Source organism: Lygodium microphyllum, chromosome 2, assembly GCF_053477565.2.
Source record: "Lygodium microphyllum isolate KBCC chromosome 2, Lygodium_microphyllum_v1.1.10, whole genome shotgun sequence".
NCBI lineage: Eukaryota > Viridiplantae > Streptophyta > Polypodiopsida > Schizaeales > Lygodiaceae > Lygodium > Lygodium microphyllum.
In genome coordinates this window covers 45,008,098-45,080,186 of record NC_141136.1, presented here as the reverse complement: position 1 = coordinate 45,080,186, position 72,089 = coordinate 45,008,098, and the positions used below count along the sequence as shown (strand labels likewise).

General features: G+C 42.3%; 1 protein-coding gene and 1 long non-coding RNA gene across 8 annotated transcripts; one reads left to right on the top strand and one right to left on the bottom strand.

The window, feature by feature from the left end:
- Positions 1 to 58,369: 58,369 nt before the first annotated feature.
- On the top strand, positions 58,370 to 67,404 carry LOC148039685 (uncharacterized). 3 transcript variants are annotated; one of them, XR_015693146.1, is made up of 4 exons: positions 58,370 to 58,508; positions 63,152 to 63,242; positions 63,339 to 66,757; positions 66,864 to 67,404. It is a non-coding gene; the product is annotated as an uncharacterized LOC148039685 (long non-coding RNA). The 3 variants fall into 3 exon arrangements; XR_015693144.1 differs by lacking the exon at positions 66,864 to 67,404 and having other exon boundaries at positions 63,342 to 63,398; positions 65,048 to 65,695; XR_015693141.1 differs by lacking the exon at positions 66,864 to 67,404 and having other exon boundaries at positions 63,339 to 63,398; positions 65,048 to 65,695.
- On the bottom strand, positions 58,502 to 66,264 carry LOC148039686 (uncharacterized). Of its 5 annotated transcripts, XM_087692966.1 has the most exons (10): positions 66,133 to 66,264; positions 65,841 to 65,917; positions 65,661 to 65,727; positions 65,209 to 65,277; positions 64,980 to 65,087; positions 62,853 to 62,915; positions 62,603 to 62,677; positions 59,183 to 62,510; positions 59,036 to 59,081; positions 58,502 to 58,677 (listed from the first exon to the last, which is right to left on the bottom strand). In XM_087692966.1, exons 1-8 carry the CDS (start codon positions 66,172 to 66,174, stop codon positions 59,226 to 59,228), a joined length of 3,786 nt encoding a protein of 1,261 aa, XP_087549092.1. In that variant the 5' UTR covers positions 66,175 to 66,264; the 3' UTR covers positions 58,502 to 58,677; positions 59,036 to 59,081; positions 59,183 to 59,225. The 5 variants fall into 5 exon arrangements, with proteins under 5 accessions (XP_087549092.1, XP_087549085.1, XP_087549076.1 ...); XM_087692959.1 differs by lacking the exon at positions 66,133 to 66,264 and having other exon boundaries at positions 58,787 to 59,081; positions 65,841 to 65,995; XM_087692950.1 differs by lacking the exon at positions 66,133 to 66,264 and having other exon boundaries at positions 65,841 to 65,995.
- Positions 67,405 to 72,089: the final 4,685 nt, after the last annotated feature.

Here is a 72,089-nt window from a genome sequence, read left to right as displayed (position 1 = left end):
ATAGTCTACACCGATCAAAGACCGCTCGTCTAAGTGTTCCCTCCAAGTAGAGTGAACACATAGGTCATCTACAAAGACCTCTAACTCCTTCCTAAGCATGTCTTTGAATATAGTGAACATAAGTCATTGGAAAGTAGTTGGCGCATTCGTCAACTCGAAAGGCATGACTATGTAGACAAAGACCTCCCACTTAGTGGCGAATGGGGTCTTATGCATATCATTTGGATACACTTGCACCTAATTGTATCCAGAGAAGCCATCCAAAAAACTATAGGCCTCTTTCCTAACCACTCTCTCGAGCATGTGCTTGGTGTATGGCAATGGATAATTATCTCTCTTCATAGCAACGTTTACCCTCTTGTAATTGATGCACACTCTAATCTTTCCATTCTTCTTCAATACGATGACTATGGATGAAACCCAATCCATGTGCTCAATTTCGTAGATGAATCCTATTGTCATTATCTTGTCAATTTCTTCCTTGATGTCATTGGCATGCCTTGGATTCATGGGATACAATTGCTGCTTGACTAGCATTGCGTCAGGTGTCATGGGTATGTTGTAAGTCACTACACTCGAGTCTACCCCTTAGAGCTCTTCTAGGGACCAAGCAAAGACGTCTATATACTCTCATAGGAGAGCAATGAGACTTGCTTCCTCTTCCTCAATCAAGTCATCGACTATAAAGACAGGTCAGTTTGTCTCCCCTTCCCTAGCTAAATTGACCTCCTTGAACTTGGCGGGCCCTTTGATTGGTTTTCTTGCTTGCCCTTGTCATTTGTCTCCAAGCAAGATCACTACCCTATCTCCTTTATTGAATTTCATGAATGGCTTTGGTAGGTCTTGTGATTTTTGCTACTCCTCTGCCTGTATTTCCTTACGCAGCTTTCGTCGCTCCTCCCTTAGCCATCGGCGCCTTAGGTGGACGGGTAGGTCCCCCTTGGTGCGTCTAGTCCTGGAAGGTTGAGGAATCTCAGGATCACTATCTGAGCTGACTTATAATTCAAAATCGAACTCTTCATTTTTGCTAGAAGAGGGAGTCTCTCCTGGTGGTCGCAAACCCGGAAGGCGAGTCTATTTTCAGTAGTGGTGCGAACACTTGGTTGGCCTAGGTCTACCTACTCGTAGTTAATTGCACCTATGTGCTCTAACCAGGTCCAATCGCAATCCATGCACATGACCCCTCTCTCAAATCTAAAGGCATTCTGCTTGCATGGTCTGGAATTAGCTTGTATTTGTTCGATTACACGTCCCTCAGTGTCATATTCTATAGTGTCTATTTCCCTTTTGCTCTCATCATTGAAGGAATGGCAGTCTTCATATTCATGGTTAGAGGTATCTTGATCTGACTGCTCATCATCTCCCAAGTCCCAATACGTCTCTTCTTGTTGGTCGGGGACTAAGGCCCAATTGTACATCAAGTTTAAATAGTGCACCTTGGGCCATCGCTACTTAGGCTCATCTAAGAGATGTTGGAGTGGCTTGAGATTCATTGTTGAATTGCCAGCTTACTTGTCGGTCAGATATCCTAGGATCTCAAGGAGCTCTCGTCTATTACTTGGGACTTGGAATGTAATAGGTTTGGGTCTTCCGCATAGGCTTCCAGCCATCATACAGACTAGTACTGAGGGTGTGTCCTTGGGCTTGTCAATCGTCTTGATGGCTTGTTCATACTCCTCATTGTTAGAGAATGACACATCAATGGTAGCAAGAACGTGCATCCAGTCTCACTCGTCATCAAGACACCGGATATACTTGATTAAGGGCCTGTAGGATTTTCTAATCTACTGGCCGTTGTCACCCTTCAACACGGTGGAGATGGCATCTAGGTCAACTGGCGTAGTCTCCCAAGTGTCCATCTCTACCCTTACAGCCTCTGTTCAATTACCTAGAAAGATGAGATAGTTACCCCAGTCTTCTATGACTCTCGCGCTCTGCGCATCCAAGGTCGGCCTAGCAGGATGTCGTAGTCCACTCCCTTCATGACTATAAAGTCAACAAAGATTTGGATTCCTGCGATCTTCACTAGCCAACTTTTTAACACGCCGAATGGTTTCACCTTCATTCTATTAGCGAGTGTGACATTGAACCTAGCAGTCTCGACTAGTGGGTTACCCCAAGTTTGGAGTATTCTATGGCTTAGCACTCTCACTCGGCCACCGTGTCTACAATTCCCTTTCTTGTGACATCTCCAATAGCTAATACTAACAAGACTACATGCATACTTGTGCCTTCCCAAAAACATTGACATGCAAGGATTTAGGCATGGAGTGTAGCGTCAGGCTCGGTATTTGTGTTTTTGCATTGTGCTCGTACAGGTCTGTGGCAACTTGCTCATTTGATTCTTCAACACACTGTTTCAGCTCTTGCCATAGCATTGGATATTGTCTAAGCACGTCGCCTAAGCTTAGAGTCACATGGGTGGTCACCAATGTATTTAAGGAGATTGCTAGCTGCTTGCCTCTCTCCCAACTTTGCAGTTCTTGGCCGATGGCCTTGATCGGTTTGCTAGCCCATAGCATTTAGACTTTGTCAAAGCGGCACTGCTTGTGGTGCCACCGTATCCCTCAATTTTGGTCATGGGGGTGAGATTGGCATACTCATACTTGAGAGATCATCCATCTCATCTTCTAGTATGGGCTCAATGCCTTTTAGGTGCTCTTGGGCTTCTTTCACCCACTCCTTCACCTTCTTGATGGCTTCGAGTTGGTGCTTTGGGTTGGGTGACCTTAGCACTTCCCTTTTCAATCGTCTTTGGAGACAACATTTCTGCCTCTGCATCAATGACTCTCTTTCCAGCAAGCACTGTCGTGGCACTTTCGATTTTGAGCATGACCTTAGTCTCTGGCATTTTCTTCCTCCGTCTTTGAATCTTCTTTTTGACTGAGGTTGCGTCAAGGTTGCTAGGCCCTGGCAATGATATGCCGGCCTGCTTTGTCTACGTGCGGATCATGACATGCAATGGGATATGTGTGGCCTCCCCATCAAGTGTCTCAACACCGAATAACCCCAATGGAACTAATGGATCATTTTTTGAACTAGAGGATGGCTTCTGTCTAGGGAAATCGACAAAGAGATGAGTGATTCCACACAGCGCATCTTAGGTCAACCTTATCTCTATTTGCTTGTTCCCTCTCGGGGCAGCGTGAACAAACGTGTCCTAGGTGACCGCAAGTCCAACACACGATTGCCTCATGGGTTTGCCCTCCTAGGCCTCTGCCTTTCCCTCTACCTAATGCCATCACTAGTATTGGTCGATAGTCCATAAGGATTGCATTGCCTTCTTCATCATACGACACATAAGCATGTACATAAGGCTCATCGCCGTTCAGCTCCTCCACATAGTGGACTAGAGTGTCACTCGATGGATGGGTTACATAGGGCCCAAGTGGTCTAGGGATGCCTGTAGGGTTTATCTCCATCTTAGGGATGGCTGGCTTAGTGTCATTAGGTGCTGGGACGGCCAATGGGGCTCCCCTTCCAAAGAAGTTTGGCGGCCTATTCACAAGGTAGGGTTGACCGTAAGCTTACAAGTATGGGAGTCTTCGAGGTAATCGACAATGCATGGCATCATGGCCGAACCTACCACAATTAGTGCAAGGTCGTGACCAAGGGTCTTGACACTCGACTGACAGGTGCTTTCTGCCACAATACACGCATTGGACATGTGGGTGCGTTGGTCGTGTCATTATCTCCTACAATTTGGCTATGTCAATCTTCATCTCTGCTAGCTCTTGCCCTGAATCAGTGCCCTTCCCTTTATCATAAGCACTCGAGCATGATCTCTCGGATGGTGTTGAAGCTCTCTCGGAATTCCTAGCATGGGACTCTTCTCGATTAGAGCTCATGGATTCTCTCTCCTTGAGCTAGTCATCCAGTCTAATAACTTCCTCAAAGACCCTTGCCAGCACATCTCGCTGCAAGCTTGAGTTGCTTGGCAAGGCTTTGTAGAGCTCTTCAGTTCGTATTCTGTTAATGAATACTATGGGCACTGCTCTGGTCTCTGGCCCATAGAGATTCTCTTGAAGAGGCTCCTCACATGGGTTACGTAATCTTGGATGTCATCTTTCTCTCTCTCCTTGATGTTTATGAGTTGCACTAGTAGGTTGTCACAGTATTCTAGTTCAAAGAATCTCTTAATGAAGAGTTTTTTCATGCCATTGAAATTGGCTCGCTCAGTAACATCTAGACTCTATACCAAGTCTACCCTTATCGCCTAAGCATAGACCGAAATCTTGCGAGTGTTGAGTGAGATTAGTGAGGTTGTTGCCTCACAGACCTACTCAAACTGCTCCACAAAGTTGTACAAGTCGTCATTCGCTCGGTATTTGTCCTAACTACTTCACTACCACTAAAATTTTCGATTGGCTCTTAGAGCCTTGGTTGACTCCTAATCCTGCCAGTAGTGATGTTGCTAACGCTACATCACTTTACTCCACTGCTGTGTCATTTAGCAGCTGCTTCATCAGAAGCTCACTTAGCATGAGGTCTCCTTCTAGTGCTCTCTCGCTCTCCGTCTAATTTCTACCCGCTAGGGCTGGCACTCTCTGGATCTCTCGCATTTCGATGCTCTGGTGTAAACTCCTAGTCTGTTGATCCTTGTTGTACGTGACTATGCCTTGCAAAGCTTTGCATGCTAGCTTTCTCTCCTCCTCAAGATCCACTATGATGTCCTCTGTAGGTCTGCCCCGCAGTGCTCTAACCGGATTCTTGACCGTCATATTTTCTCATTAACTGCTAGATCGCCTCAAGAAAGTCTCCTAGGTCAAGTTCCTCATTGCTTCTACGGCCTGAGCTGCCCTCTTCCTTGCCTAAGATTTCATGTTCTACCAAGTTGTCGATCAAGTTGATGAGGTCAGGTATATCCACTTCACTAATAGTGTCGATCCTTATTACTGTGTTAGGCTTTCCAATCATGTTCTTCTCTTGGTCCTACCTTTGGGGATTTGATCACTCGTCTATGCCTTGGGATCTTCTCTTACTGGTGGTTTCCTTCAAGTTTTTACATTTGAATGAGTTTCTTGTTGATTACAAACAGTCCTCGACTTACCCTCACTCTGTGTGTGTGTGTGTGTGTGTGTGTGTGTGTGTGTGTGTGTGCACGAGCGTGTACTCTTATTTGTGCATTGTGCGCAATCAAGCTTTTAGCTCTTTCCAAGTGGATCTCAAGTGTTGAAAAGTAGTATGAGTGCAAAAACAAGATGACTATTTAGCTTCCGCACTCCTGCTTGTGCTCGTGGCCTAATGGGGCACTAAGCTCAGTTCCTACTCTTCCTTGTTGCTCATTAGGGTCTACGCTATGTCGTTCAACTTATTCGGAGTCAATTTGGGATCTTATAATCAGCCTACAGCACTAAGCACGCCAAGGTTGTGGAAATGTGCTACCGCATGATTCTTGGCTGTTTGGCCATGATTTCTAAGCCTGTAACTATCTGTAAGGCATTCGGTGAGTTCTTCTGGTGCAGGTCACACTCTTCATTGGTCGGGGTTTGTCAAATTTCTAGATTTCCTCTCTTAGGCTATGTCTGATTTACCAAATTCTGATTTTGAAAATCGGACATCCGATTTACTAGTGTTTGATTTTAGGAATTAGATAGGGCCAGTTCCGATTGTCACGATCGGACAGCGTGGGGTGGTCCAATTTGAATAAGTCTAATTCTCGGAATCGGACAGGGGCGTTTGGTCTAATTCTATGGTGTTCGATTGTCGCAATCAGACGGGTCGCATCTGATCGGATGAGGTGGTGTGTTCGATTTCCTCTTGTCCAATTCTCGGAATTGGACAAGGGTGGGTTGTTTGAGCGGTGATGTGGCAGGTCCAATCCTAAGATTCTGATTTTTTGAATCGAACAAGGTCTTTGGTCTGAGCATCCGATTCTGCAGAATCGACATTGGAAAGCCCATCTGATTTCACCAATTGAAACATGTGTCGAATATAATTTGAGAAAAATCTCCACACTCGAGCTATGATCACCTACAAGACCTTCCAGAGTTCAATTAAGGGTGTAGGCCAAGGGTCTCATATACCTGAGTCTTGCAAAAAACTCCGACATGCTCTGATCGATCCGATGTAAGCTCATGGCCTACAATCTCTCTCTCTCTCTCTCTCTCTCTCTCTCTCTCTCTCTCTCTCTCTCTCTCTCTCTCTCTCTCTCTCTCTCTCTCTCTCTCTCTCTCTCTCTCTCTCTCTCTCTCTCTCTCTCTCTCTCTCTCTCTCAAAGCTAAGACTACAAATGAGGCTTTCCCTTGCCTCTCGGGGTCTTAAACCCTTGCTAGGCTCAACCTTAATCTTCCCGATCACTCCCCTTACGATTCCAACACATCTAAGCACTCCTTTTTTCCATTTTTTCCTTATTTGTGCCCTATTTGGGCATGTTTTACAGTAGCGAACTCTAAGCTTTCCACTCCAATTTCTCGATCCTATCCTACTCTAAAAGCAACAAAAAACAAAAGCAAAGTACTGAAATGATTTCTCCTACTCAATTAATAATCAAAAACCAAAAATACTTACTTATATCATGGATTAAAAAGCCTAAAACCTCCTATCTATCTCAAGCTCTGGTTTGGGGATGAAACCCTTACTTCGATGCTCAATTTGAAGCATGCAAGCGCTCAACCTTAAACCCGTTGGTCTCGGCAACAACGGAACCAAAATGTAGAGGCGAGCTCATGCTCAACCGCCAAGACCCACGGACTATTTATTCGTTCAAGTGTTTCAAGTGAGCACCTATGGCTATCTCTCACCTAGCCAACGCGCCTTCAATCCTACCAGGGTGTAGTGAGCTTACCTCGATGCCCAAACGAGTTGCTTCCTCCCTCAAGCACACCGATAGCTCCACGATTCTCGATGCAAGCTCAAGCATCCTTAAGCTTCCACCTCCAAGCTCCATCCCCCATAGTCGCATGCGAGACAAGAGAAGAGGAGAAGAAGAGAGAAGATGGTGGAGAGCTTCACTTCCTTGATCCCTCACCCTCACACACTCACTCCCTCACACTTCCTCCCTCAAGCACACATAAGCAAGCAAAGAGAAGAGGAGAAGAGATGAAGAATAGTCTCTTGTTGCCACATACCAAAGAATGAGCTCTCATTCACTTTTTGAACTTTATATACATGCCTTAAAATCCCATGGGCACCCATCTTCTTTCTTACATGACCGACCATTGTGGCAAGGTCCTTTTTTCCATTCCCTTCTACTTGGCCTATTTCTTTAGTTTATACTCATCTACCCTTTTACAATTTACACAAGAGAGAACCTGGTGCTCTTTTACAAAAATTTTGTTGAGAATCAGCAATCACACTCAAATAGCCTCTTTGTATGGAATCTCAGGGTCAAGGATATGCAGGCTAACTTATCCCATATGCACAATAGTGCCTACTGCAGTTTCCTACTTTCCTATAAAGCATTGTACTTGCTTCCTTTCTTAATGCAATGATAGTACTCTTTTCATTTCAGTAAAGTGTCAATGTCATTGTCCACATACACAAGATTGTGTTTATGAGTCCAAGTCTCAATCTTGGAACCTAATTCACTTGTGTAACAAACAGTGTCCATTCCATCATGAGTCTACACTTCTCCTTCCATCCTCCATAGCTTCCGGTTATGTCATGCTCTAGATCCCGCATTTCTAACATGGTATCAGAGCGGGTTGAGCATGGCTAAGCTCTCCTCTGCTCTCTCTCAGTCCCTCTTCAACTCTAGGTAGCTCATCTTGGGTACATGACTTCATCTTCAACTTCATTCTCATCTTGGACTGCTTGGCAGCCATAGCCACCTTGCACCCTGCCTGCTTCAAGCTCCTGGATCTCTGTCCACAGGTCATATCTTGCTGTGACTCCTTCTGGGAAAGTATTCCTATGCTTCCATAGCTCCTCTGTGTCAACTCAGAACTCAACATTGCCCTAACCACAGCTCAGCATTGCTCAAATTCTTAATCTCTGTTTTTTGGTCCACCATAGCCAGATTTGACCTGCCCACATTTGAGCACTCCAATCTCATCATAGAAGCTGAATCAGCTTTCGATTCCTTCTGGGGGATTGCTCTACACCTCAAGGCGCTGCAGCGTGGCACCATACACGACGACATTGGAGTCCATACACGATGGCATTGAAGAAATCGACAGATCTGGCCGAAATCTGCGCCCGTCTCTGATTTTCGATTCTGCCCGCCTGCACGCGACGTGATCTGGTCGATTGCTATGGGGCTTTGGTAGAGCATCATGAGAGCTACATTTTCATAAAAAAAGTTTTGAAAATGGTCAACCACAGCTCCCACAATCTGTAAAAAAACCAGGGCTGCCTCAGAAACCCTAAAAGTCAGCCATAGCCAAAAGCTTCAAAATCTTGACATTTTTCACTGTTTCTCTCACTGAAGTTATCAACAGTGATTTTAATCACTGAGCAATACTCTCTGAAGTTCGTTAAAGTACTGTCACTCAGATCTGAAGACATCAGCATCAAATCAAGAAGGGGAAGATCACTTGGAGAAAAAGACTTTTGCAGATTTGGTATTCATTGACACTCAGTTAGTGCTTTTTAGAACTTGTGTCTCTCAATCAATTCTTCTGTTGCTCAAATCTAATAAAGTCTGAAGTTGATTTGCTACTGTTCCCGTAAATCCAACATGGGCAAAGACTCGCCAAATGCTCGATTCAAAGGAGTCGGATTCCACACTTGGCAAACCCGCATCAAGCTCATTCTGATGAAGAAGGGTCTCTGGGCCATCACAAATGGCAAAGAGAAGAAACCGCGGGACGCGGACCTTGCAACTACTTGGCAAAAGAATGATGACAGAGCCCAGGCCATTATCAAATTGGAGCTTGACGACAGTTATATCCATCATGTGGATAACTGTGAGACCTCACAGGATACATGGAAAAGACTTGACACCCTGTTCGGTGCACAATCTAAATCATCAAAGTATGGTCTCCTAATTGAATTCTTCAGGCTTGAAATGAAGTCCAGCACATCACTTGCCACACATCTTAATTACATGGAAGGACTCCTAACCCAACTTGCAGGAATCAACATTAAAATGGATGAAGATGTTTGCATCGGTGTTCTACTTAAGAGCTTGCCTCCTGAATATAATAACGTATCAACAACTTTAATCAACATGCCAAATCCTGAACTTGTTGATATCCAGGCATCACTGTTAGAAGAAGAAAAGAAGCTAAAAACTAAGGAAGAACCAAGTACCTCTAGAGATGAGCATGCATTATATGTTGGCAACAGGTACAAAGGCAAGAAAGATCAGCTCTTTTGTGACTTCTGCAAAAGGACCGGACACACCGAGAAGTTCTGCCACGCAAGAAAGAGATCCCAAAAGGCCTATCTAGTCGCAGTCAAAGAAGAAGAAGAAAATGAAGCAAAGGAAGAAGAAGATGAAGATCACCAGGATCGGAAGGACAAGACTCATCAGTCCTTGTACTCTCATAATTCTGATAGATTGTTTTAATAGCCTTGTATTTTCCTTACCCTAATGCTTCCTGCCATAAGCTTTGTAAACTCCTTATGTAACTTGGCATTATAGTCCCTGTACACTTTGTGAGGCCCCTGTTACAGCCTCTGGATGTCCACCATGTTTATGGTACCCACACTTAGCTTTTTCTGCAACAGCCTCTGGTGTTTTGCCATGTCTGTGGTATACCCACACTTTGCAGGTGGTTCTCATTACAGCCTCTACACACTTTGTGCCTTTCCTAGTTGTGATTGAGGAGGGGTGTTGAGAATCAGCAATCACACTCAAACAGCCTCTTTGTATGGAATCTCAGGGTCAAGGATATGCAGGCTAACTTATCCCATATGCACAATAGTGCCTACTGCAGTTTCCTACTTTCCTATAAAGCATTGTACTTGCTTCCTTTCTTAATGCAATGATAGTACTCTTTTCATTTCAGTAAAGTGTCAATGTCATTGTCCACATACACAAGATTGTGTTTATGAGTCCAAGTCTCAATCTTGGAACCTAATTCACTTGTGTAACAAACAGTGTCCATTCCATCATGAGTCTACACTTCTCCTTCCATCCTCCATAGCTTCCGGTTATGTCATGCTCTAGATCCCGCATTTCTAACAAATTTTGGGGTGCCTTTCACTTAAAAATGTGCTTTTGCCTTTAGCTTGATTTTAGAGGCCATCCTTGTGCCTTTGCTTGTTCTCCGTCCTACTTCTTCCATTGCCTCCGTAGTTTACTTATTTTTCTTCCATCTCAAGCTCATTTTCTAGTGTTCAATCTACTTTGGAGACTTCCATGACTTCATGTCTGTTGAGATATTAGCAATCACACCTAATGTAGCCTCTTTGTATGAGGTATTTTGGGATGAAGACATGCAGGCTACAGGAATCCCATATGCACAGAAAGGGAAAACTGTAGCCATCCAACAACTATAAAGCATTGTACTTGACTACCACTTTTCATATAGAATGAATACAATGTCATGATGCTTTGTACTTTTAGTTAAGTGTCTTGTCTTTGTCAGTCCTACACAAGATTGTGTTTCTGAGTCCAAGCTTCCATCTTGGAACCTAATTCACTTGTGTAACAGTTGTGGTCTTCAGTCAATGTCATCATGAGTTTAGTCTATGCTTACAAGCTGCCATAGCCATGCTCTAGATCTGTGTATTTTAACATGGTATCAGAGCTCAGTTGAGCATGGCCCAACTCTCCTTTCACTCCTCTCAGCACCTTTCCATCTCTGCTCATCTCAATTTGAGTACTAGACCCTATCTCCAACTTCATTTGCATTCCTACCTTCAATGAAGCTTCCATGGTAGCCATAGCTAGCAGCACCCTGTCAGATTGAAGCTTTTATATCTCTCTCGACATGCCAAATCTCTCTAAACTTCCTTCTGGAGAAGTGTTTCTCTACTTCCAGAGCTCCTCCTTGGCACCTCAATCATTGAGATTGGGCAACTATAGCTTCAGCATTGCCTCTTTTCAGAGTCATTGCCATAACTGTGTCTGTGGACAGCACTTAGCTACCTTTGTTGGAGCAACCATATCTCATCAACCAGGCCATATCTCTTCAGGATTTCTTCTCGAGAGTTGTTCTTCAGGTTAAGGCGCAACGTCTTGGCACAAAAATCAAGGAGATTGATGTATACCTGCCCAAAATTTGCATTTTTCCAAATCTGGGTGCAGTTTTGATAGCAACCACTTTGAAGGCTTAGATCTCTCAACTCGGGCAAAACAAGTACAAACCCTCTTAGGGGGGGTTAGATCCATTAGTGAGGGTCCTTTTTCTTAAAGGGTTTGAGCATATTCGACCTGTGGACCTCGTGGGAGCTCATTTACCAGTTGGCTGGTCCCTGTTTTGACAGGACAGCCATAGCCACTTACCTTCAAGCTCATTTTTCCTTCATTTTCTCTGTCCTGCCACTTAAACCAAGCCAAGGCCACTCTAATCTAAAGTTTTCAGCAAGTATTCAATCATCAAATCAGCAAGGAGGGAAGCTATGAAGAGTTTTTGAAGATCATCAAGTCAAACCCAAGCAACAAACATCAAATTTCAAACTAGTATCTTTTGATACTTCATTGCCATTACTTGTGTCTTTTGACACATACAAAGATCAACTCATTGTTGGTTATTCTCAGTTATTTGAAGCTGATTTTCATCATGGGAATGACCAAAATCAAGTCTTTTATGAAGATGCTTCTCATGAAGAGTAACATTACTCTTATTGCTCAATTCAACTACATGGAAGACTTGTTTATTCTGCTTGTAGGGATGGATGGATTTACTTGTTTTGAAGAGCAATCAATGAATTTATTTGAAGATTTTGAAGATATTTCTACTACCTCAAAGATGATGATACCTTTGCTTGAGGGGGACATGGACATAAAGACTCATACAACTGGTGGCAGCAAAGTCAATGAAGAAGCAGATTAAGAGGACCAAAAGATCAAAGAGAAAAAGAATAAGAAGAAGAAGCAAAAAAATCATGAAGACTTTGAAGTGGCAAACAAAGTGAAGTACAAGTACATGAAGCTAGACAAGAAGAACTGCAATGAATCGAAGATCTATGTCAAAAGAAATGCTAAAAACCGCAAGGGTCTCGCGGTCCTTGATCCTATTTTTCACTAACTTTTTTAGCCATGTAATGTCTAGCCCAAATGTCTTTTTCATAAGCTTGTAAACTCCTCATGTAGCCTTGTACTACAACCTTTGTAAGGCCCCTGTTACAGCCTCTGGATGACCATCATGTTTGTGGTACCCATACTTAGCCTTTTTAGCAACAGCCTCTAGTGTTTTGCCACGTTTTTGGTGTGCCCACACTTTGCAGGTGTTACTTTCACTAAAGCCTCTACACACTTTGTACTTTCTGGTTGTGATTGAGGAGGGGTGTTGAGATATTAGTAATCACACCTAATGTAGCCTCTTTGTATGAGGCAATTTGGGATGAAGACATGCAAGCTGCAGGAATCCCATATGCACAGAAAGGGAAAACTATAGCCATCCAACAACTATAAAGCATTGTACTTGACTACCACTTTTCATATAGAATGAATACAATGTCATGATGCTTTGTACTTTCAGTTAAGTGTCTTGTCTTTGTCAGTCCTACACAAGATTGTGTTTATGAGTCCAAGATTCCATCTTGGAACCTAATTCACTTGTGTAACAGTTGTGGTCTTCATTCAATGTCAACATGAGTTTAGTCTATGCTTACAAGCCGCCATAGCCATGCTCTAGATCTGCGTATTTTAACAATGTCTTCAGACAATCTATATGGATGTGTATACTTCATTGCAAGATAAGGTAGATTCTTTGACTGGTCATCTTAGCAAAGCTCTTGTAGATTTAGCTTCTAAAAAGATTGCTTTGATTGATATTCATACACAAATGACTGCATCTACAGCTTTGATGGATTCACAGTAAGCCATGATTAAGGAATTAGAAGCTAAGTTTGAAACTTTAGAGAAATCAAATGTGTCCTTAGCCAAAGAGAAGGATGCCGCTCTTGAGGAAATGCTAGAATCAGCTCGTAAGCTTGGTATCTATGAGGGTCAACTGCAGCATTCTCAAGAATCTATAGAGTCGCAAAAGAAGTTTATTGATGAACTTAATTAGAAAGTTACTACTCTTTCTCTTCCTCCTCCAGCCCCCATGATGTCTTCTTTGTTGTCTAAGGAAGAGCTAGATCATTTGCAACAAAAGGCTAAACTGTGTGATGGATTTTCTGCCAAGGTGCTCTGCCTTTAGCAAGGTAGTGTCCAAGAAGATTTTGTTCATTATGCTAAATTGGTGTTACATCCATCATCCTTCTGGATTCAGTATCAATAACAACATTTTGCATTGTACATCTCCTTGAGTAATATGGACTTAGAACTTCCAGAGGATGGGTGCCAGAATATGTGGTCAATAGATTTACTCAAAGCAATATTTGACAGATTTATTGATGAGTTGATCTCTCATGAAGCTCAACTATTATCTTTTATGTATCTCTGAGGAAATCTACACATCCCTGATGAGAAGGACATGAACCTTTATGTAGGAGATCTGATTTTGCAAGCCGTTATGCATGTCCATTAAGCTAAAATGACTTTGGTTGATGGCTTGAAGAATTATCATCACAACAGGCATTCTAATGTAAAGGCTATGCTTGGCATCCTCCTTTGGAGGATGATGTTTTGGATCCTCGCCTTGATGGAGTGTATTTCACAAGTCAGATATTCGGTCATTGAGATCCCAACTGTTGAACCATATGGCTAACAATCCTTCATTCACTGAGGATTTCTTTATTAGAGTTCAAAGAAAGAGATATGGGCAAAAGGCACAAGCTGAAAGGGTAGCAAACATGCTCCCTTCAGTTCATTCCATTCCATCAACACAGTCTCAAAAGTCAACTGTGTACAATACACACTAAAGATCAAAATGACCTAGATCTAACCATGGTTAAGTCAGTGGGACTTAACCTTATTCAACTAAGGTAGAACTAATTGACCAAAGACTATGAGCTTGAATCTCAACACTCCCCCTCAAGCTCAAGTGGGGTACTTCACTCCAAGTAGTTCTCTGAAATACACAAAGTTATCTTCACCCAATGACTTGGTAAAGTTATATGCAACCTGGTCTTCTGTCCTCACATGGACCAAATCAATGTCTCCTACAATCACTTTTTCTCTAATAAGTGATAGTGTACCTCAATGTGCTTAGTCCTAGCATTATAGACAGGATTACTGGCTAGGAGCACACTACTCATGTTATCACAATAGAGTGTGAAAGGCCTAACTTCCTGCATGCCCAAATCATCAAGAAGCTTCATGAGCCATGATGCCTCACATGCAGCTAATGCAGCACCTCTATACTCTACCTCAATACTAGAGAGTGCAACAGTAGATTGTTTCTTACTGCTCCAGCTGACCATACTACTACCAAGGAAAAATGCATACCCACTAGTAGATCTCCTGTCAAAGGTACTTCCTGCCCAGTCAACATCTATATATCTTGTAAGCTCCAAAGGCTTACCATGCTCATAGAATAGACCATAATCTGATGTAGCCTTCACATATCTCAAGATTCTCCTCACTGCATCCAAGTGCAGCTTCATAGACTTCTGCATGAACTGACTAATCAATCCAACTGAATAACTAAGATCCAGTCTAGTCATGGTAAGGTAAATCAGGCTACCCACCATTTTTCTATACATAATGACATGCTCAATCTCATGGCCAACATCTGCAAATAGCTTAACATTTTGTTCCAATGGAGTGCTCAATGCTTTGCAATCCAACATACCATACTTGGTCAACATGTCTTGTGCATACAGCTTTTGCAACAACCAAGTAACATGAAGTGTAGAGAAAACCTCAATCCCAAGGAAATACTTCAATTCTCCCAAATCTTTGACCTAAAATTCAGCATGTAACATTTCCTTGATCTCTCCAATTCCTGTGGCATTATCACCTATAATTATCAAGTCATCCACATAGATGACTAATACCACATAACCAACCCTTGAATTCTTTGTAAATAGGCTATGATCAATCTTGCCCATAGTGAAACCAAGTTTCTGTAAGCATGCACTTATCTTAGCATTCCAAGCTTTAGGTGCTTGCTTCAGCCCATATAATGATTTCTTCAATCTACACACGTGTGTAGGAAAATCCAGATGTACATAGCCCTCGGGCTGATCCATGTATACTTCCTCAACCAAATCACCATTGAGAAAAGCATTCTTCACATCCATCTGATACATACTCCATCTTTTATATGCTGCCAAAGCAATCACTATCCTCACGGTTGCCATTTTAGCAACAGGGTTGAATGTTTTCTCATAATCAAGACCATATTGTTGTGCATACTCTTTTGCCACAAGTCTTTCCTTGTATCTTTCCAATGTGCCATCTGATTTGCACTTCACTTTGTATACCCATTTGCAACCAATAGACATTTTTCCTGCAGGAAAATCAACCAAATCCCAAGTGTCATTTTCAACCAATGATGAATATTCCTCATCCATTGCATTGCACCAATGATCATCCAAGATAGCTTCAGAAAACTTTGTGGATTCCTTGAAGCTAGTGACTTTTTCCATATATGCATAGTGTCTCACTGTATAACCACTGTATGTAAGCCTATCCATAGGCTTCCTGACTCTTTTTTATCTCCTCAACTGAGGTGCAGTATGAGACTCTCCTCTCTCATGATGTGGTATGCATCTATGTCTCACACCAGGAGTCACAACTGATGGAATACCAAACTCACTATCCAAGCTGTTAGTGCCAAGTGAATCATAACCACAAGTGAGTGGCCCTGTAACATCATCAAGTTTGCCTTTGCCTTTATCCACATTTCTCCCCCTCACTGACATACCCATGTCAGTGGACAAAGATGCTGAAGTCCTCAATCTACCTGCCCAAGGACTAACTAATGTAGTAGCGCCTTTATAAGGCCCAAAATTTTTTTCACTTTCATTTGTACCTACATGTACATAAGGCTCCTGACAACCATCATCATTATTCATCAAAGTGATCTTCTTCTCATGCCATGATTTCAGCTCATCAAATACCACGTCTCTTGAGACCAATGTCTCATGAGTAGAAGGATTGTAGCATTTGTACGCTTTCCTATCTTGTGCATACCCAATAAAGATGGCATTTTCTACCTTTGGATCAAGCTTCTTCCTCTTTTCATCTAGAACATGTACATATGCCAAGCATCCAAAAACCTTAAGATGGCTAATGTTTGGCTTTATCCCATAAAGCCTCCCCTCATGTATACCTATTGTTGGTGTACGATTCATGACATACACTATAGTCATTATAGCCTCTACCCAATATGCATTTGGTAGGCTCTTCTCATTCAACATGGCTCTAACTAATTCCATGATCACCTTGTTTTTCCTTTCCGCCACATCATTTTGTTGTGGTGTGTACCAGCATCTCAATTTCCTTTTAATCCCATGAGCTGCCAAGAAGTGATCGAAGTCTTTAGAGACATATTCTCCACCACTATCAGATCTCAAGCATGAGATGTAGAAAGCCAATTCTTTCTCCACATGTCTCTTAAAATCTTGAAAAGCATCCATGACATCACTCTTGTGCTTCAGCACATACAACCATGTGTACCTACTATAGTCATCTATGAATGACACATAGTAACGTGATCCCCCAAGAGATACATTCTGTGAGGGCCCCCATACATCAAAATGTACAAGCTGTAATGGTCCAGTAGTAGTGCTTACATGCCTCATAAATGGAAGCCTTGATTGCTTCCCAAATTGACATGACTGACATACATGTCCCAATTCTGCATGCTTGAACTTAGGGAGTCCAAGTACAACTTGCTTATGCTGCATATTCTTCAGCTTTTGAACATTTACATGACCGATCCTTTTATACCATATCTCAATGTCCCTAATTGTAGCATTGTCATGTGAGTACATAGCAACATTCAATGCTGGAATTTTCATATCCAATGTAAACATCCTGCCATTTCTTTTGTCTTTAGCAATGAGTTTGCATCCTTGACCGTACTCTCCAATGTAGCATCCATCTCTATTGAATCTAACTTATAGATTCTGTTCAGCCATTTTTCCCATAGAAAGCGAGTTTTTAGTTATGGAGGGTACATGTAACACATCATAGAGACTCTTTTTCCTATCACCATGCATCATCAGGGGAACAGTACCTGTATGCATAATGTCATGCTGCGTATCATCCCTTGTGCAAACATATCCATGAGCACCTTCTACCAATGTGTCAAACCACTCTCCATGAGGAGTCATGTGGTTAGATGCCCCTGAGTCTATATACCATACATCATCTGCTTTGCCTTTTACAGACAACCCTTTCTTCACATGTTGCATTGCAAACAACATGTCATCCTCCTGCATACCACTAGAAGAAGCATAATTACCATGTTGCTTCCCTCTTGCTCTCTGATCATTTCTGCTTCTTGTAGAAATCCTTAGCTACATGCCTGTATTTGCCACAATAATGGCAATCCTTATTTGCATTTGATTGTTGTCCATGACTCATTTGAGGATGCTACCAAGTGCCTCTTCATCTAGGTGAATAACCTCCTCTTCCACGAGCATTTGAGACACCTCTATTTACTTGAGGCTGCCTATTTTTCCATCTAGTAGCTTGCTATCCACAGGCTACATATGTATTTCCAATACCTCTTCCTCTAAAATTTGATCTTCCTCTTCCACCTCTACCCCTTTGATTGGAGTAGAAGACATTGTCCCTGTTGTTTTTAGACCCACTAGAACTTGTATTGAGTCCAAGTTTCACTTCTTCATGCAATAGAAGTGCTACAAGTTCATCAAAGTCAGGCTGCTCCTAACGCACCAAAATGGAAGTATCAAACTGCTTATACTCTTGTCCAAGTCCATGGAGGGTAGTAGCCACCAAATCATCATCCTCAACTTTAGCTCCAATTGAGCCTAGTTGTTCTGCAATGGATCTAATCTCACTGACATAGTCTTCAATAGACCTTCCATTCCTGGATATGTGCCTGAACTTTTGCTTCGGTTGTGTCTTTCTCGCATGAGTGACATGCCCATAATTCTTCATCAATAAGTCCCAAGTAGCTTTTGGGGAAGTACAGTTTGCAATTTGCATAGCCTTTGTGTCTGATACATATAATGACAACCAATCCAAGACCTTGCTGGCTTTTTCCAACCAAGTCGTGTGTGCCTTTAACTGATCCTATGTTGGAGGTCTATCCTCCGGTAGCTTGGGCTCATCTTCAAGACCTGTGACTAGGTCCCAATAGCCTCTTCTAATTAGGAAATTAGACATCCTAAATTTCCATAGAACAAAATTGTTGTAGTCCAGCTTTTCACCAACTATGTGAGTGATAGTGTCCTTCTCTCCTATGTTTACCATTTTCAAGGTCTTCAGCTTTGCAAAAAAAAAAAAAAACCAGTAAATTTTAGTTCACACCAATATCATACACTTCCAAACATGTGGCAAAGCACCAATGCTTGTCTAGCTCTTTAGGCAACAATGCCACATATGCTTGCCACAAACTGCTAACTGTCAGTCCCACTGCAAAAACTATAGTAAATCAGTTCAAAACTGAGCATTTAATGCTCATAACATTCCACCTTTACAAAACCAGTCAATTTCCCAAAATACCAGCAGGCAATATACTTCAGTGACCTGTAGTGCAACCGGTTTTTACTATAAAACTGTAGCAATAACACTATTGCATTTTCAGACAGTACATGTCTTTTGTTCCCATTTAACTGCAATTACACTACATCAACAACTTTGCATTCCAATGTGATATGATGACTGCAATTCTTGGCAAAGAGACTACTATATGTTTGTTCAGCCCATATCTACAAGATTTTAAAATGTTGTGGACCACGATGAGGCAAATGCCTTGAGAGTGTACATGTTCATTACAAACAATTTGTTGTCAGTGTCACAGTGATATGACAATATACAGGCTACAACACTCAATTTAGTGCAAGCAAGGCAAAGTACTGGCATAACTACATTTGTAGTGCATGGTGGCAAACACCAATGTAGTAGTAGCAGTATGCCATGACTTGAAACATGTCCGTAAACACCTATTTTTCCATATGCACCTGAACAGAAGGCGAATCATGCAAGCTGACTAGCATTACCAACAATGGCAGCAACAGACTGATTACTCTTTGCATCATTATCACCAGCCCTAGAAGCTCGAACCTACAGGGGACATGGAAGCTTTAAAACACTAATATGTTGCTATCGATCACCACCAATTCAAGATAGTCTCTCTCGAGCTTCACTCTCTCGTGAATGTCTATAGTCAGTTGTTATTCCCAACAATGTCGCGCACGTCTTCAAGTCACAGATCAGCATATAGTCTATTGATGATGTTATCTTATAGTGATCTCTTTGAGGCTGAGTGCTTTACAGTACTCCAGAAATTTTAGAAGGTAGTAGCAAATTGGAATGATTCTTCAGATGGCATTCTGCAGACCAGCCTGAATACTGAGACGCAAAAAACATATTCCCATCTTCTCATAGTTATAGATACTTGTTTACCTTCTCAAGCACTTGGGGAGAGCCCTTTATCTGGTAGGATCTTAATAAATTATGATCTTCCTGTTAAGAAGGAAGCCTATTAGAGATGATTAGCTGCATGCCTGGGTCATACATCCAACTGGGACATCATGTTGTATTGCAATCAGCATGGCAGCCTACTACAATTGATACTGATGAGTCGTAGTAGCTCGTACACTATCTTCAATTCAGGAAGAGTAGCAATGGTAGAAGGCTTGGGATTGAAGGACTTGGTTTCCTTCTCAAAGCAACAATAACTGATATTAGCTCCAGCATTAGTATAGCACATCAGGTTGTTCTGCACCCCCTTTTACCCTTGTTCTTTGATGGATAACAATTGACTGCTTCATTACACACAACACCCACATATGGCCTCCATCCACACCTCATTGTTGCTTGCATAGAAGCCACTCCATTTGCAAAAGGCACAGCTTGACTCAGCAGGCCCTCCCTCAACGACTAGTTCAACTCCTCTATACAGCGGAGCAGGTGTGTTAAGCTAAAGTTTATGAAGCTGATCTATCATTTCTTGCTGAGTCAACAGAGCTTGTATGCATTGTTGTTCAAAGGTGCACGGATCTGTTGTTAAGAGTGTTAAGGAAAAACGGATTGCTTGCTGACCAACAACAACTCCGTTCAACCTCTACAAGGCTTCTTCAGCACAAGATCTGATCAGTGTTGTGTGCAAATGGGAAAAATCTAATTTTGAATCATCAACATTTCCAGCTCTGATACCATATTAGAGTTGAGAGAAAGGGATATGGACAAAAGGCACAGGCTGAAAGGGTAGCACACATGCTCCCTTCAGTTGATTCCATTCCATCAACACAGTCTCAAAAGTCAACTGTGTACAATACACACTAAAGATCAAAGTGACCTAGATCTAACCATGGTTAAGTTAGTGGGACTTAACCTTATTCAACTAAGATAGAGCTAACTAACCAAAGACTACGAGCTTGAATCTCAACATTCTTTTCAGCTTTTGATTTTTGATGTTCCATCTATCCTTATGATCCTCATGATATCCTGTCTTATCCTTAATTTCTTATTAATTACACTTGTATATTGCATTCTCCAATCTAATCCAGATAATATCCCTCTTTATCTTTTACCCTTGCAGTTTCCCCTCACATTCCAATTTTTACCACATGCCCATTTATTGTTGATCCTATATCCTTGCCTACTCCTATTAAACCTACTTTTGTTGTTCTATCTATTCCTTCTGTTTTTCCACCATAATCTCTTCAAAAATTTCTAATTTCTTTCCCTTCTTTCCCACCCTCATTATCTCTTCAAATATCTTCATTCTATGATTTATCTTACTCACCTTTTCACTGTTCTCCTATTATTCATTTACCATCTCCATTTGATATATTAATCTCCCTCCACAATCAATGATGGATACTCCTTGTATAACAATGATATCCTCCGTTGATGGCAGTGGACATTGAATGGTTCTTTTACATGACCAATGTTTAATTGGCCTATCATTCGTGCTTCCTAGGACACTTCTGTGCAATGTTCTACTTTTTATCTTCAATTTGCTAGGGCACATGCTTCTTCTAATGATACTTTGGTATGCTTGGCATCTCATTTTCGTTGATATCTTGCTTTTATGCATTAGTAGTCTCACTTGAATACTAGAAAGAGTATTCCAAACTTGATGATTAATCTGAATGAGGATGTGATTGTTGCTCAAATGGATGTCCTGCATTATTTTGCACAAGCTTTTTTCTACTAGGTTTATTATCCTATTGGAAAGGATGTGTTGCTTACAGTTTCTTCAGAATGTGCCTCTACATTTTGTGGATGAGAACAAGAGTCTGGAATATCTTAAGTTGAGTATGAATTTTTGGAGCCCCAAGAGGAACACCAAGGAAAAGGGAATTCTCTTGCAAGAAAATCTATCTTGTAACATCAACAAGCTTGTTTATTAGGTTTTATATGATCACAATGAAGAAAAGAACACCAGGCACAACAAATCTTCATGCAGCATTATGTAGATCTCCCACGGATTTGATAGAATCAACCATATTCTTCAATATCTTCACAAAATTCATCAATATAACAAAGAAAGCAAAGGAATACACCATCTTTGAATGGAAATACATCACATAGTATTCATCTTCAATATCTTCATAGTCTTCTCTCTCAATCTCTCATATACAATCACTCTGTTTTAATAGAATTGGTTATCTCTGACTCTCTCTCTCTCTCTCCATCAATAATACATCATATCCTCACTACAATCTCTCATAATCACTCACAATAATCGTTCTTAGGTCATGGATACCCCTCCCAAGAGGTATGTGTGATATGAAGAGTCACCAGAGCCACTACAGTGTCCTTTCATAGCTCACCACTGTCAGTTCACTTCAGTCTTTACTTGAGTCTTCAGCAGCTACTTCTTTCACTTCTTTTAGCTCTTTTGCACTTGTATTCACCTCTTTCCAAGGTTAGAAAACTTTCCCAAGCTACACTCTCATCCATCAGAACACATACAGAAGCATACAGAACAGTCACAGAACAGCACCAGAACAGCTACAGTACAGTTACAATACAGAGACAGAAGCTCTACAGAAGGTCTACAGAACCAATCAGAACCAAACAGAACATATCAGAACATCACAGAACTTCATATCTCTACTAATAAACATCATGAACTTCCAAAACACAATCAATATCATCCAAAACACTCTCAAACCACTTTCAAACCAATCAATCATTTCATAAAATCAACCATTCAGCTCTCAAAAACAACAAAAATCAGCTAAAAAATAGGTCATTTCAACACTCAACATATCCCCACACTTAATAAGGAAGCATCCTCGCAACCCAGGAAAAAGGGAATACAAGTACATTCAAAAGCTCAACTTTGATCTTCAATAAATCTTCAAAAACAGTCCATCCAACCACGACCCCAACTTATCACCTATATCTGATATAAAAATACAACGAAAGGAAAACCCTTTATACATTAACACTTCTTATCAAACTAGAAATCACAAAAAACTTGTAAAGGATATAAGAGTTTGCTTCTTCTTCTGCATCAGCATCTTCAACTCTCCAACCCACAACCCCATCACCACAATTCTTCAAAATGTAGCTCGCACGAAACCCAATCCAATAGGCAACCACCACGATCTTATTACATAGATTAACCCACAACGCAAACACTACACACAACACAACCATCTGAATGACTCCTCCAAAAAGAGAAATTTTCATTAAAAAGCATCCACCATACATTGGAAAAGGTATCAATGAAGATGATCCCTCTTGAAAGATTGGTGATTTCGGAAATGATCCATAGACAAGGATTCATCTACAAATGTTTTGGGAGGATTCTGAAAAAACTGAAGACAACACATCCTTTCCAACAGGACAAGGTATCTGCTAGGCAAACAAAGGGCATGAAAATACAATATATCCAGTTGCTGGGAATCAATGCTCACATTGACATTCATGCACAACTTTGGAATAGGCTTTGAATCATTATGAGAATGCCTATGCATGTACGCCAGATACCAAGCAAAATGAGCAGTTAATCTCACTGAAGGATCCAGAGACTGTGAATACTACTGAGCAAAATGAATATAGTTTTGGTATGCTTGACTGGCAGCTATCCATTCCCCTGGAATTACTGGCCAGTTTAACTGAGGTCCTGTAAGGAAATCATTCGAGCTCCATCCCCTTCTTCTGGAAATTTGATGATCAAACCCGCCATAGTCACTAACCAACTGAGGTGGTTGAGATATAGAAGTGGCAGGAGATGGAAGTGGAATAAGGAAAAGTGGATGAAGAGAGGGATAGGAAAAATCATAAAAGGAAGAATAATTTAAAGAAGGAGTGGCTGAAAATTGTAGGGAATCACTTAGGAAGGGTGTTAACTGATAAAGAGGAAAGGTAGAAGGTACATGAATGGATGGAGAAGGACATGGTGGAGAAGGGGAAAATACTCTATCCTCAATAAAAGAACAGTATGTAAAGATGGGAATTTGAGGAAAAGATTGAGGTTGGAAAAGAAGGGGTAAGATAGTTGTGGAATTGGATTGACAGAGGGAAAGATATATATCATAACGGTGAGCCATTTGTTGGTAATACAGTAGGGTAGGAACAGAAGGTCCTAAGGTAGATCTTCTATGATAGGCATCAAAAAAGGTAGAATCAAATGGATTATGTTTGGAAAGATAAGCTAAGAGATCCACCCTCAGTTGGTTAGTGCTCTGGGCATAGGTAGGGGCTGTGTTCTGTCTTTGATTCAGGACCACAAAATCAATCATGGTATGCCAGGAATTATCAGGGCAAGTAGCCACTTTGGAGGAGTAACTCTGAAACGTGTCATCTATTCGCAACTCCAAATGGTTGACATACAAAACAGCTTGTAAAACCACGTCTCCCACATACCAAGCCATATCCACTTCATCTGGAATCAATAAGTCTCCTCTGAGATACATATATGACATCAACATGGTATCTGTCGTGACAAAATCTTCAAACACCATCCTTACCACCTCTGTCAGCAACTCAGCAGACCAATCCCCACTCTATCCATCCTCTGGAAGAGGTAAATCCATCGTGAAAAGCTTCATGTAGAATGCCAACTTCTGTAATTGGTAGTGGACAAAGAAAGAATGGTCTGGAGGAACATATTCCTGGAACTGCTCAAATGTAGACCATAACAAGTCCATCCTGGACTGCAATCTTTCCACTTTATCTTGGAATAGAGGACACAAGGTAGCTTGTCTCTGAAGAACTGCCAAGTCCTGCTGTGAGAGAGAAGGGATCAAGGGACCATGAGGGCTTGGAGGAACAGACTGTGACTTTGCCAGTTGATCTTGCAACTGCTTGATTTAGGAGGCTTGTGATTCCACTGTGTCATTAGCAGTCTGTAAGGCTGAAAGTTTGACATCTAAAAGAGTTTGGAACTCCTACGCTTCTTTGGACATCCTCTCCTTCTCCTCTGAGAGGCTAGTAACCTCTGATTGAGCCTCTGTTAATAACTGAATCTTCAAAGAAGATATCTCATCTCTTTAGGTTGCAACCAAATGGGTTTGGTGCTCCATTTGCTTAAACAAATCTGCTAGGGTATCCTTAGCAGAGGCTAACTCGGATGTTGCCTTATGCAACTGGTCCTTAGACTGCATCAGCTCTTCATAAAAGGAAGCATACAGCTGTTGAACACAGGCTGTAATCACTGACAATTCAATGGAACTCTGAATGTCTTTACATAGGAAAGGAATTGCATCTCCCGAGACTAGACTATTCAGTGAGGGGAGTGATATATCCAACGAACTTTCTCAATGTGCTCTGAACAGGTTATTACATGTGAGATAACCAGGGAGATCACTGCCAGAGGTAGCAGGAATGGGCACTGAAGGAAGCACTGAAGGAAGCATTGAAGGAGCTTTATCCGCTACCCGCTTCAAGCATTTGCATTGTATGACCAGGGGAGGCGGAGAATCATCATCCTCTATATCAATTGGTTCTGACTCATCTGAAGGTGGAGGAGGAGGTACTGGATCAGATGGAGGAGGTGGAGACACACTCTTCTGTAAACCTGAGTAGGTCAAGAAGGCAGACAAGTACGATCCATAGGTGACATTGGTAACATTGCCCCTGGTGACTTTGACGAAATGTTGATCCATCTTAGTGAGTAGGTAAGTGCTCCAATCAATAGCTACTCCTTTTAACACCATCCTTGAAGCTGTGAAAAGCTCTTTGGACAAGTAATGGGATGGCGTTTTTGCAGGCATAAACCTGTCTGGAGAAACTAACAGACCAACTTCCACACAGGATCAGTGATCATGGAAAAGGAAACTCCTGAAGAGTTGATCACCTTCTTAACATCCAGAATTTCCCTTGTCTGCTTTTGTAACAGCTTCAAAATCTCTTCATTAGAGAAAATCTGGCGAGTGGTAACAAAGGGTTCACCTTTGGAGGGAAGAGACAAAGCCTTCCCTAGGCCTCGAGGTGTCAAAGTCATAGAAATACCCTGGACCAGTCCCGACTTCTTGCTGTAGGAGGCCAGAAACTCGTCACACATCGATGGATCCTCGGGAAGCAATGGAAAGGAGGCAGCCACGAAAGCAGCGAGTCCCACCTTCGTGAGAGGCTCAAAAGTGAGTAGGGAAGAGTAATCCCTACTAACTAGTGGGACATATTGGATAGGGGAGGAGCGTGAGAAGGCGCCATTCAGATGGTTACACACACACCACAAACACAGACAAACAAGGAGAATGCTTGCAAAGCAACAAACAAAAACCAAGGATAAGATATCAACCAAAAATGGTAAAACGTGACTCGACCAACTATCCCCAAGCAAACCACAACCTAGAAAAAATTCAACATGACCTCTAGACATATGCGACCGAAAGCTTCATACTATGCAACATGCAAACACCCAAATCCCCGTATCAGGCAATAAAGAAAAAAACGACACACCGTACCCTTAACCGTAACAAAGAAACTGAACCAAAACATCACAACAACCCACACATATCAAGACCACAACTTTGATAAACAGGTGTTTGACCATGGAGACAACTCCGAAGACTTCGTGTACCCATCCCACGAAACGAGTTCATTAAAAAGGGGAAATTAAGTGCAGTGAGGGGGAATTAATTTAATGAAGGGTTCATTTTAATAAATTATTAAGAAATGGGTGAATTTTTATTAAATGATAAACCTTATCAAGAAAACGACGGTTCCTTCTTAAAATTTAATTACCAATTATTAGGGTGAAGCGGTGCTTTAATTCGAATCCCGGACTTCGATACCCAGACTGGGTCTCTAAATGCAAGTTCATTTATTAAAAATTAAGGTGATATGGAGCGCTTTTTTGCCAACGCGTGCTCTTGTGACGGCTGGTTTATTTTAATTAAAAATTATTAAAGTGCCTCTTTAGCGCGCTTAGCGCGTGCTAAGTGCACAGCGGGTTTATTTTTATTTAAAAAATGGTGTGTTTAGCGCGAATGCGCGTGCCATGGTGGTGTTTAAGGTTCATTTTAAAAATTAACCGTGAATTTTGGGGTAGCTGAAAAAAAATAAAAAATAAAAGGGAAAATACCTGGTAGTGGGTGTATATAAATGCAAAGAATGCATTCTCCTCAATCCAAAATATACGTCAGCAATCTAAAAAGAACCAAGGAATCTGGATTTTTTTTTAGATTTTCAGTGTGTGTTTTGAATGAAAGAGGTGTTTTTGTTTTTTCTTAAATGAAGTTAGGATTTAATGAAGTATTTTTACAGCTTAAAAAATATGCCAAAAATAAGAAAAAATGTTAATAGAATTTTTAGGAATTTTTCGACAATTAATTTGGAATTTTTTAGCATTTTTAATGAATTTTTGCAGTTTTTTTGGATATTTGTAAAAGAATTTGGAATTTGAAAATGGTCTGAATTTTTTTTTCTGAAATGTACAGGTAAAAAAATATGGCAATTTGTTGCAAAAAATATTTAGGATTTTTCTAGATTTTTTTGTAAATTTTTTTCAGAATTTTAAGTGTGTTTTTAATGTTTTTTTTTATTTTTCAATGTTTTTTTTTAAGGTTGGCGGGTTTTTGAATTAAAAATCTGGGAAAATACCCAGAAATAGGCTGTGTGGCAGCTGCGTGTGAACAACCAGCTAACGATCTCCCGCACCCGCTCACGAACACGTACAATCAAACTCAACCACACGCGCGTGTGTCAGCGTCTCGAAGGAGAACAAGGGTTTAGGAAGGGTGGTTTCCTCCAGTTCGGCGGGTGAACAGTGGTTAAGAAGGGTGGGTTCCTGCTGCGGGTCTGCAGGGGAACAGGGGTGTGTGTGGGGTTAGGGTAGGGGTTTGGTGTGCTTGGGTGGGGGTAGGGAATAGGTGTGACTGTGGGGGGGGGGGAAAGGGGGCTTAGATAGGGTAAGGGGATTTGTGTGACTTGGGGGGGGGGGGGGGGGGGGGGGGGGGGGGTTTAGTGTGTTTTTAGGCCTTGGGGGGGGAAGGGGGGCTGAGATGGGGGTAAGGGGGAGGTTAGGTGTGTAATGGGGGGAAAGGGGGGCCTAGAGAGGTTAGGTAGGGTGTGTGTGTTTGCTGGGGGGAAGGGGGGCCTAGAGGGGTTAGTGGGTGGGTTTTGGTTACAGTGGGGGAACAAGGGCGTGTGTGTGTGTGTGTGTGTGTGTGTGTGGGGGGGGGGGGGGGATAGGGGGGCACGTGGCAGGGAAGTCAATGGTTGATGGCGTGCAGGGCGGGTATAGGGCGGCGGTCAGCACACGTCGTGGAGGGAGGGAAGGCCACAGCGGGGCGGCGGACTAGCGACGGTCGTGCGGCTGTGGATGCTCCATGTGAAGGGCCCGAATGAGGCGGTGGCGATCAACTGCACGCTGAGGCTCCACATTGCAGGGGCCGGGAGTGGCGGGGTGGAGAGAACGCTGGGGCTGGTGGTGAGCGCGCGGCCCAAGGTGGTGGTGCTGGCGGAGCAGGAGGTGGGCGGGCAGGGGGACCGCGTTAGCGGGCGGGCAGGGAGGCAGCGCGGCCGGCGGTGGAGTAGGGCATTACGGCGGGGGCATGGCGTTACGGCGTAGCTGCAGGAGGGCGCCACGGGAGAGGTGACGGGCCAGAGGGGTGACCAGCAGCGACGAGGGGAAGAGGGAGGGGAAGGAGGGGAAGGAGAGGAGAGGAGCAGAGGAAGCGCAGAGGAAGAGCAAGGGAGGGAGGAGAAGAGTAGGAGAGGGAGAAGAAGAAGATAATGGAGGGGAAGCGGGAGAAGAAGGAGGGGAGGGAGAAGAAAATGGAGGGGAGGAAGGAGCAAAGGAGGAGGAGGGAATGGAGGAGGAGGGACACGCAGAGGGAGAGGGAAAGAGAGAGAGGGAGGGAGGCGGTTAGGGGGGAAAGGGGTCGGGGTTTGGGCGGGGGGGGGGGGGGGGGGGGTGGGTAGGGTAATGGGCAGGGGTATGCAGTGCCCAGAGGGAAGGGTTAGGGGGAAGGAGGTCATGGGGTGGGGTGCCCAAGGGAGAAAATGGGTGGGGGGCCCAGGCAAGAGAGGCGTACCCCCGTCCCGCGCGCGTGTGCGAGGCAGGGTAAAAAAAATTTGCCGTGACGAGATCGAAATAGCACCGGGATGGCGGGACGGGTCACGCGGACGCAACCGGGGTGCGTGGAGGCACGTAAAATCAAAAACGAGCGCGTCCATGCGCAGGACGAATCGCGTGAAAACACGTAAAAATAAAGAAAAATTAATATCTCCCAATCCGCACGTCAAAACAAAATGTCATAAAAACAAAAAGTGGGCAGGACGATAGGGAAAAGACAGGGAAAACATGCAACAGGGGTTCCGGGGGAAAAACAGGGCGTTCACATGCAAAAATGGAAAAAACGGATCCAAAAACGCAATTAAAAATTAATAGCGGAAGATCTATGCATCGGAACGAGGTGTAGGAAAAAGGAAAAATGAGCAGAAAGATTTGCCCGACAATCTTATCACATCAAAACATAGGTCCGACTGAGATAAGACGCGTTCACATGGGAAAAACCCAAAAAACAGACTCGAAAATGGAATTGGAAATTAATATTGGACGAACCGCTCGCCGGAATGACATGCAATAAAAAGGAAAAATGTCCGCAGGAAGGAGGGGTACAGGGTTCTCATGTCAGAACACAGTTCCAGTTGAAGTAGGAGGGACTCACATATGAAAAACACCAAAAATACACTCGAAAACACATTTAAAAATTAATAATTAAAAATCCAGAAGTCAAAAGAGGGTGGAGGAAAAAGAAAAAGGTGGGGGAAGGCACGAGGGACATGGCTGTCAAATCAAATTGGAATTCCGATGCAAACAGGGCAGGTTCACATGGAAAAATGTCAAAAAGATGCACAAAAAAGTCTCGAAAAACCGCAAAATTAATATTGGACAAACCGTGCATCAAAATGACATGGAGTAAAAAGGATTAATGTCAGGGAGAAAGTGGATGGCAGGGCTATGATGTCAGATCACGGTTCCAAAGCAAGAAAAGCACGTTCACATGGAAAACCGGCTAATTTGTACAAAAGGCTTCAAAAATTAATAACTCGAAAACCGTGCACCGGAACAGGGGTAGGTAAAAAGGAAAAATGGTCAGTTCAAAGGGAGGAACAAGAGTATAAGGTTGGCTTGGAAGTCCGTTGAACGTAGGGTGCGTTCTCATGGCAGGACAACAAAATCAGGGAATGAAGAAAAAGTGCAAGGGAACAGCCCCAAGGATGGGTAAAAAATGGACGGGTGAGTGGGAAGGGACCCCATTAGGGTAAAAGCAAGTCATGGCATAGAGGCATGAGTAGGTTGAGGCATATGCAAAAGGATATGCAATGTAGACGCGCAGGGACGCGTCCCCACACTTAAGACCTTAACAGTTAGGGTTAACCGAGCAACAAGGACCTAGGACCACTCAACAGACCATCCACTAACGTCCCCACACTTAAAACATGAACATCACTGAGAAACAGAAGTTGGAGGGTTAGAAAAACTTGGCCCATATTGTCGAGAATCAAAGTTGATTGTCGATGGCATGTCCGGTGTCATTGTCGGCTGTAGAAGGTACCAAGGCATCTTCACAACACCCGTCCTTCATGGCAGGGACCACATAGCAGCACCCAGGGAGGTAGCTGGTTGAAGGAATCGCATCGAGTCGATGTCAAGGGATATTACACTCAACTCACAGTCACTCAAATGGAATGAAAGAACTGTCACTCACCCCATGACTAATATCACTCGAGGAAGAATTATTGAAATCCATATCTCATACCCGGTTTAGAAATCGACAGGGAGAATGGTGCAGAGGGAGTATGCCAGGGTGCATAGTTGATGGTGCATTAGTGCGTCCAACCCGTCTGGCATAAGTGCAAGGAGGAAGGCAAGGGAGCCTTACAGTGCAGTGTACAGAACAGGGTGACGTGTCTTGTGAGGACGGTAGAGACCCATCCCGTGGGTGCATAGGGAAATGGGAACATACCTGACTCCAAGTGTCGTAACGTCCCTCAATCTCACCTCTCGGTAAATGATTGAAGAAACTCCAGTCACACTCAACCCACCCTCTGTCTCACGCTCTGCTGATAGATACAGGAGGGCAGCCCTTTCCTGAAACCCATTGATGTAATCCTCACGGTCACTTGTGCAAAGGTTGTATGCCTTGTAAGCATTTGATGGTGCAACTGTGCATCCCACCCTGTGTTGGCATACGGTGCGAGAAGAAAGGCCAGAGAGCCTTATAGTGCAATGCACATAAACAAATTGTGCTTTGTGCATTGAGAGGCCCATCCCATACGTGCAACACTTCATTCACACTTCTCACCTCTCATTTGATTTGAAGGGAAAAGACTGGTCACTCGCCCCACCCTCTGTCTCACTCTCTGTTGATAGTTACAGAGGGCAACCATACTCACTTCCCCATCCGGTTAGGATGAAAGCTCACATCACTCGATTGTTTGTCGATGAAGATCGCGTCGTCAGTTGTTGAAGAGGCGTACCCAAGGAGGCAGCCATCAAATTGAATGTGGGGTTGGATAGGAACATGGCGTCTGCTAGAGGACAGTTAGACACTCTGCAGAAAGACCCAGGACACAGCGTACCAAGGGAGGCAGCTTCGGAATTGGATCCTAGAAATTTCAATTGATGATTCCACTTTCTGGACTGCTGGGTGTTGCCACCTTTTCCACAGCCAGCTTCTCGCCCAAGGGTGTTTACCATCTTTTCTTGGAATGAGGCCTGCTATGACAGGGAATTTCTTCCTTTTCTCCCATAACAGATTTTTTTTGTTTTCTTGTTTTTTTTTTTTTTCATGTTTTTTCTTTCTTTCTCTTTTTCTCCTACTCCCGAGGGTGTTTCCACCTTTTCCCGAAGAATAGGTTAGCATGACCGGGACCTAAGTCCTTTTCTCCCATGACCGATATGTGTTTTTTTCTTTTTGTTTTTTTTTTTCTCTTCGAATTAAGCAAGGGAATGGTGGAAATACCATTTGTCAGAACCCACCTCGCCATTGTCGCTGGTGGAAAATAGAGGATAAGAGATCAAGGCTGGACGGTGGGGTTGAGGGGACAGAGGGTTGCGTCCACCTCATCAGGAGTGGCTGAAGAATGGCTATCAGAAGTAGCATCATAAGAGTGACAGTGCCACGCCAACGAGGGAAAGGATCAGGTGACCATGATTGTCAAGATCCCCAAGGAGGGAAGTACTTCTTCAGGCGATATCCATTGATCTGGAAGGGATCGTCAGAGACATCAACGGTCTGCACTTGGACAGAGCCATTAGGGTTGACGGCAAGTACCTTATAGGGGCCCATCCACCGCTGTTGAAGCTTGCCAGGAAGCTTGCCAAATCGTGAATCATAGGCTAGGACCAAATCACCTTCTTTGAACTCCTTGTGCTTGATGAAGCTGTCATGGTAAGCCTTATGTCGAGCTTGCGTGGCTTCCATGCACTGTAGAGCCATCCTACGAGTTTCGTCCCCCAAACGCTCCAGGTGTAAGAGACGGCATTGCGGTGAATCATCGTCCCCCAAACGCTCTTTGATAGCCACTCTCAAAGAGGGTAATTCCAGTTCAACAAGAAAAACAGCTTTTGTACCATACACCAATTGAAAGGGTGTCTGTCTTATTGCTGCTTTATGGGAGGTTATGTACGCCCAGAGGGCCTCTATAAGTCGATCATCCCAATCACGATGATGTGCGGCAATTTTCCTTGTCAGGATCGAGCAAAGGATGCGATTCGTGACTTCGACTTGGCCATTGGCTTTGGGGTAATAAGGAGTGGACTTGCGATGGCAGATCTTATACAACTCTGTCAACTCTTCCATGACTTTATTAATGAAATGAGTGCCTCTATCACTTACCAGCTCTAAGGGACTATCAAAATGGGTGATGATATTCTCGTTTATGAACAGGGCCACGCTGTTACTATCGTCCCGCTTTAGGGCTTTAGCTTCACACCACTTTGTGACATAATCCGTACATACCAAGATGTATCTATTCTGCTTCCTTCTAGTAGGAGGATCGATTGGGCCAACAAAGTCGATGCCCCACTTCTCGAAAGGCTTCAAAGGAAGAATAGGTTGCAGTGGCATGGCACTTGTCTTCGTGGGTTTTCCCATTCTCTGACAAGCATCACATCTTTTACAGTAATCATAGGCATCCTTATGAATGGTAGGCCACCAGTATCCTGCTAGTAGAGCCTTCCTGGCTATGGCTTCTCCTGCAAAGTGGCCGCCACATGGCTCGTCATGGCAAGCCTTCAGAACAATCCCAATCTCATCTCCTGCAACACATCTTCTGAGCACTTCATCTTTTCCTTTCTTGTACAGTGCACCGCCTAACAGGGTGTAGGGGTCTGATTCCAACATAAGCTTCTTCCTTTCTCGACTAGAAATACCAGGAGGGTATTGTTGGGTTGCCAGCAGATTGGCAATGTCTGCATACCAGGGGGTTACAGTTTCTACTAAGAATAGGAAAGCATCAGGGAGGTCTGGATCATCCTGCTCCTCGTCTGCAGTCTGTGGGATACGTGACAGATGATCAGCCAGAACATGGGAACGACCAGGCTTAGTAATCACCTCAAAGTCGAACTCCTGAAATAGAAGGAGCCATCTCATCATTTGTCCTTTCACGTCTGCTTTGTTCATCAGGAAGGACAGGGCCTCATGATCGACATAAAATTTAAAGTGGGTAGACAGTAGGTAGTGGCGGAACTTCTAGGGCAAACACCATTGCCAAGCACTCCAGCTCTGTCACTGTATAGTTCCGTTCCCTATCAGTGACTTTTCGGCTTGCATAATAGATGGGTTGATCCAACTTCGAGGAGCCCTTCTGGCAAAGAACTGCGCCTAAGCCTTCAATAGATGCATCAGTGTGTACATGAAACTCCTTCATCCAGTCAGGAGGCTGCAGAATGGGTGCCTCAATTAAACATTGCTTCAGAGTATTGAAGGCTGTGTCACATTCTTCCGTCCAAACAAACTCTGCATCTTTCCTCAGAAGCTTGTGCAAGGAGGTTGCCTTTGTTGCAAAATGGGCTATGAACCTTCTGTAGTAACCCACATGGCCTAGGAATCCCCTCAACTGTTTGAGGTTGGTGGGTGTTGTCAGAGCTGCGATCTTTTCGATCTTTGCAGGGCCTGTTGATATCCCTTGTGTAGAGACAATGTGGCCCAACAGAACTCCAGAAGAGACCCCAAAGATGCATTTGTCGGGGTTGAGGGAAATCCCATACTCCCGGCATCGGTCAAAGCATTGTTCCAGGTGTCCCCAGTGTTCACGAATCAAACTATAGACACAGAAGTCATCCAAATATACCTCAATATAGTCGTGCAGATGATTTTGGAATGTGGCCATCATGACTCCTGGAAGGTTATCAGGCTTCCAGAAGCTTCAGCAGCTCTGCTTTCACCAATGTGGAATAATTCGGGTTCATTCACCTCTGTCGTTGCCGTACTGGCTTGGCATCAAGCTCCAAGTCAATATGATGCTGACATATTGTGGGATCAATCCCCTTTAGGTCTTTGTAGGACCAAGCAAACATGTCCAAATTCTCTTTCAACAGGTTGTACAAGGTTGACAACTCCTCTTCTGGTAGGCTGCTACCCACCTTCAAATGGTGTTCAGTGACATCTGCATCCACAAAGGTTAACTACCTTTCACCTTCTACTTCACGGATGAAGGTCCCGCAGACTGCTTCTGGATACAGATCCGACTCCTTCAAGGGAGTGGTGTCCTCTTCTGATGTCCCATTAGAACCAACTTCTTCTTTGGGTGGAGACTTAGGTTGCTCCTTGAGATGTTGAAATGGGATTAGAGCCGTTTCGGGTTTGGTTTCAAGATTAATTACCTCATGGCTTGAAGACTCATCTTCTGATGACACGTCCAAGAACATCACATAACAGGGACCCTCTGATTTCTGTTGAGTTTGTGAGACTGGTGCTTGTTGGCACAGTGCATTATCATCATCTTTCTTTGGCAAGGATGGGTGAGGGCGGCAAGAGCCACTGCTGAAAGACGGCTTGTTCTTCTTTAACCATTTCTTATAAAGATTTTGCATATGAGAAGATCCATTTACCAGACCAAATGGTACCATCGTCATTCTGTCCCACAGCATGAGCTTGTATGCTTCTGATGCTTCTAGAACTTCTTCTTCATATGTATCCACTTTGGGTGGGATAGATTCTTCCATCTCGCTTGCATAACCTTCTTCTTCAATATCATCTCCATCCTCTTCTGTCTCTGTCTCTGTCTCTGTCTTTGGTTCTGGCTCTGGCTCTGTCTCTGACTCTGGCTCTGGCCCTGGCTCTGTCTCTGGCTCTGTAGGAGCTTTGTAAGAGAAGAACAAGTTCTCTGTTTCATCTTCGGCCTCCGTCTCTGGCTCTGCTATGGCCATGTAACAAGAAGGGCAGTACATCCATGCTTTGATCTCACTGTCAGAAGTGATTTCGGAAATCGTTTCTGGTTCAGGCAAGAAGTATTCACCCATTGATAAGGACTTTGCATCTTTTGGGAGTTGGCTTACAATATCCACTGTTAAGGAACGTGCCACTGTTTTCTTGGGAAGGATCTGTTTGACAGCATCTTCGTGTGCTGATGTTCCATCTATAGCCTCATTAGGGGAATCAGAAGATAATTCCAAGGAGGTGGATCCATGTCCTTTTTGAGCACCATATAGTTTCAGCACCACTTTATTAGGTCCTCTACCCAAGGTCAAGGTTCCTTTGAACCAATCCGTCCTTGCTCTGGCTTCAAAAAGCCATAGTCTACCCAGTAACAGAGGGTAGGATGTACCATAAGAGTTTGGCTTCACCACCAGATAGGTTAGCCAATAATCTTTTCCAGCCACTGTAGTCTTCACATATGGGAGAATGCCCAAAGGCTTGATTCTACTCTGATCCGCCAGTCTGATGAGGCCATTGGGTTGGTTGCACACCTTGTAGGCCTAGATCATTCATTGTCACATCCGTCATAATGTCCACTGATGAGCCTCCATCAATCAGTGCATTTGCAATGAAGCAGCCTTCTATCCACACACCAGTCTCTGGGGTACCCAGATCTAGGAAGGCGTTAGCCACGTCCACTTCTTTAACAGACTCTGGAGCTTTGTTGGACTTTGTTGCTGTTGAGGGAGCAATCCTTAAGCCACGTCTTCTTGTCAGTATACTTTTGAACCTTTTTCGGCAACTGGGAGATAACATCAATAATTGTCGGAATGTGAGGTTTGGTTTAAAGGTATCTAGATCTCTGACCAGATCGTATTCCTTAATAGGATCCACTGGCTTCTCTAACCGATTAGGGAATGGGGTAACACCCATTTTCATTTTCCTTCTTTCTTCCAACAGGGACATCATGGGGACTTCCTCTGCCACTTGTGGCACTTCCTCCTCTTCTATTTCCTGGATCTCTGGTCCTGTCTCTGGAACTGTCTCTGTAACTCTCTGTGGCACTGTAGTGCTCTGTACGGCACTGTCAGGCTCTATTATGTTCTGTTCTTCTGGTGGAAGATTGAAATTCATTGTTCTGGCAGGAGGATTATTTTCTTTCTGGATAGGTGGTTCCTTCTTCTTCGCACGCGTGATGGCAGCAACTTCCAATTCCACTAAATTGGAGGTAGGCTCTTGGGCCTTGGCCGGACTGTCAGTAGCACTGTTTTTCACTGGGGCTGGGCTTGGACAGTCTTTTGTAGTGTGGCCTTCTCCTTTGCATCGACTGCATAAGGGCTTGTAATCCACTGACCTTCTGGGATTTGGACAATTTAGTGAAATGTGTCCCTTTTCTCCGCATCTGTAACACTCCACTTCTGATCTCTGACCACCGCCAGACTGTCTTCCTCTGTAACTTTGGGATGGAAATCTTCTAGGTCCGAAATTAGGACCAAACTCTCTAGGCTTGGGTCCAATATCCTGTGTTGTCATTTTAGATTCCAGCAAGTTGAATCTTGCGTCCTCTTCCTTCCTTCTCCTATCATGCATCTCCTTCAGAGAGCAAATATCCTCTGTATGGTTCTTCCGTAAACAGTATGAACAGAAAGCTCCAGGGATGGTTGGTTTTCGTGTACATTCAGTGGCTAAATGGCTTGCTTGATGACACTTACCACACCAAGTATTTGACCGCATCACATCTTTTCCTGCTCTTGCAACATTGGATATACTGGCGGTATTCGCTTTCAGCGTCTGTAGCTGCTCTGTAATCACATCCATCAACTCCTTTTTGATATTTACAACTAAGTTGGATAAATAATCCTTCAAGCTTTCTCCTCCTGAGGTACTGGCAGTAGGGTTTTGAGGAGTCTCTGTAATCACTGCATAAACAAGTTGGGCTGGTACAGAGGGATCTCTGTTTTGATTCTGATTCAGAGCTCCTGTTTGAACTGTTGTGGCTGTTGGCTCCAGTTGGTAGGGTTCCACTGTTGCTGCTGATTTGGCATTGGAGAAATTGGTTGGGACCATTGTTGTTGTGGTTGAACCATCATTTGAGGCATGGATTGTGGCCACTGTGGATTTGGTACACTGTACTGTGATACTGGGGGCATTTGTTGGTAGGGGTAGGGAACTGTCCCTGGGACTGCATTTGGTGGGTACATCATTCCTGGCATCAGAGGAGGTAGGACTCCTCTTCCTGGATTCATCGCCAATCGAGCTTCCACTTCATCATACAGTCTTGCACCTTCTGTTGCAGCTTGCAGTGTGGCTGGTCTTTGCAGCTCCACAAACTTACGGACTTCTGGTTGTAATCCTCTGAGAAACACCCCCTTCTGAATGCCATCATCTAGATTATGGTTAGTCCATCTCTTCAGGATGGATTCCATTCGTGAGACATAAGCTTCTACTCTTTCTCCAGAGGACTGACTTAGGTTCATAAATTCCTCTCGCATCCGCTCTTCAAAACCTTCACGCCTGAATTTAGTGAGGAAGGCCAACTTCAGGTCGTCCCATGTGCCAAAAGTTCCTGTTGCTTGTCTCTCATACCATTGAAACGCCGTGCCCTTGAAAGTGGCAAGGAATATTGCTAGCCAATGCTCAGGGGTTCTGGCATTGTTAGCCACGCATGCTACCATAAACTCTGCTACATGAAGATCAGGGTCTTCATTGTACTCTCCCTTAAAAACTGGCAACGGGACTACATTCGCTGGCCTGTCATCAATATTTCCAAGACGGATCTGGCTTGGAAGTGGACCTCCAGCAGGAGGAGGAAGGGCTTGATGTGCCATTGGGACTTCTGTAAAGAGTTCCGCAAGGGCGTCAAAGGCGGCCTCTGCTGCAAGATCGTTCTCAGCTTTGATTTTTGCTTTCTCTCTTCTCATGTACCTCTGGACTCGTTCTAACACTTGCCTCTTTATTGCGTCATTCATCAGGGGGTTGGCTCCACTCTGTTGTTAGTGCTCCACAGAGGGATAGCAGAAGGCTTCAGTCTTTGGAGGACTGTCTTGCCAACATTTCTTCTACTTCTTCCTTTTTAACGTCTCTGAATTCTGCTTTCATGCCACTGCACAGAGGAAGGTATTCGGTTTTGAAGGTGTCAAAATGCATACGTCTAAGCATTGTGTGTCAAGATTGTGGGAGAGAAGGAAGGAGTCTCACTTGTAGCTTTCTTGCTTGCACAATGGGGGAATACACACAAAGGTGGAGGCTGAAAACTGTTTTTCTCTTCTTAATTGTGTAAGCCAAAAGGAAGTCTAGTACAAAGAAATAGAAGAACCCTATATATGGGTCTCAAACCAAACTCAACTAACTAAGGTGGCATACTAACTGAGCCACGAACTAGAGTAGATAAGGATAGCTGTCATCTAGCTATTATTCATGGGCGGTGTACCAACCGCATCTAAAACTGACAAGTCGGTGACATAAATGCACAATGGTCACCCTGGCATATCACGAGTAGAGCTCGATATCTCAACATTGTGGTGGTGCCATCATCATAGTAATGCCAGCTTCTGATGGTTTCAACAGTGTATGTTGTAAAGAACACTCTGTCTACCAACTTCCAGTGGGTTGCCAATTGGACAAAGAGAAGTTCATTAGTGCACCAAGCATCCCATGTATCTTGCTGTTGAGCATCCACGAACAAATTCCAACTCTTTTCCTTCTTGTCTTTGTGAACCTCTACAGACCAAGACTCCTGAAGCTTCTTCACAATCTCCCACTTGATGATGTCTGGAAACTTCTCAATGAATGCCAAATCTTCCATGTATGGTCATTCTCTCTGTTTCTGCTCTTCAATTTGTCCCCAAACAGTTTGCCACCAAGATGCAAGTTGCTGCTGCTTCAACAGGAAGAGGAAACTGTCCATCATATAGAGCATGCATCATGATGGTGATGTGTTTCCGCCATTGTGGGATGAACTTCTTGTGGAAAGTGGCTTTGATTATGAGAAATTCCAACTCTTCAATGGAAGAAGGAACTTTACAAACATCCATTGAATTCTTCTCTTCTTGACAATGCCATTTCCTTCATTTTCAACCTCTTCTGGTGCTTGTTGATGGCAAGGTTCCCCGGCTGCGCACCAAAAACATGGAGCCCGAAGAGGAACACCAAGGAAAAGGGAATTCTCTTGCAAGAAAATCTATCTTGTAACATCAACAAGCTTGTTTATTAGGTTTTATATGATCACAATGAAGAAAAGAACACCAGGCATAACAAATCTTCATGCAGCATTATGTAGATCTCCCACGAATTTGATAGAATCAACCATATTCTTCAATATCTTCACAAAATCCATCAATATAACAAAGAAAGCAAAGGAATACACCATCTTTGAATGGAAATACATCACATAGTATTCATCTTCAATATCTTCATAGTCTTCTCTCTCAATCTCTCATATACAATCACTCTGTTTTAAAAGAATTGGCTATCTCTGACTCTCTCTCTCTCTCTCCATCAATAATACATCATATCCTCACTACAATCTCTCATAATCACTCACAATAATCGTTCTTAGGTCATGGATACCCCTCCCAAGAGGTATGTGTGATATGAAGAGTCACCAGAGCCACTACAGTATCCTTTCATAGCTCACCACTGTCAGTTCACTTCAGTCTTTACTTGAGTCTTTAGCAGCTACTTCTTTCACTTCTTTTAGCTCTTTTGCACTTGTATTCACCTCTTTCCAAGGTTAGAAAACTTTCCCAAGCTACACTCTCATCCATCAGAACACATACAGAAGCATACAGAACAGCACTAAAACAGCTACAGTACAGTTACAGTACAGAGATAGAAGCTCTACAGAAGGTCTACAGAACCAATCAGAACCAAACAGAACATATCAAAACATCACAGAACTTCATATCTCTACTAATAAACATCATGGACTTCCAAATCACAATCAATATCATCCAAAACACTCTCAAACCACTTTCAAACCAATCAATCATTTCATAAAATCAACCATTCAACTCTCAAAAACAACAAAAATCAGCCAAAAAATAGGTCATTTCAACACTCCACAATTTTAAGATAAAAAATATTCATCCTACCTAGCCTGTGGATACTCTCTTGGACATACTGATCCTTTTTAATGAAAATATTTCTCCTTGCTCTTTAGTTTTTGGGAGCATGTGCCATTCAGACTACATTTTCTTATGTCCATGTGAGTTTTGTATATATTCTATGGTGTATATGTGGTGTTTTATCACTCTTACGTGGAGTTGAAGATAAAGATGAAGCTGATTGAGAACATGATTGATGGTGGTTCATGCTTTTATTTGATGGATGGATGCTTATGGCAAAAGAAAATGAATCTCTTATATCCTTTAAGAGTTTGTCATGCTTTTCTATTTCGAAGCTGTGATGTTAACCCTCAAATAAACAAAGGTGGAAAATCCGAAAAATCTAAAGTAGAAGACAAGGCCAAGGCAAAAGTGAAACAGAAGGTGAAGGCACACCAAGAAGAATCCAGAAACGCAAGAAGTGTAGAAAAGTCCTAAATCAAGGAGAAAGGCACACAAGAGAAGCACAAGTTAATACTCGTGTAAAAGAGAGCAATGTGCACCAGGATTTATTTTAAAGAGCGTCGGGCTCTCACCCGTGCAAATTGTAAAGGTAAATGAGCAGTAGGGAGGAAGCTAGGAAGATAGGAGGACAATGGGAAAAATGGCCTAGGCCATGGCCGGCCATGTAAAAAAGGGGATAACTACCCAAAAGGGATTTAGGGTTTTGTATACAAAGTTGAAAAGTGAATGAGAAGCTCATTCTTGTGTGTGGCAAAAAGTGGCTCTCTTCTTCCTCTTCTTCTTCTTCTTCTTCTTCTTCTTCTTCTTCTTCTTCTTGCTAGCTTGAGCTTGTGCTTGAGAGAGGAAGTGTGAGAGTGTGAGGGAGTGAGTGTGTGAAGGTGAGGGACTGGGGAGGAGAAGCTCTCCATCTTCTCCTCTCTTCTTCTCTTCTCTTCTCTTCTCTTCTATTCTCTTCTCTTCTCTTGCTCGCGGCAATGGAGCTTGAAGCGTGGAGCTTGAGGATGGAGCTTGCTTGAACCTTGCACTTGGATTGTGGAGCTACCGAAGTGCATAGGAGAGGAGGTAACTCGATCAGCATGGAGATAAGCTCACTACACCCATAGATATGGATGACACATCAGCTATGTGAGAGGTAGCCATTAGTGCTTGGCTTGGAATGCTTGAAGCAATAAGTAGTTCGTGGGTCTTGGTGGTTGAATGAGAACTCCCACATTTTGGTTTCGTTGCCGGGACAAACTGATTCAAGCCTTGAGTGCTTGCGTGCTTCGAATCAAGCATCGAAGTAGAGTTTTCCCCGAACCGGTGCTTGAAGTAGATAGGTAGGAAGTGAGGGAGTTTGAAGAGGTATTCGATCTCCTTATCAAGTAGGTTTTTGGTTTTTGGACTTGGAAAATCATGATGGAGTAGTGTAGGTATTTTTCTTATGATTTTTTCTTGCATCTAGGAAGGATAGGAGCAAAACATTGGAGCACACAGTAGGGTTTTCTATTGCTGTATAACAAGCTGAAACAGAGAAAAGAAGGGCAAAAGATGAAATTTTGGGTTAAATGTCAGTGAAGGGAGCAAGACTAAGGTGAGTGCATGCCTGGGCAAGGTAATAAGGGGCTAGGAGTGGCAAGAAAGACCACATTTTGCATGGCAAGGTTTCAGGAGAGCTGGAGAGAGAGAGAGAAAGCTTCATTATGTAGACCTGCTTCGATCTAGTCATCTAGGAGTTATTTGCCCAGCACAAGTAATTCCACATCTTCCCCTACATGAGTAGCTTAGATCTCGAGGTGCTCAACAGGTAGGAAGGCCTCGATCGCTTGGCGCGACGAATTCTTTGAAGTCCAGCAAAAATCGCGTAGAGCTTGGCCCATCCAAGTGACGGTGATTCTGGGCCGAGTCCCAGAATCGGCCCTCGAACCACTCGACCATTCGACCCTTTAGTATTCAGCCCTCAACCAACTACACTCGGATGCCTTTCACTCGGCCCGTCTGAGTGAAGCATTCGGACCAACTTTGAAATTCGGCCCTCAGCCATGCCGACTCGACCCAACCCCACTCAGACAAGTTGACATTTGACCCAACTGAATTTATCATTTGGCCCTCGGCCCACTTGACTCGCCCCACTTGACTCGGCCCATCTGACTTGGCCCTCAACCAATCGGCCACTCCACCCTCAGACAACCACACTTGGACTGTCCAAATTTGACATTCGAACTAGTTACATTCGGCCCTTTTTCATTCGGCCCTCAACCATTTGGACGGGCCTAATCGGGCATTCGGCCCCTGCAATACGGACCTATTGGGTCGAATTTGGATTCTTTCAAATTTTAACCTGTAGACCCTAAAACTGACTGAGAGACCATATAGAGCCAAAACCACATCATAGATCTATCATTGGGCTGAAATCTAGAGCAAGTAGTTCAAAACTTGGCTATAAACGGTCCTTTAAATCGCACATGGCATCTACTGTAACGGCCCTGCGGAGATTGCCCCCCCGAACCCCTGTAGAGGGGGCTTCGCACCTCCCCCAAGTAGGTTGGAGAGAATACGTGTGCCGTGACAAGTCCTCCAAATTAGACCCTAGTGTAGTAATGTCTCTACATGAGCATGGATTCTCACTTGCAAAAGAGCAACCAAAAGCCCATACCCAAACGAAGACAAACAGAGACCCTAGAACCTCAATGGGCCAATCTAGCTAACAAGGGCAAAAAAGCCACACCACAAACCTAAATCAAGGAGAAAGGTGCACAAGAGAAGCGCAAGTTAATACTCGTGTAAAAGAGTGCAAGGCGTACCAGGATTTATTTTTAAGAGCACCGGGCTCTCACCCATGTAAATTGTAAAGGTAGATGAGCGGTAGGGAGGAAGCTAGGAAGATAGGAGGACAATGGGAAAAAGGGCCTAGGCCACGGCCAACCATGTAAAAAATGGGATAAGGGGATAACCACCCAAAAGGGATTTAGGGTTTTGTATATAAAGTTGAAAAGTGAATGAGAAGCTCATTCTTGTGTGTGGCAAAAAGTGGCTCTCTTCTTCTTCTTCTTCTTCTTCTTCTTCTTCTTCTTGCTAGCTTGAGCTTGTGCTTGAGAGAGGGAGTGTGAGAGTGTAAGGGAGTGTGTGTGAGGGTGAGGGACCGGGGAGAAGAAGCTCTCCATCTTGTCCTCTCTTCTTCTCTTCTCTTCTCTTCTCTTCTCTTCTCTTCTCTTCTCTTCTCTTCTCTTCTCTTGCTCGTGGCAATGGAACTTGGAGCGTGGAGCTTGAGGATGGAGCTTACTTGAAGCTTGCACTTGGATCATGGAGCTATCGAAGTGCACGGGAGAGGAGGTAACTCCGTCAGCGTGGAGGTAAGCTCACTAACCCATAGATATGGATGGCGCATCGGCTATGTGAGAGGTAGCCATTAGTGCTCAGCTTGGAATGCTTAAAGCAATAAGTGGTCCGTGGGTCTTGGCGATTGAGTGAGAGCTCCCACATGTGATAATGGATAAAGGTGTTTTCCTTTCATTGCAATTCTTTATTAGATACAAGTAATGAGTTAGAGTCGTGTTTAGATGGTCTTTCCTGAATATGTTAAAGAAGATCAAGTTGAGCTATATTTTGAACTTTTATTTTCTTTTTATAAGGTCATGGATGCTCCCTCATTAAGTATGGGGATATGTTGAGGATTAAAATGACTTGATTTTTTGGCTAATTTTTGTTGTTTTTGAGGATTGAATTATTGTTTTTTTAATGGATTTTGTATGATGATTAGTTAGTTTGGAAGTGTTTGAGAGTGTTTTCGATTAGGTTAATTGGGTTTGAGAAGCTCATGATGTTTTATAGTGGAGATATGATGTTCTAACATGTTTTATTGATGTTTTATTAGTGTCTGATTGGTTCTGTTTGAGTCTGTTTTGCTCTATTTCTCTTCTGTAAGAGAGGTTAGAATAATGATTGATGGAGTTTAAGAGCATTTGGAAGTTTATTGGTTGATTCTTGATGGTTTTGAATGATGTAAGTTGAGCTAAAGGCTTTTTGATGTGTTTCTGTTAACCCTCTGTTGACGTCTCTGTAGAGCCTCTGTCCCTGTTTTGTTATGTTCTGTATGCCTTTGTAAGTGTTATGGGGGATGGATGTGTAGATAGGGAAGTTTTCCAAATTTGGGAAGAAATGAATACAAGTTCAAAATATCTCAAAGAAGTAGTTGCTAGGGACTCAAAGAAGCAAAGATGAGTGACAATGACACTGCTAAGCTATGAAAGGACACTGTAGTGGCTTTGGTGACCTTTCATAGTATACATACCTCTTGGGAGGGGTATCCATTATCGAAGAGGGATTATAAATGATTATTCTTGATTATCCCATTGAATTTTTTAGAGAGAGAATTTATGAGGGAGAGAGAGTGTGTAGTGGCGAGAGCTCACGCTCAACCGCCAAGACCCATGGACCACTTATTCTTTCAAGTGTTTCAAGCCGAGCACTAATGGCTACCTCACATAGTCGACACACTACCTCTCTCTAGGAGTGTAGTGAGCTTACCTCCATGCCTGATCGAGTTGCCTCCTCTCCCGAGCACTCCGGTAGCTCTACGATCCAAGTGCAAGCTTCAAGCGAGAGCTCGATCCTCAACCTCCACGCTCCAAGCTCCAAGCTCCATTGCCGTGAGCAAGACAAAAGAAGAGAAGAGAATATGGAGAGATTCTCCACCACAGTCCCTCACCCTCACACACTCCCTCTCTCAAGCACAAGCTTAAGCAAGCAAGAACAAGAAGAAGAAGAATAGAGCTACTTTTGGCCATACACAAGAATGAGCTTCTTCATTCACTTTTTGCCTTTTATACAAAACCCTAATTGTCCTCCTATCTTCCTAGCTTCCTTCCTATGGCCCATCTACCTTTACAATTTGCACAGGAGGGAGCTTGGCGCTCTTTTACAAAAAGTTTTAGGGGTGCCTTGCATTTAAAAATGTGATTTTGCCTTTGACTTAGCTTTTGAGGCCGCCCTTGTGCTTTTGGCCATTTCCCTTCCTGCTTCTTCCATTGTGTCCAATTTTCTTCTAGGCCGCCTCTTTTAGCTCCTGACTTGCACTTCTCCATTTTTTTCACTTTTTTCTTGTTCTGAGGTTAACAGAGAGAGTGTGAGAGATACCAAAATTTATGCAAAATAATGTATCTATGAGTGAGAAATTATGAGAGAAAGCTATGGAACCTTTGAAGAAGAATACTATGTGATGATTTCCATTCAAAGTAGTTACTTTCTTGTGTCTTTGTGGTATTTTGATGAATTCTATGAAGAAAAAGAAGAGCATAATCAATTTTGTTCAAGTTAAAGCCATGGTAGAATTGTTTCTATGAAGCTGTGTGTATATTTATTGTTCTTGGTGTTCTTTTCATTGTTGTGGTCACATAAAATATAAAAAATGTGTTTGTTAATGATACAAGATAGATTTTCTTGCAGTAGATTCTGTGTTTCCTTTGTGTTCCTTTTGGGGCTCCACATATCTATGTATACTTATGAAAGTTTACCTTTATACATTGACTTTATGGTTGGTTTTGCTTGCCATTGCACTTTCATTGTGCTTAAATATTGTTGTTCAAATGAAATTCTTCTAATTACAAATTTAATGTTGCATGATGTAATTGACTCGAGATCACATATATATTCCATTTGAACAATGACATTTTCAAAGGGCATCAAGACAAGTATATATCTAGACATTCATTAACTATTTTGAAAGAGGGGACCAAGTCCCAAAAAACACAATCATATTGTTAAGTGTACAATTCCTTATGTGGATAGATCAAAGAAGTGCGCATTTAAGCATTGCATTTTTGTTTACAAGAAGAGGCTCCTAACACTACTTTAATTCTAAATAAAAAGGGTTGTCTCAAGATGTTGCTTGAGATAACCCTTTTTTCTCAAGATGTTGCTTGAGAAAAAAGAGAAAGTTTAGCAAATAAGCAAGCTTAATTTGAAAGCTCTTAAACAACTCATGAGCCACTAACTCAAGTTAATTAGAGGTAATTTTTCAAAGAAGGATCTCCTTGTCACTTGTATCATTGTAATAGCATTCAGCCTAATGAGAGAGAGAGAGAGAGAGAGAGAGAGAGAGAGAGAGAGAGAGAGAGAGAGAGAGAGAGAGAGAGAGAGAGAGAGAGAGAGAGAGAGAGAGAGAGAGAGAGAGAGAGAGAGAGAGAGAGAGAGAGAGAGATCACAAGGTTGACCCTCCTAGAAGTTATAGCCTAAGAAACATATGAATCTTTCAATAGATCCTATTGTATCTATATCTATAGTATAAGTTGTGGCTAAGGGAGGTCCAAACCTCTCTAGAGCCTCCAAACCTAGAGCACATCACCAAAACTATGAAATTTAAATGTTAGAAAATCCCTCACTTTTTCTTTAACAACCATGCAACTTCTCTCTCTCTCTCTCTCTCTCTCTCTCTCTCTCTCTCTCTCTCTCTCTCTCTCTCTCTCTCTCTCTCTCGTGTGTGGTGTGTGTGACACAGACACACACACACACACACACACACACACACACACACACATTAGAGCATGAGAAATGGGCGGGCCAAAAACAAAGAGTGTTGCACAAGAGTTGTAGAATGGGAGTTGTAGAAGGCTGTTGAGAAGGTAGTGGCATAGGATTACTATTGGATTGAGTGGTTTTGCTATATGATGCTGCCACAATGTCAAAGAGGGGAGCATCGAGCCTTTTGTGGTGGAGCAAACTCTTTCAACCAATGTGATGACAACAGAGGTAGGCCCATGCTCCTATCCTTCTTTTACTTTGACTCTATAGCTTGAGTGAGGCAATTGCATCTTCAAATAGATATTGATGAATCGTTGATGGTGCTGGATGGACTATACCTTGCTCTTGTAGTTTGAAGGAGTGATTGATAATTGCAACTTCTTAATTGACCTTTGGAAGTAGCTGCACAAACCAAATCTTTTTTTTATTTCTCTCTCTCTCTCTCTCTCTCTCTCTCTCTCTCTCTCTATCTCTCTCTCTATGAATGTATGTATGTATTTATTTATTTATTTATTTTACACACACACACACACACACACACACACACAATAGTTGATGTATACTAGGAGATGCAAAGCATCTATACTATAGATAATATAGGTTGTGGTTAAGGGAGATTCGATACCTTTAAAGAGCCTCCCAAACCTAGAACATGCAATCAAGCCTACAAAATTTAAAATTTAGAAAGTCTCTCTCTTTCTCTCAGATAATCATGCAACTTCTCTCTCTTGCACATATCTCTCTCTAGTTCATGCAACTCTCTCTAGTTCAACTTGAAAGGTGAGAAGGATCAAGGCTTGCATGGGAGAGCTATAGCAGGAGAGAGAGAGAGAGAGAGAGAGAGAGAGAGAGAAAATGGAAACTCCAACAATCACAATGTGTGACCAAGTCTTCCTTTATTCAAACTGTCACTAAAAGAATAAATAATAAAGTAACTGTGACGGGCGCCCGCCACTTGCATGTGTAGGGGTGGGTACTATCAGTGTAGTAATACACGGACGGCTAGGCAGACACACCTTTACCCCCAATAACCTCCCACTTAAAGGTGAATTTGCCCCACTGAAGAGTGAAAAGAAAAAGAAAAGACAGTACAATGTACACATGCACAACAGGATGAGGAAAAAAATCATCTCATCCAATGCCTATCAATCTCCTGAGGAAGGCAAAGCGCTCAGTAGTAAGGCTTTTCGTGAGTAGATCTGTAAGATTTTCATCAGTGGAGATCTTGACAAGGTTAATAGACTTGTCCTCCATGACCCCACGCATGAAGTGATACCTCACCTCAACGTATTTCGTCTTCGCATGGAAGACCAAATTCTTGGCTAGCTAAATAGCACTCATAGAATCCAAATGTAGCGTAGGTATAGAATCAATCCCGGTGTCATGAACAAAACAACCCAACCATATGGCCTCCTTGCAAGCCTCAGTGGGGCTGCTGCAACATACTTGGCCTCAGTGGTAGAGAGATCCGTATACTTCTGAACCATGGACATCCAAGAGAAAGCACCTCGAGCATAGATGAATACATAGCCAGAAGTGGACTTCCTACTATCTGCATGTCCTGCATAATCGAAGTCTGTGTACTCCACAATGCTTGTATCCTGACTGCCATAGCAAATACACATATCTATTGTGCCTTTCAAGTATCTCATCATACGCTTCATGGCATCCCAATGTTTCTTGCTAGGTGTAGCCATATAGCATGCCACAACACCAACTGCAAAGGCAATATCTGGACGAGTGGCTATCATGGCATACATCAAATTGCCTACGGCTGATGCATAAGGGATCTTGGCCATCTCAGCCCTCAACTCATCTGTTTGTGGACAATCGGTCTATAAAACCTTCACATAAGAAGGTCAGCTGTGATTTAAGAGCATCCAGCTCATCATGAGCTTTCCCTGCTATTAACATATCATCCACATAAAGTACCAAAATAAGCAATGAGCCATCACATGCTATCTTCATGTAAAGACATGGATCCATAGCACTCCTGTTGTAGCCTTGTGACTGATAAAGGCATCAAACTTATGATACCACTCCCTAGGTGCCTACTTCAAGCCTTAAAGACTTTTCTTCAACTTGCACACTAGGTGCTCCCTGAGAGGTTCTGCAAAGCCCTTGGGCAACTCCATGTAAATCTCATCATGCAAATCCCCATGCAAGAATGCAGTCTTGACATCCATTTGATACATGTCCAACTCAAGCTGCGCGACTAAGGCCAAAACCAAGCATAGGGTGGTCATCTTGACCACATGAGAAAAGATTTCATCAAAGTCAACTCCATGCTCCTATTTAAAACCCTTAGCAACAAGGCTTGCCTTATAAGTTGGCTTGGGGTGCCTAGGGTTACTTTTTAGCTTGTATACCCATTTGCATGGCAAAGCCTTCTTGTCGTTAGGCAATGCAGCCGAATCCCAAGTCATATTCTTATACAGGGAGTCCATCTCAAACTACATAGCCCTCTCCCAGGAGTGACTATCACCCCTGCATAAAGCCTCATCATAGGTGAGAGGCTCTCCTACACATCTGTAACCAAGGCATAATGCATCGAGGGCTCAAATCAATGTCTAACTCTAGTAGACCATCTCACTGCAGGCTCTGCTGCATGTCTATCCTCCTGTCCAACGCCCTAGCCATGTGTACCAACTGTTGTTGCATGCTATCCAATTGGCTGTGCAGGAGCACCCGGCTCCTCCTAAAATATAACCTTGCGTATCTCTACCACCTTCTTAGGTTGCCTATACATCTTGTCTTCATGGAAGACTACATCATGGCTATGGATGATTGTCCGCGCCTGCGGATATCCTAGAGGCGGTAATCCATCTCGCATGCATCTCCATAGCCAAGGAAAATGCATTTGACACTCTTAGGATCCAACTTAGTCCGCTTGTCCTTGGGCACATGGCAGAATGCTTTACATCCAAAGACACGTAGATGCACATAAGACAGAGGTTTCCCAATTCATACCTCCTCTGCAATCTAGAAATCCAAACCACTGGAAGGTGATCTATTGATGACATGCACAGCTGTACTGGCTGCCTGAGCCCAAAAGCTCTATGGTAGGCTTGCATGGCTAAGCATCAAAGCATGAATAGTCGGGGCAATAAGTACTACAAAACCAGAAAGCATTTTCATTCCCTTCAAGGACATATGACCCAAACGGGCATGCCAAAGAGATACATGTGGGATGGAACCGACTGACAAAACATGGTCAACAGAGGACCCATCAACTACAAGAGGATAGAGGCTATCAGCCTTGGCACCTCCAGCAAGCACAAGTCTGCCATGGGTGATCTTCCAGGCAAAATCCCCAAATGAAACATGAAATCCAACATCATCAAGCTACCCTGCAGACAAGACTACATGTAACCGCATGTACATGACATACATCCTGTAACAAAAAAGTACTGATAGTAGAGAACTACAGCCATACATCCGCAATGCCAACAATAGCAAGTGACTTGTCATCACCCAAGTGAATTGAACTAGAGATAATGCGGTAGGAATGGAACCACTCACAGCATGGTGTAACATGAAATGAAGCACCAAAATCCAAAAGCCAGCACTGCACATACATAGAGTGAACCTCAGTCAATGACGTAGCATCACAAGAACTAGCTACAAGTATGTGCTCCCCATTGGAGTCATCAATCTGCATGACATCTATCTCCTCGATTTTCACACTGGATTTCACATGCATAATGCTGCGATTAGAGGACTTTTCTTGTACTTTGTCTTTCCCCTTCTCTTTGCGCTTCTCATTGCGCAACTCATGACACTGTGGGCGTATACGACCCTTCTTGCCACAATGATGACATGTTACATTAGCATTTCTCCCACGTGACTTGCTACGTGACTTACTCCGCAACTTAGACCTAGACTTTTGCGAGTCTTTGCCACGTCCAAACCCATGGTCATTCTTTCCATTACCAACTCTGTCTCTAACAATCAAAGCATACAACACACGAGAGGCATCCAAGTTCTTACGATTGATCTCTTCTTGCAGAAGATCACTCTCTACATCAGGCAAGTTCAAAATAGTAGCAAGAGCACATAAGGCAATGCATAATACATCCCATGACTCACTCAATGTCCCAAGCAAAAACAATGGAGTAACCTCATCATTAAAGGTAATGCCTACGAATTCAAGTTCTTGAGAATAACATGGAACTGGCTCAAATGAGCAAACATTGTCATATTCTCCTTCATGTGCAGGTCCATAAGCTGCTTCAGCCATACATTTAACTTGCTGGACTTTTCTTGTCATAGAGGTTCTTAATTTTATCCCAAAGCTACCAAGCACTATGTGCTTCCTCAACCACATTGTAATGCACCTATTCAGTGAGGGATAAGATGAGGGTGGACTTGAATAACTCATCAAGCTCATCCCATTCATCATCAATCATAGTTCCAGGCTGCTTACCATGCATCCTTAGTGGCTTTATCTGTGATTTTTGCACTAATACCTACCAAACTTGGCTCTTCCAGTAGGCAAAGTGATGTTAAAGATAGCACTGTCCTCTGACAGTGGAAGAATATGCCATACTGCAATCCAAAATGGTGCAAACAATTCAAAACTGCTTGTTGTTTTCTGCTGTAAATAGCCAAAATACCATCAAAACTAAGGCAAAATGACCACGAACTGATAGCTAATGATGCTACCCACCAAGTACAATCAAAAGTATATAAAATCAGGATGATTCAACATGAAAATTACACATTAGTCCATGCATAACTACGTGCTCTAATAAATTATAGCCAAGTACAATGAGAGCAAACTATAGGCAAAATGAATGCACCAAGTCAACCACTAACTGTCAAAGCATAACCAACACCAAGCGGGCATAAATCAGCATGTGACAATCATATGGACATCAAGCAAATGCCCAAGCATGTCAAATGAATCCATTACTAAGCCGGCACACCCCCTATATAATAGGGCAAAGTGTACACAACACTGGCAAGACCTGACATAAAGAGATGTATGTTCAGGGAGTGCAAAGCCCAAATCAGCCCATGTACATCTGTGAGGACCACTGCATATCAACTATGTAACATCCAAGTGAAGATCCCAATCTCAAGTATCCGAATGCTCAAGTAGCATAAACCGCCTGCTCAATGTCTGTCAAGCATATCAAGACGCTCCCACTGGCACAAAAGCCGTAAATACCAAGCAAAGAAGCTCAACAAGAGCATATGATAGCACCAATGCCAGAAAATCCAAGATCAAGAATCAATAAGACCTCATGAGCATATAGGCCATGTAGCATCCATACGTAGCATCCATAGACATCAAGTACATCCAAAACTGTAACTTTGGCAAGCTGAGAAATAGCCAAAGTAAGCTCCGGTCAATCAAATGTCAAGCCAAAGCAAGGCTCGGTAGAAGGCTCAAGCATCCAAATCCAAACAATGTAACGGGCATGTAGTAGTGGCATAGGCCAAGCATGTCAAGACCGGTCAAACATAAGCAAAGCACAAGCCATAAAGTACATCAGAGATGAAGATCCAAATGCTATGTGAAGCAAACTCAAGCTCTATGTCGATCCCAGAGAGTCACTACATCAATGTATACATCCAAGACATAGCCTGAATGCAATAGGCATATCCAAACATAAGCAAAAGAGCTTCAACCCTGAATATTCCAACAATAAATAAAATACCAAAACTGAGCAAAGAGTGGCTCAATCCAAGCTCAAAACCCTAGACAAACCATAGGCATACTTTTCCATATGTATAGGCACCAACCGGGCATAATCATGCATCAAATGACTATGTAGCATGAGCATAAACTGTAATGACAGAGGGCTGCCCTATTTTGGGCTGCCTGTGGACTATGTAAAATAGTCAATGATTGAGTAAATTTATCCCCGAAAGCATCTCACATCATAGGCATACATTCCCCTAGCATTCGGGGCGCATTCGGGACCCAACTAAGCAACCAATGTCAATGCCAACCAAGCATAAACATAAAGTGCTGATGTAACACTATTTGTGGCTGCCTGTGGATTGTGGAAAATAGTCCTGGACTGAGGTAAATCAGTCCACAAATCAATGCCAATGATAACCACCAATATCGAGCATCAAGGGGGTGTTCCCAAGTGCAAAATGAAGTGTTTTCAAGCTGCCAATGAGTGCCAAGGGAGGGTTGAAGTAAAAAATGAATATTTTTGCAAGTCTTCAACCTGGCCCAAACTGATCTGGGGCCTGTGGAAGGGCTGGGCAAGGTCAAGGCAAGGTTGGGGGAGTAGTCAAGGACCCCAGAAGCTCCCTCTTGAAGGGAAAAATTCACTAGTAGAGAGTAGGCATCACAACAAGCAAGAGGACATGGATGCCGTGGTTCACAAAACCTATGGATTGAAGTAAAATAACAAAAGAGAGCTCCAATACCTTTGAAGGAATATCTTGAGGGTGCCCAAATGGGCTGGGTAGGTGCTCAGGAAGCTGAGGAGTGATCGGAGCTCGAAGGAGTCGGATATGGCTGCCGGGAAGGAGACCCAATGAGTGTAGGTAATCAATAGGAAGCTAAAGATGCCACGAACCAAGCTCGAGTAGTCATGAATCCATGTTCTAATACCAGTTGAAAGGTGAGAAGGATCAAAGATTGCATGGGAGAGCTATGGTGGGAGAGCAAGAGTGAGAGAGAGAGAGAGAGAGAGCAAATGGGAATGTCAACAGTCACAATGTGTGATTGGGCCTTCCTTTATTCAAATTGTCACTAAAAGAATAAAGAATAAAGTGACGGTGACAGGCGCCTACCACTTGTAGTGTGCAATGGTGGGTATTGTCAGTGTAGTAATACATGGGCGACTAGGTAGAGGTGCCTTTACCCCCAACACAACTAGCTTTCTTGCTCACACACGCACGCATGTGTGCACACATGCGCACAGAGAGAGAGAGAGAGAGAGAGAGAGAGAGAGAGAGAGAGAGAGAGAGAGAGAGAGAGAGAGAGAGAGAGAGAGAGAGAGAGAGAGAGAGAGAGAGAGAAGCATGATCAACAAGCATGCTAGAAGCAAAGGGCACATACTTGGCCAAGGGTTGCAGAACAATAGCTATAGGATGGCTAGGGAGGAGAAGGTAATTGCATGGGCACACTAAACAATTTTGCTATATGCTTTCACAATGTCAAAGAGGAAGGTGCTAAGCTCTATGGTGGTGACCCATGTTCTTACCCTTCTTTTGCTTTGCTTTTATAGCTTGAGTGAGACAATCGGAGCTTTGGATTAATATTGATGAATTCTAACAATGCTAATGGATTGCACCTTGCTCTTAAAGCTTAGGGGAGTAATTGATGCTATTATTGCTGCTTTCTAATCAGCCTTTGCAAGTGGTTGCATCAAACCAAATAATTTTTTTGCTTTCCAGATGAAGAAGCACCCCATCTCTATGTGTTTCTCTCTCTCTCTCTCTCTCTCTATATATATATATATCTATATATATGTATGTATGTATGTATGTATGTAATTGATGTATACTAGGAGATGTGAAGTGATGCTAAAAGTTGAATATAGTAAGGGAGATGAAAAAATCTTAGATGGGGGACCTTAGACTCTATGTATGTGTGTGTTTGATTAGGAGAGCTCTACTAAGCATGACTTGAGTGAGCATAAGACAATTTGTGAACAACACGTAGAAGGAGCAAACAAAGGTGGGTGATCCCTTTGTGTGTGTGTGTGTGTGTGTGTGTGTGTGTGTGTGTGTGTGTGTGTGTGTGTGTGTGCATGTGGGCGGATGCACACATGTGTATAGTAGTTGATGTATATTAGGAGATGTGAAGCCATGCTAAAAGCCAAGTGTAGTAAGGGACACAAAAAATCTTAGATGGGGAACCTTAGACACACACACGCGCGCGCGCGCACACACACACACACACACACACACACACTCTCTCTCTCTCTCTCTCTCTTATAGATGCTGACATGCTATCGTATGTTACAAAACTTTACATGCACAAAGGGGTATAGCCCATCAAATGTGATGTACATATGCAACCATTTAGTGCTCTATTCACTTTAGAAACATTGGAGGCAACCCTCAACAATATGACCAATGGAAAAGCATGTGATACTTTGTAGTTAAATGCGGGGATGTTGAAATGGACAACAAAGGAGATGAGACTATTTATGTTGCATGTGATACATCATGCTTTTGCATATGGTTTTCCCCAAGAATGGCAGTAGAATTGGATACAACTGTTGTATAAGGGAGGAGACCACAATTTGCTCACAAACTACCACATGATTATGGTCAGTTCAGCCATGGCAAAGCTATTCAGCACTATCCTGGAAATGTAATTGAGTAAATGGGCAGAAAGTAATAACAAATGAGCTTATGGACAAGCAGGTTTTCGCCCTGGTCATAACACCATAGACCATTTGGTTACTTTACATGTGCTTATGGATGAGAGTCGGCTTGAGGGAGCAACCTTATATTGCTGTTTTGTAGATTTTAAGAAGGCTTTTGACACTGTACCAAGGGTTTGCTTATGGTAATGAATGCAAGAATTAGGGGTCCCAAATGATCTATGCATGGGAATTTACAGGATATATCAACAAGTGGTGTGCCGCCTTAGAGGTCGCAACGGGCTGTCACAAGTATTTGAGAGTAATATGGGAGTCAAACAAGGTTGCCTGCTCTCCTGTACATTATTTGGTTTATGCATTGGTAAGCTAGAGGAAATACTTCTCACTATTATGAATGAAGAGGAAGCCAAAAGCCAGCATATTGGTATGTTTGCCATCTTGCTTCTGCTTTATGCAGATGATGTGGTCTTCTTTACATATATTGAGGAATGTATGCAGCAGTTCATAGGGATTCTTGAACAGTTTTGTCAAGATAGTGGTTTGACGGTGAATGTATCAAAAACAAAGCTAATGGTTGTGTGCACCAAGCAATCAAAGACCCCACCAAAAGTACATTATACAGGATAGTCTATAGAGGTAGTATCTACTTTCAAATACTTGGGGATTAAGATACCTGTAGACCATAGATGGCATACATGTGTGGAGCGACGATTAGCGACAGGGAAAAGCAAGTATTATCACTTTGAAAATGACTGCAGTCATACATATACTAAATGCTGGAAAATATGTTGTACGATTTTTGATGCATATGTTCTACATACGGTATTATATGGAGTGGAAGTGTGGGGGGAAGCATCTCTTCATTGGCGTGGAATGACATTGAGAAGCTACAAAAAGCTTTTATTCGTAGACATTTGGGCATCAAAAGCACCGCACCATATGTACTTATGCTTTTGGAAACTAGCAGTCGGCCAATTGAGATCCATGTTATGATTCGAGTATTGAGATATGCCACTCGAGTACGTCAAATGGATGATAGTAGGCTCCCCAAACGGGCATGGGATGTGAGCACACGCCTATAGAAAATGTGGAAACGTAAAGTACTTTCAACAGGATGGGTATTGGATATACGAAAATGGTAGCGGATAGATATCTAGATATGGCATTCGAAGATATATGCATGGACACATTTCAATCAGACCTCTTACGAGTGTATCAAGGAAAACATCAAAGCAAGGGAGCAAATGGCAAACTTGCTTATTACATTATGCATATCTATCCTTCATGTTGGGAATCCTACATGTAGGCAGAGGCATACACGCAGCCATACATAGCCAACCTGCTCTCATTGGTATTTAGATGGAGTATTGCACGACTTCGAACTTGATCAAACACTTTATTGATCGAGTTAAGTGCATGGAGTGGACATGCACGAGAGACGAGGTTATGCAAGTTGTGTGGACTACAGAGTGTAGAATCAGAGGAGCACATGATTATGACATACCCAACATATGCACACATATGGGCTGACTTTGATATCCCTTTACAGGGACCACTTTACTAGTTTTTGACCACTACTTATATATCGAAGTTAGGGGCTCTCATCACCCACATGTTATGCTTTCAGGAGAACCATACTACATAGATCATTCTTTCACTGTAGCTACCCTTTCCTACCATGGGGGAGGAGAATCGTTGTATATCTAGAAAGGTCCATGGGTCATAATTTGGCCTTCCGTGGATGATAATAAACTACTCTACTCTACTCTTTGTGTTTCATTGGGAGAGCTCTGCCAGTTTGCAAACAATATGTAGAATGAGCAAGTAAAGGTGGGTAGAGCTGTAGATAACAAAAGGGTAGAGTGGCATGCAGGAGAAAGACAAAGCCATGGGTGGTAGAGCAATAGTGGGGTTGGAGCTACTTGGTGATTGAGTAGTAGTGGAGTTGAATCCAACATATGCAAGTGCACATGCGTGTAGGCGCGCGCGCACGTGCGCACACGCGCACACGCTCACACACACTCGCACACACACACACACACACACACACACACACACACACACACACACACACACACACACACACACACACACACACACACATTGAGTAGGTTTCCATCCCATCATCCTTGCCTCTTTCAACTCATGCAATGGATATGTCTTTGACACATTTGATGAACTCGCAATGCTCTTATATTTGATTTTACATCAAGCATTTGTGGTCATTTGGGTCGTGTGTGAGGCTTGCTACTATAATAGATTACTTCCATGGTTTCATTGGCTTGATACTTGGAGAGGTGGTTGCTCCATGCATGGAAATTGTTTGCTTGACCCTTATTCTACACACTTCATGATCCCCTTCTTTTGTTCCTATAGTGTGGTGTTTTCATAGCCTTTTGGCTAAATGAGTGTTTGTTGCTAGTCTTTCATCATGCTTGGTTGGGCAAAAGGCTTGATGTAAATATTTCTATACATTATTTCAAACTTCTTCACGAGAGAGAGAGAGAGAGAGAGAGAGAGAGAGAGAGAGAGAGAGAGTGTGTGTGTGTGTGTGTGAGTGTGTGTGTGTGTGCATGTGTGTGTGTTTGTTAACATCCCATATTAATGATTAATGTAGGGGAGGAAGAACCTAGGAAAGTGATATTGCATGACAACACTTCATTCATGATGTTGCTTTGTGGCAGCTATGAATTGGCCTAGCATTGCGTGCAAGGAATGCTAGTAAAACCAACAACAAAGCATCACTTGAATTAAATACACTACACTAAATATTAATGATGATATTAATAAAACTTCAAAGATAGTTAGCACAAATTAACTAGAATAGGACGGCCTTCCAAAGGTAGGCCAAAAAATTACATGAAATGCCATTTCTAACAACCTGTTTGAGACCTTATAACGACTTGGTATGGATAGTGCCAAAAATCCACGAGTTTGTCCCTTGGAATCGAACTTGGTATCTCATGTTACACATAGGTAACTTATCAGTTGCTTTAAACACCACTGGTGTGACATGTTTTTATCCTTGGGTGATAACGATACAGATCTTGATAATTCCGATTCCAATAAAGAAGGCGTGACATGAACAAAGAACAATTAAATCATGGTACGATGCAAAAGAAGAAAAAGTTTTGCTATGCTAAGAACCGCTAGCTCAAGTGGTAACAAAATGGTGTAGTAAACCCAAGGTTATGGGTTCCATTCTCGCGAGTAGTGGTGTGCACCTTGCATGGTGTATGATGTAGGAAGTTGATTATTGCTGCACTTGGTTGATGTTCAAGATGGACGTTATTCGATCTAACACAAAATCATTTCGAGTCTAAAAACGAACAAATATAGTATGCTGCTTTACGAGTCTTTACAAGCGCAGATAACAATTCAGAACTTGGTAGCATCCAAAAGAAAACAAATTGAGCGCAGCCCTTTAATTTGAGGCTAACAATACAACGACGACGACGACGACTATGATGATGATATAGATGAGTGACAACGAAGCTAACACTCCATTGAAAGCTGAGGAAGGGAGCCAGTGGACAGCATTGCAGAGGAAGGTTGCACCGCATTGCTAGCAGAAATGGTGTTTCTTCATCTCGTTTCTTTTTCCTTTTTGCGCTCTGACAGGAGGCTGGTTGGAAGAGATCTCCTTATGAGGGCTCCCAAGCTCATGAGCGCGCTCATTACAGAAATATGAAGCGCAGACAATCTCGATCATCAGCAGACATCGCGCCATGTTGATTTTGAGCAATGGCAGGGATAATTTCTGACGGTATTTCGCCTTTCGCCCTGTTCTATTTCATGGTGATCCATTCTGTCATTCTGTAATAGACATTGCTCATTATCAACGTTTTTGCTGTATCATAAGTACACGAGCAGGCACGGCCTAATGTTAACCGTTGCGGCTGTGTACATGTCCCATTTGGTTGCATGCCTGCTGCCTGTCGAAGTCATAACTTTCAGTTAGGTATATTCAAGTGCTGCAGGCAAGCATATTGCACGCACATGTTTTTTGCAGAAACATCTATGCGTGACAGGTAGGCATGCAACCTTAAGGGCAATGTAGAATGCTCTCATACAGGGACATTCAAACAGTAATCTGCATCATACGCCCATGTGCATACTGGTCCTTGTGCAGGTCGACGAATGTTCCTTTTTATTTTCAGAACAGCCACATTGTATTGTCTTTTAGAAGCATGTTTTCACTTGCATGCACGCAGGAAGAAGGAAGGAAAAGGTCATTGTATTGTTATTTAGGAGCATGCATAAAGGAAAGAAGGAAAGGGAAGGTTTTCTTGCCATTTAAGTTTGAGCTTTGCACTGATTCCTTTGCAACCCCTCCCTCCTGCATTACCAAAACATCAGAAGAGGTTAGATTAGTTTACAATATACATCCAAGCTGCATTACAGCATGGTGCAGAAATATTTTATGGGATAGCCACACACCATCATCTGTCTTCTATGTGACGGCAGTTTTGAGAGGTAAAACTCAGTTTCTTCTTGCATTGATTGAAGCAGAGGTTTCTAAGCCTCTATCCTGTCCTTGGCTGGATCTTCTGCTGGACAACCGGAATTGCTCATCTTGTGATGATCTGCCAAAGCTCACTCTAGCATTGATGGCCTCAGCTCCATGATTGATAAGGGATCCAGCTGAAGATTTTCTCTGCTCTCTGTCTGCAGTTTTTGGACTGATTTGGCCATCAAAATCTTGACTAGAATAATTTATTGATGGTCCACTGGTAAGGGATGTTCGACGGCTACTCAGCTGGGATGAGCTATGCTGAGATGTGGAATCATCACCATAAGCATTGACGTCTTGCATAGGGAGGGATGGGAATGGGGCACCTTCTTCTTCCTCCATGTCATATCCTTGATCATCTCTATCATTGCTGCCCGCATTGATCTTTGAAAGTCTACTCACAAGCTCTGGCATGTCACTGGCCTGAAGTGTCAACCCCTTATCTGCTGAGGTTGGCCCTAGGGATGATTCAGAGGACCCTGAGCTCTCAGTAATTCTTAATGGCTGAGATTCAGATGGCCTTCCATACATGGGAGGTGGTACTGTCTCACTTTGCCTTCCATAGAATGAGGTTGGGCCCCTGGTTTCATGACTAGTGTCAATCCTGTATGCTGAATTTCTTTCACTTCCGTATTGCGCAGGTGCAGAGTCAGAAGCCCTGGATGGTCGATAGGGATTGGGTGGTGCGGCAGTTTTCTCAGCAAACTCGGACGCTGGTTGGAAAGAACTCTGCCTTGATATTCTGCTCTCGTATGAAACTTGCATTTCGGGTTTGGCAGCTAAGGTCTGCCTTCGGCTTGGTGCTGGTGGTGGAGCTTTGATACTCTGTTCATAGGTTGATTCCTGAACAGCTGTCAGGCCATTGGCAGTGCTTTTCCTCACTGATGAGCTTCTGGCTGAGTAGACCACCTGCTCATCCTGTTGCTCCTTGAACTCAGATTTTCTCACTGGTCCAAATGATCCTGCGAATCCCTCTGGTGCAGGTTCAATGTAAGGAGTTTCCGCTGATGATTGTGATGAACTCTTTCGTGAGCTTTGACTCGAAGGGACATCAGATCTTTCAAAATCCTGATATTCATCCTGATACTCACTCTGTCGCCTATTTGCTGCAATGCTAGAGGTTTGGCTGGTACGGGTTGAAGAATTTTCAGGATCCATCTGCCTCATAGCTGAGGATCCCCTTGGAGCATCAGCAGGGTCTGTTGTAATGAATTGTGACTGTCTGGATAGGTTGTGTTGCTGGGAAGAGTTCCTGGTGGATAGAAGATGTGGTGCTTGACTTTGCCTTCTGTTATCTGAATATTGAGTTAGAGAGAACTGGTTGTCTTCAGTACTGCCTCTTGGTGAAGGGTGTTCTGGTAAGGAGTGTGCTGCAGATACACCATAGTCAACCTGTGTCCCTGTGTAAGGTTCTGATGGTGATGTTGATTGTCTGCTCATAGTAGACTTCCTGCTGCCTATGACAGACTGCCTGTTGCTTGAGGGCCTAGTCTCTTCATGATCATGGTCATCTTGTGCTCGAGCATAAGGTTCAGATGACAGTGTAGACTGTCTGTTATTTATGGCAGACTTCCTGTTGGCCATGACAGACTGCCTGTTGCTTATGGGCCTAGGTTCTTCACTTGCTTCCATTTGAGGAATGTACAAAGCATTGGATGCATGCATACTATTCCATGTTGCAGGCTGTGAAGCAGCCTCAAATGCATCAGGTGATAGTTCCATTGCATCTGTTTGAGGAAGGGATTCAACTTTTGAAGCCTGTGAAGACTGTCGAGAAACAGGCAGCATACTCTTGCGCGACTGGCGTGGTACTCCTGCAGGTAGGGTCTCCTGTACCGACAAGCTGTTTGTATCATATCTGTTGCTAGAGCGCTTCTGATCCTCTCCATATGCTGCTGTTTCCTCATCCTCTTCCTCGTCATCATCCTCTTCTGATGATGATGACATCCCGTGCAGTTCTGTATCCATAACTGCTGGTTTCAGATGATCAGGTTTAATCCATTGTGATGGCCTTGTACTTGCACGAGCAGTGGATACATTTGGGATGTATTGATCAGAAAATCTTCCATTAGTGTGCTCAGCCTCTAAGGGCTTTGTGCTGAAATGTTTGGAGGGACGCTCAACAGCAGGCTCAGGTGGGGAGCTTGGGGAGGGTTGCACCTCTGTAGGTTTAGTGCTGAATCGTTTTGATAGGCGCTCGGCAGCAGGCCCACGGGGGGTACTTGTGGAGGGTTGCGGGAATATAGATGGCTTCACAGTCCTTGTAATAGGATAACTTGTCCTTACTTCCGGGCTACTGTTTCTTCTTTTTGGGAGCTGCTCCAGTGAGGAGATGGGATCCAGAATACTGTCAGAAAATCTTTGGCTGATTCTTGCTGTTTTATCTGTGCCAAGAACAGGTAAGCCTTCTCTTGAGTTTCGAACAGAGGACATTCCCTGTTCTCGTAATCTGCTGGGCTCAAACTCCATTCGGTTTTTGTCTAGCTCTTTATTTTTCTGCTGCCGTAACCTTTCCTCCATTAATGGGATGGAATCTAGTGAAGTACGCAGGTCTGATTGTACTGTCCGACCTATCTTCCTTGAATCATTCCAGAGATCCGCCGTCCGTCCAGGCCTACTTCTTTCCATAAGATCCCTTCCCCTGCAACTAGGTTCATCTCCTCGTCTCCAATCAAAGCTCCTATATGATCTCAATGGTGATATGTCTGTCCTTGGCCTGGTGTAAAAGTCGAAGGTGAATTGACGTAGAGAAGCGGGTCTTCTTGTAGCTTTGATGTTACCAATGATAGCTTCCAGCTCATCAAGGGCATTCTCAAGGCACAGCATTGCCCTTGATTGCTTCTTGAGGTCTCTTGAAGATCCATTAAGACCTTGCTGCATTCCTTTTTGCTCTTTCCTTGGGGATGCTGGGGCAGAGTTTGACGGTTTCAGATGCGATGCGTCTTGAGGTGGGTCATTGGCATCCAGATTTTTTCCTTTGTCTGGCATATCATGTACTGGGAGATCAGGCCTAGGTTCTTGGGTAGCTAGACTGTTCTTGTAGTTTGAAGGCTCTGCAGCGTCATCACTTCCATTGCTTGAAAGATAGGCTTCCTGACTTACATCACCAGCATGCCATTGTACTCTCTGCTCCTTACTATTTCTGCTTTTATGATTTCTGTTTGCCATATCTGTTCTCAACCCTGGACCTTTTGCTATTTGCTTGGTGCAGTCAATTGATGCTCCAAGTGCATCAACCCAGGAATGCAAGTCTCCCTGCATGAATGTGAAGTTTAGGAAGCTATTGCTTATGCTGTGTTAAAGCCAATTGAAACAACTATTTCCTGAGGCACAAGAGACTTGCTTACTTGATTTGCTGGAACAAGTGACATTGTTTTGGAGCCAGTCACTAGAATTTGAAATTCTTGTTCTTCAGAGAGCATCTGCAAGTTTTTAACGATGCATAAAGAAAAACTTAAGCTATTCCTAATTTGTCACTACATGTTTTTTGTGCCAAACAGTCATCATGAACATGTATTTGTACGGAGGTTTATAAAAAGACTACTCTGTTGTTGTGTAATTATGCATTATCAGTGAGTTCTATTTGAATAAATATACCCGCACAGTTGCTCCAAGAAGAGAGGTGACATAGCGTACATGCTTCCCCACTATATCAAAGTTCTGCAACATTATAGAAGAAGTTGGCCACCTTTTTTGCCAGTCACAGTATTCTTAACAAGTTTCCAACTCATCTTAAGTTTTAAGCTGGGGAACTACTCATATGCATTAATAGTTGATTTATCATAGTCTGGCAACAAGATATTAAACTGTTCTACTTTCCCATTAAGTTATGCATTTTGATGAATGTTACAGAACACTTAATTCTTTAGTGGTGATCTTTTGGATCATGCTTACAGTGTCATGCAAGAAAATCCGGGAACTTTTTCCTGGTCACGTGCACATGAAAGACAATGTTTCGTTCAGAAAGTCTTTTTGCAGTCAAATTAGGTACGCATTTTAGAACAACCTACACAGATATTTTTCTCTCAAAAATGGAAGCCAGTTGAGTAAATTTTCCTGTTTATCTTTGCATGTGAATGGAAGAAGTGCAAGAGGTATGGAGCTGGCTATTGGAACTGGAAATGTCGGCCATTGGCTAGTAAAGTGAGATGCCCTTCAAGGGGTTTTCTGTTTAACTCTGATATTCTTCACACAGTCAGTAGCCATTAGCTGATGTATAATCTAATTATTTAACCTTCACTCAGTCATAAAGACCTGTATTTCAGTACCTAGAAGTATCACGGACATTTAGGTTTCTTTCTAAGTGGCCAAAAGACAGAAAACCTGTAAAATCTGTAACTGCATCAATTTCTTAAGATTGTTGTAGTGTTTGAAGTCAAGTATTTATTCTTTGATCTTTTGCAAAGGGAACCATTATATGAATTTTATGAGCTTTTTGGAAGTACCAGCAAGAGACATTAGACAATTGTGGAGGTGTTGGTTACAGGAACTTAATACAAAATCCAGGCTAAAGCGTCAGCTAAAAGGCTCTCCTCTCTGCTGCAGACACACATAGACCTCATCGATATGGATCCATTAAAGGGAGAGAGATTTTGGATAGTGCTTTAAGGTTTTAATTGCAGTTGAGTGGGCCAAAAGCACTAATCAACAAAAAATGTTATTGCTGCAACTTGACATGGAGAAAGCTTTCGACAAGATGAGATGCTTTAATAAAGAAGTCATGATGAGAACCAGGCTCAGTAATAAGCTGCCTGAAGTTACATACTTGCTAGCAAAGGAATCCACATCTCAGCTTTTCGCCAATAGAGCCCTCTTACTTCCTTCTCAAGTGGAGAGGTCTGTCAGGCAAAGCTGCCTTCTCAGCCTCTGCTCTTTGCTGTTGGTACTCATCCTGGTTACTTCCCAAGCTTTTCTGGCATATCTAAAGCCTGGATTCATTGCTGAATTGGGGAAAGTCTCGGATGGAGCTACTAGAACACCTAGTAATTTGGTATCTCACAGCTAGGGCAAGCTGTTGAACACGACAGCAGGCCTTCCTCTCTTCAGAAACTCGGGGAAGTCACTTGAGTCTAGCATAGAACTAGCATTAATTAATCAATTAATGCCTAGTTCCTAATGTCACCACTGACATTAATGGCTAATAAATTATCCCAAGCCAACAATTGTCTCCAAGTACCACCTAGCATGTGCACCTCACATTGCACATTTAATTAATAACTTAATCAAATGTTAAGCAAAGGATCAAAATTTGACATCCCCATGACAGATCATTGATCAAAAGTGAAATATTTTTGTACTTAAAAACTCCCTTCTGAAATATGGGAGGCTAGATGATTCAAAGGTTCGTAGGTTTAAAATGATTCCTGGTTTAATGCCTTAGTAGAACCCCTCAAGGCTCAAATCTAAAGCTTGTTCTAGGTGAAAATGGTTTTTCTCAAATCTAAGCTTGTTCTAGGTGAAAAGGGTTTTTTAAAAACTAGGACTATAATTATTGATTTCACTCTTGATTTTTTCACATTTAAAATTATGGGATATAATTCTGGTTGTGTGGGGGTGTTACCTTGTGGACCTAAGGGTCTTTTAAAGGTTTGATTCAAATTCAATTCACTCATTAAATATTTCTTGGATTTTTTTTTTCAACTGGCCTAGGGCTTATTGTTCTATTTGTGATTGTCTTAAAACAAAACAAGCTAGAAATGCAACTGGTTGGAAAGTTTAACCAACCTTGAAAACAAAGAGTTTTCCTGGTATGAGGATGAGGTAGCGTTCATCTAATCTTTTCTGGTTGACAGCCTTGCGTTGCAGCTGCCCGTGCTTGATAATACTTTTATCCTACCACATCATCAATGTATTGTTAACGCTTGTGGTCTACTCGATTAAGGACCTTGTCTGTCGATTCCACAACCAATGCTTCTGTGCAATTCAGAACTGATATCTGTCCAAATGCACTTACCAGTCCAATGATACCTCTTGCTTTCCCGCTCAGCACAACTTCATCAAGTGGTGTGGCTTGCAGAATAGACTGTAAAAGAGATAACACTGGTGAATGGATTCTGCCTTGCGAAATACCGCTTTTTGCTATTGTTATATTATGCACTACACCAAAGTATATATGCCCATCAATGACAGCTTTTGGGGTCCATCTCATTGCTCAATATGATGATGAGCGTTATATCCTTGGGCTTGTTGGTGTCTGGATTGTGTAAGGATTACAGGTTTACAGATGTTAACCCTACTAACAAAACTAATGTGACTAAAATAAGACTATATAGCCTACAATGGTGTATCCATGCTCTAAGTATGGTCATGTTATATCCAAGATTGATGTGTAAGGACAGGACAGGATATTAGTGGGCCTTTGATGCATCATATTTTAGTTGGATGTAAAAGGCAGTTTGCAAGTACCTCCAGAAGATGTTGAATACATGCTTTTTCTGCGACATTTTGAACTGCAATCTCCCACCGATCAGCACTGTGGAAAGTATATCAAGTGAGCTGCTTGTAGCTTTGAGCAATGTTGATATTCTAGCTACCTTGTGTCACTTATTTAAGCCATTCTGGAAGTACAGTCTTTTGGGTATATACTCGAATTTCAAGGAAATGGTGCAGTCATCTGAGTTGTCCCCATCGACATGCTTTTGGAAGGCTGAAAATGCTTGTGACTGCAGGCAGATTTGAGACATTATTGGGATCACTTTAAATGGTATTTGGTTAGAATGCCGTGTTGTACATGATAACATCACAGGTATAGTGAGAAAAGACACAAAAGTCTATATATTTTTTGCATTCACATGCAGCAAATCATATCCATTGGAATTATTCTCTGGTCCTGGTTCTATGTTGGTTTTAGAAAGCGATTGATTTTTGTTATATTTACCAGAAATATTCTATCTCTGTCTTGTATGAAAAATGTCTCCATTGGAAAATCCACCTCCAGGATGCCTCGTCGCCATCCTCCTTTCTGCGTCCAAGCGGCATTCAGAAATTGGCAGTTTAATCAGGCATGTAACTGTTACTACCTCAATCAGGTGCATGGTTGTTTTGAGGGAATCAGGTTGTGTAAAATTTTGTTGTCTTTTTACAAATCTTGCTAGCCTCTGAGGCTCTAACTAAAAGAAGCATAACTTTCAAGGGCATTCTGTCATGTGCAATACTTGCACAAGGTGAATGGGTCTATTCCGTTATTTATTCTTTAATATAGATTTCAAAGACAACATAACTTGCCTTTGTTCCTTCTGGAAGAATCGAGTTCCGATGGTCCAATGGGCTGGAGTAAGAGACCTGAAAGGAGAAGAGCTGCGGGTAACTCAAGGAAGGGGTTGCATCTGCAGGTGCATCCATGGAGAAATCTTACATCTTCCTGTGACCAGGGATCAACATGGCTATGTAAACCTGGATTGACCACTGGATGGGTGTATGGACAGTTATACCATTCTTGGTATCTGTTTCGGTGTGCATTTAGTTACTTTTGCTGTTGACAGGCACCCACTGCAGCTATACAGGTTTAGTAATGAGTTTTTTTACCTCTAGGACAATTTTCTTACCTTACTTAAGAGTAGAAAACTTTTGTGATTTAGCCTGAATTCAAAAGTTTTATTGTTTCTGTAGTGACGACATGGGCTCTTGTCTGCATACACTTAATATGCATATACGTTGTTTCTGTGGTGAAGAAATAGACTCAACCTGCACATATGCTCAGTGTGGTTTTTCACAATAACTCTAGACAAATTACCACTATAATGCCCAGTGTGAATTATGACAACATCACGAGCTTCTGCAAGGGAGCCCCAATTGCAACAACCCCGGGCCAGCAGCCCCCTTGCCCCCAACCTCAACTAGGGGCAGAGGGGACCGGCAGCCCCTTGCCCCCAACTGTGCCTAGCTAGGTATATGGTGCCTCCCTCACAGAAGTTCATGATGTTGAAGACTACTTGGAAGAACAAGGGGAAAGAGCCCCTTTTCCCACATGGGAATAAATATTCTTGTGATTGAACATGCGTGCATCGGTGGTTCTTCCATTGAATGTGTTTGCTGGTTTGTCCGGAATTCGGGTGTAGCTGCAATGACACTATGCGATGCAAGAAGAAATGATAGTAGGGCGTTGCAGAAAATATTTCCATTACCCGTTACTCTCTCTTAAAGCAATGTCAGTAAACAATGAGGCCACAGGCATGACCAGTGGCAGCTTAGTTCCGAAATTTGCGATCATAAGAGCGAGGGGAAACAGAGCAAAGCGCTCTTCCTGGGTCAGAGCAATAAGAGTTGCGTCGTCATTGCAGGCGATGCTTGCTTAATTAAGTCTGTGAGAACAGTCTCTGCAATCTGTTTTTCCTGTCAGGCGAATTGTGCCTGCCAATTCATACAAGCTTTGGTGGTCGAAAGATGGAGATGGCGACAGACGAGAGGTTGTCTGAAACAGGGGATGGGGTTGGACGCAGAGGGCGGGGGTGAGAGAGGGGCGCGTGCAGAAGAGAGAGAGGGTGTAGATCGAAACGACATCAACCTTTCATAAAAAACCTTTTGAGAGGTTTTGCGCTTCCTATGCTATCTATCAGGCCAGTGAAGCAAACCACATCCATACGAGAAACTTGTGAAGCAAAGTCGCACACATTAGAGAGAATACATTATTAACAAGGTGATGTAATCACAAGGGCCTGCAAGGTATGACTAGAGGCTAGGCTGAATGGTTTAATGGAGGTGACGGGATAAACAAGTTTATACACTAACATAAATTTCAAGATAAAGTTCATCTCCAAATGCTTGAAAGCTCAAATGGGTGAACAAAACTTCACTCCCGTCATATTTCTACAAAAATGTCTTGTGATAAGTGTTTTGGATCATTGTGAATCATGAGCAACAACATTTAGGATCATTTTGAAGCATGGTTAGCAACAATTGGTATGGAGTTTCAAATTCAAAACCAAATTATCCGAAGAAAATGTTTAGCCAATATCAAAATTTTGTTGAGGAATTTAAACAGTGATAGAATTTTATTGAGGAGGTTAAATAGTAATAGATTAATAAGTCTTAAATGAGTGTCATGTTGGGTTATGTCATTAGTTAAAATTTGGTAGTACATGTATTTGATCTTTAAATGCACAGAGGATTGTGATGATAGGAATATTTTTGTGTAGCATAGTTGAATCTCGAACACAATATTGTTTCTTTAGTTTACACATGCAAGGCATGTACTTTAGATTTGTATATTTGTTGTGTAAACATATATATTCATTCATGCATGGAAGTTATGTATACTCATACGTGAAAGTTATAAATAGGTTGCATACACACACATACGTGTGTGTGTGTTTATGCATGTGTGTGCATGCAAGCTTGTTGTGTGGGTGTGTGTACGTGTGTTGCTAAATGGTTAATTAGTTGTAAGCTTTTACAAATAATTGTTTAGTCAAATGTTTCAAATCTTTATAGATATAGATGTAGTGTATATCTCTAGTATTTGCAAAGAAGAGGAAAATATATGGACTCTAATACATAACTGTAGAATATGAGAATCTAAACGTGCATTGCAAGCAGGACGGAAAAAAAAAGGATTCTCATACTTATCTATAGACTATAAGAATCCAAAAACTAGTGTTGCAACACACACACACACACACACACACACACACACACACACACACACACACACACACACACACACACATGCTTGCTATCGGTCCTTAGTCCATTTTCACACACATACACAATGTGTACTAGCATTTTTTCTATTACATGGATACATATAGTACTAGTCCAGAGCCTTCCTTGAACTACTTAAAGTATGTGTAAGGTGTATTAGATAGTCCCCCTTGGAACAAGTGCTTGTTTAACTTGCTTTGATTAAGCACTCAATATTCTCTAAGACTTTATGTATCTTTCATTTTTTATTGCTTCGTTGCAACATATACAAACATGCAGGCACACACTACTTGACTTAGCTATATTTATAGATAAATACACATGTACTCACAAGATCATCAAAACCATTACACATTCGCACACAGATGTGGGTCTTTTTGTAGGAACATATGTACTCTCATACTGAATCTCCCAAATGTTCACATCCATGTGGACTTTGCTATGTTAGTTCCTTCATACAAATGTCCTACACTCTTATCTTTATGACACACATGCGCACACATAGAACTCAAACACAAAAAATGAATGACTTCTTGGTGTTTTCTCTCCCTCTCTCTTCATACTTATTATGTTCTTGAATTGGACTAACATGTTATAGGTTACATACCTCCCTCAACTTGCACCCTCTCTACACCTTAGGAATTTTGTGTGTTAAAATGAATATTTTAGGTAATAGTTAGCAAGAATATAGATGGTCAAGGGTTTATTAGATATATCATTAGTTAGCATTAGCATTTTATTGTATATGCTTGTAGACTTGCTTGTGGATGATCATGGTCCCTTTTGTATGGATGGAGGTTTCCACAAGCAAGAGGACTAATGACATGCTCGAATCTTAGCAACGTCACTTTTTCAAGTTCTTTATATTTTAATGCTTACTTAGGTTAAGGAGGGTGCTATGATGGTTCTTGCATTACATATGAACCTCTGAAATGAGATTGTTGAGCATGATTGAGCTCTAGTTAGATTGTCATCAATTACAAATGAAAGTGCTATAACTGGTATAGGGATGAGCATTAAAGTAGCATTGTCTCTCCTAATCAAGGTCTTTGAGTGTGTTTAGTAGCAATCAACAATATGCGTTTATTCTTAATTAATGTGAGGATGATGCCTGCGACTAATAGTATATGGGCACTATTTGATATGTAATGATGCTTCAATGTTGTAGGTAGGCTTATGTTTTATTAGATAGACATTGCAACCACAGACCAGTGTACATCCATTGATTGCATTCATTGATTTGTATCTTCTTAAGATTCACCATAAATGTTTCCTACTAATAATTACTTATGGTGTTGCTCACACTAGACCAAAAAGTTTAGCTATTGCCCTCCTTATGAGCTTGAAACAAAATAATAATGGTAGATTAAACCTCAAAATGATCTAGTTTCTCTTACTAGCACATAACCTAGCATGGTATAGTATTATTGGTTGTTACAAATTTCTTGGCTTGATGGTGAGGAAAACCTTTGTATTTATGCTTAACTTGGCTATGGGTGTTAATAGACTTAGATAAATTTTTCCTTTAGAGATATTTGAATTGATGGGCATTATATTTGCTTAGATAGATAATATTTAGATGTTCTAAGTACATGTAGGCAATCTTCACTCAGTGCATGTTTGCTAAGTATGTATTTTAATTAATTATAAAGTTTTTAAATGTTATTATGGATTCTTTTCTAAATTTGTGGTCAAGGTGACTGATTAATACCTTGGCTAAAGGCTAACTTGTTGATAATATAATTTAAGAAACCTTAAAACAAAAGTTCAACTTGTTAGCCTCTTTATTATATTTATTGCATTTTTAATGCTAATGATCTTGTTGTAATGAATCGTAAGGTGAAAGAGTGTATTGTAAGGTGATTAAATAGTCCTATTGATCTTCTTAGCCTTTAGATACTACTTCCTCTTAACAACGAATTTATTTGTCTTTGCTAATATATTCATAGTTTTGATTATGCAACGCATTGGTTTTTTATGATGTTTAAATTGACCTAAGTGTTTAGTTTGTCTAGAGTCTTTGTGGATGTGACCAGGATGACAACCAATGATAATGAAGTCCCATGATGACATTGTGACATGGATTGGGTGGTAAGGTGCTTACCTTCATCTTTTCTGTCAATGCAAGTACCAACCAAACCCTTCAGTTACTTAGGCCTAGAAGGACTACCCCCATGGATTATTATCGATAAAAGCTAATATTTTTTGTATGTTTTTTATAAAATGATTTTTTATTTAAATACATTCTCAAAGTGTAGATTATGTCTCTTTTGTATCCAAGGGATCTAGTTTGATGTAATTTTTACTTATAAAATATTTTTATATGTTTTTAATATCATTTGATGTCTTTGAATTAGTTATTAGATCTAAAATAATTTATTAAGATTTCAATAATCGTATATGATTCAAATCTTTGTGAGAGGATACTTAGATTAAGCAAACACATACACAACACAAAGAGCAAATTGGATACTATTGAGTTAAATGAGAGCAAGAAAGAACTATATTATGAGAGAAATAGAAAAGCTGGTAACTACTTAAGATTAGCATTACTATTATATGCTTTTGGATTGATATTTGAGCACACATTTGGCTCAATTTTCTTAGATATTTCATTAATATAATAACAAGATTGAATGTCATTTATATAGAAAAAGCATATGCCTCTTGTCACTTGATGCTTCCGAGGCTTGGTATTGATGCTCGAATGTTAGCTTGACACATGCCTTAGAATACTTTTGGGCTTTGATTGAGCTCAAATTCGCTCAATTTTGACTATCATATTGTTGTTGTTCACATTAAATTTTTTTTTGATAAAGATTATGCTCATTATGCTTTGAAGCTACTTGGGTATCACATATTGAATGTACTGACACTTGGTTGTCATATATGCCTATGGAATGTTTATGACATGCTCCTATTAAGCTGAGATTGGAGCTTGGATACTTTGACATTGGCTGTCATTCTTATCCTTGGATGCTACAGTCAGAGTCTTATAGACTAGGGTTCAATGCTTTCGAATGTATGCTTTATGAATCTTGGATGTTTGGATGTCTTTCACATGATATTTTGAGCTTTGCTTGCTTATTTGGCATTTGACTTTGGCTTCAATGGGAGCTACTTAGGTTTATGTATTGAGTCACAATCGCACTTGGATGTACTACAGAGCATTTGATTCAAGCAGTTGAGTTGAGC

What these genes read in the sequence shown, in the direction of transcription:
- LOC148039686 (XM_087692959.1), bottom strand. Translation starts at nt 65,995, where the DNA reads ATGTTATCATGTACAACACGGCATTCTAACCAAATACCATTTAAAGTG. An exon ending in ACCATTTCCTTGAAATTCGA is followed by an intron (nt 65,728 to 65,840) that starts GTATATACCCAA and finishes TACTTTCCACAG; the next exon opens with TGCTGATCGGTGGGAGATTG. An exon ending in TTCTTGGAGCAACTGTGCGG is followed by an intron (nt 62,678 to 62,852) that starts GTATATTTATTC and finishes AAAAACTTGCAG; the next exon opens with ATGCTCTCTGAAGAACAAGA.